Here is a 60948-nt window from a genome sequence, read left to right as displayed (position 1 = left end):
CATGCTGGAGGCAGAGCCTTCATGCCATTTCTTCTAGAGACAGCAGTGCTGATGGTCATAGTGTGAGAGCAGTGTGTGTGAGAGTGGTGTCTGAGAGCGGGGTGTGTGAGAGTGGTGTGTGAGAGCGGTGTGTGAGAGCGGTGTGTGTGAGAGTGGTGTGTGAGAGTGGTGTCTGAGAGTGGTGAGTGTGAGAGCAGTGGTTGTAGTGTGAATAGCGGTGGCCGTAGTGTGAGATCGGTGGTGATAGCTCCGGTGCTGAGCTATCTAACCGTGAAACAGCAGTTGCCCCCGAGTGGGGGACTGCCCCCATACGCGAGGATGGGTCGCAGAAGGGCCCGCCTATGGGCACTTTTCCAGCGCTGCAACCCCAAGGCAAAAGCCAAGACAAGGAAGACCTCGGCCTCGGCCCAAGTTCTGGAAGCGGAGCGGACTGACGTGAGAACAGCTGGGGGCTGGGCCCGTGGGATTGTCCCTTACCCAGTGAAGCATTGGGGCTGTGTTTCATTTTGTTAGCATGGTTGTGGGCCCTGCCGGGGGTCCCTGCCAGCCAGGGCGTTTTGGTCTTCTGGGCAAGATCGACCCCAGCAGGTTGACCTTGTAAGTGGTTGTGCAGGTGCTGCATGGAGGATGGCCGGGGGCCCCACCTTCTGAAGGGAAACGCTGGCTGGAGGAGTCACTGGGGCACGTGGATTGAGCTATAGAGTCAGTCCTTGAAGCAGAAAGGCTAAGCCCCTTATCGTCTCCCATCTTACAAAGCACAGAACAGTGTGTCCAGTATTTTAATGATGGCTACCTACTGCTTACATGTATAACATACACCCTCATAGTTCACATGTCTACTACATGCCTCTTACAAGTGTTGGGCAGTGTTCTAGGTGCTGAATGCTCAGTGTGTAGTAGAGGATATGCAGCCCAGGATTTTTTTATGTGTGTGAAGAAAAATAGAAGAATGAAAGATGCCGTGTGGTTCAGTTTGAGCAAGTTCACCACATAGATGGCACCGTGTGCACGAAAATTGTGATAAAATACATAAAACATGAATTTAACCCTTTAACCAGTTTATTGAATGACTGTGTGACTTCAGTGGGGTCAGGCTAACAGATGGCTGTGGGGTGCCATCAGCCTTTTTCCCAGAGGAACACTCCAAAGCCTGGTGGCCTTGTAGATCTTCCCTTTCTTCTGCCCTGTCCCCAGTGGTTCTAGGTCACTGGTCTGTGTGTCGTTTAAGAACCTCTTTGTCCAGTTTGTTGTTAGGTTTATGTTTAGGAAAGTTTCTCAGACTTCCCTGGGTCTTGAGAAGGCAGGCTTGGATTCCAGGTTCTCCCCTGCCGCGTGCCTGCCAGATCGAGGTGGAGGCTAAAGGCTGGTCTGAGTTGTGGTGGTCTGTGTGGTCTTGGGGTCAGCGGACCCCTCTTCTCTGGAGGGGCAGGGAGACCCTCTGTGTGGAGGCTGGAGAGACTTGACAGGGTCAGTCTTCAGTCTCGCTCTCTTTTTAATTTGTGTTTGCATTTAGTTACTTACTCATTTAACTGTTTTCTAGGAGTTGGCATCACCTACGGAAGAAGTCAGTGCATGCCAAGAGCAGCTTCTAGCAAGAGGAAAAGAGATTGCCGAGATGAGAGCTGAAAGGAACAACACCAGGGTCAGTAGGGGGATTCTCACGTGTGGACTGTTGCCCCACGGGGGTCACCACTGGGTTCCGTGTTGCTGTCTTTAAACTCTGTCTGGTTTTCAAGTCATTTTTCACATCTTCCCACTGAGCAGACCGGGGTGGATCAGATCGGGGTTCTCATACTTTGCTTCAAATTGATGATGAGAGCTAATATAATTTTAGTACATTTGAGGGGGGAGTTCTCTTAACTTACATTTTTGTCCATGCTACAGTGTGTGTGAGGTCTTAGTTCCCCGACCAGGGATTAAAACTCAGGACCCCTGCAGAAGTGAGGAGTCTTAACTACTAGGCCACTGGGGAAGTCCACTCTAACTTTCGACTGAACTGGCGGGATTGCGACTTGCCTTAGCATGGTTTCGGTGTTAGCATGAGGCTGAGAGGAGTTATCGGCCCTGAATTCAAGTATGAGGTTGAAGGTGTTCCTTTGGCCCCGCCCTGCAGCTGCTGCTGGAGCACCTGGAATGCCTGGTTTCACGCTATGTGCCGTCCCTCCGGATGAAGATGGGCAAGCAGAAGGCGCAGTCCCCGGCCGGCATGAGAAGCAAGGTGGAGGTGCTCACGGCCCTGAAATCACTGTTTGAGTACCACAAGGCCCTGGACGAGAAGGTACCCGCCACCCGGCCGTCCTGGATTTGGACACTTGCTGCCTTGTTAGGTGGATGATGCATGTATTTATGTAACTGGTTGACTTTTGAGCTTCTTGAATTCTTGTAAATACATTTTTTCTGTAAGAAGTCAGAATGTTATATGGTTAAAAAGTGTTGCCTGTGTACATGCTCAGTCATGTCCAAGTCTTTGCGACCCTGTGGACTGTAGCCCACCAGGCTCCTCTCTCCCTGGGACTTCCCAGGCAAGAATACTGGAGTGGGTGGCCATCTTCTACTCCAGGGGATCTTCCCGACCCAAGGATAGAACCTGCCCTCTTGCATTGGCAGGCGGATTCTTTACCACTGATCCACCTGGGAAGCCCCAGGTAAAAAGTATTAGTTGGCATAAATGTCTCAAGATTTATTGTATTCTGTATATCAATTTGCAATTAAAAACTAGGTAATAGGATTATTTTAGGAACTTTTTTTTCCCTCTCTAACTTAGAATTTAAAGCTGTTAATAAGCAGATTTTCTTGACGTTAAGATCAATGAGATGTATTAAATGTCTTCTGTTACAGTAGCCGTGTTAAATTAGGGTGAGTGTACACTAAGACATGCACTAACATATATACACACTTCAACACACAGTGACTCGGCCCCTTTTATTTCAGTTGAGAGCGATTACGAGGAGCACTTGAAAGGTGTAGTTTGTTAGAAGAAGAATTAGGTGCCACACATAAAGAGATAAGTTTGATCAGTCATCGTGTAATTTCCGTGAAGGGTTTGTCATTTGTATCCTTTCATTTAAAAGAAGTATGAAGGCTGTAGTGGACATCAGATGTTATTTATCTTTCTGATTGAGGACCCTCCCACTTGGGTTATTTTAATGACTAGTAACCTAGACTTGTGGCTCAGAGCTGCAGGATCTCTTAAGTACCCCTTTGTCCAGTAGAAGACAAAATTCTGACTCTAATCACCTGGTTCTCTTTGGGATGGATAGCATCACCATGTATTTTCTTTTTATGCTGTATTTCAGTTTTGAGTTGAGTTTTTCCAAATGGAGTTTTGCTGTCTTGACTTATTTCTTTATTCTGATTCAAACTTTTGGTTTTAGCTGATGATTCTTAAAGAGAAGAAAAACCCGGAAAAGATACTGATGGACGGGGTGCTTGATGTAAATCCCAAGCAAGAAAACATGCCAAGCGCCGATGGAAAGGCAAGTCCCCGGTCCCACTCGATCTGGTTCTCGTCTTACCATCCAGTCTGTGCAGGGCTGTTGGGACCTCTCACCAAAGCACCATGTAGTTCTGTGAGACTGTGGCAGTCGTGTGAGCTCCAGAGCACAGAAGGCAGTTTTGACCTCACCGGTTGCCCGGAAGTGCTGTGTTCCCTGCCTCCCAAAACAAGGCTGTCTAAGGCTTCCTTTCCCCCTTAGAGAACCCGCGACGGCTCTCTGGCTCGGGTGATCCAGCTCCAGGAAATCATAAACAACCAATTGCGGGAGAGCCAGATGAAGGAGCTCCTGAGCCAGATGAAGGAGCTTCTGGCAGCCCTCTCTGCCCAGGTGACAGAGATGGAGGAGGACCTGGACACGGCCAGGAAGGACCTCCTCAAGTCCGAGGAAGTAAACGTGAAACTAGAGCGGGACCTGCGCGAAGTGAGTGACGGTGGACGTGTCTGTTGTCCTGAGGTGGAATGTGGGTCCCTTGTTCTCCCGGTGGTCTCAGCCTGGGGATGGCTGCGTGAGCAAGAGCAGAGCTCTGGCGAGACCGCAACTGGCTGCCTCCCCACCTCTGCGTCGAGGTCTCGGGGTAGAAGAGGCCTGGTCCAGGCGGTCCGTTGGCAGTGGACCAACATAAGGGTAGCCCTAGCGCTGTGCTGCACCCTGGGTGTGGGCTGCTCATTTCTACAAGTTCTAGGGGGCCTAGTGTGTTCCTTTTTAAAAAGTTCATTCATCCATTCATTCATTGATTTGAGTATAGTTGCTTTACACTGCTGTGTCAATTTCTGCTGTACAGCAAAGTGAATCAATCATAAATATACACATATATATACACACACACACACATCTCCTTTTTTAGATTTCCTACCCATTAACTTCACCACAGAGCACTGAGTAGAGTTCCCTGTGCTGTACAGTAGGTCCTTACTCATTGTTGACTTTATGCATAGTATCAGTAGTGTATATGTGTCAACCCCAGTCTCCCAGTTCATCCCCCTACCTGCCTGTTGAATGTATTCCCGATGATGCTGAAATTTCCTTCTGATTCACTCAGGCGAGCCTGGTGACGTCTGTGGAGCCCGTTCTCTCGGAGAGATGGGAGCATGCTGTGTGGGCTCTGCTGAGGCAGCTTGCCTGGCCATCTTCTCTAGTTTCTGAGGTTCCGCTCCTTGAAGGGATGTGTGACAGTGATACGGCGGTCAGACAAGACGAGTGGCATTTGCTCACCCTCAGATCCTCAGGCCTGTGCTGTGTAACCATGTAGAATCATGATGCTTCTGGTGGTCATGTCTGCGGGTATCATGATTTATGAGAAACTACCTAACAGTCATTGTGAAAACAGAAGAGTGCTGGGGGCTCAGGCCTCCTCCTCAGCTTTCCTTTGTACACAGGCAGACAGCCCACCCTGCCCCACCCCTCCACCGTGAGACCGTCTCAGAGAGAACCCCTCCAACATGTTTTCCAGCAGGTGGACTTGTTTAGTAGCTTGGTGTGAGTAATTCTGTGTGAGAACTCAAAACAGAAATATTTGCACATCTTTGTATAACCTGTTCACATTACTCTTTGGCAATAGGAGGAGATTAGGTGGCAGAGTTGAATATGTAGAGAATTCTGGAAAAAGCGTTTGTAGAACCTTTCACTTTTAATGTCAGGACTACATTGGTTACTTAGTGACTACGGAGGGACCTGAAATGGAGTTTGAGCTGGCGGACAGGAGCTGCACCGGCAGCAAGTTCTGGTCCTGGTGTGAGCGTTTCACACATGTGGTGTAACTCTGCTTTAGAAGAACTAGGCTTGAGAAGGCTGCTTCCAGTTGTGTTACACTTTGACTTGTGTTTCCACTCATTGATATTCTTACTTTAATTTTGAGGAAATTGCATGAGATTTTTCCAACTTTACCTGAGGAAATGAACCTCAGAGCTCCCTGTTGGATCTGTTGAAGGTCCCTCCCTGTTCTGGGTCAAGCACGCCTGTATGGTGTAGGAGACAGAGGTCCTCGTTTCATGCCAGATCCCTTCCCTCCTGGAATTCTTGCAATGACAGGGTAGTTTAGTGTACTTTTTGTTTGCTGTTTGGGTTTATTATGTAGAAAAGAAGCTTGGTAAATCGAGTGGCCAGACAGACATTAAGACAGATGGGTGCCATTGTGGCAAATGTGACATTTGAGGTACGCGCGATTTTGCTCACGTCTAAGAAAACTGCCATGTCTAGGAGTTTACTTTTGAGGATGCTAATTTTGTGTTTGATTTGAAACTTAGGATTTAGTCCAGCTTTTTTACTCTTAAGTGTGCTGGAGTATTCCATGATAATGACTTACTTTTCTCCTCTGTAATGCCCGGTGTAGGCCATGGCCCAGAAGGAGGACATGGAGAAGAGAATCACTACACTTGAGAAACGCTACCTTGCCGCACAGCGCAAAGCCTCCTCTGTGCATGACCTTGATGATAAACCTGAAAATGAAATCACAAATAAGGATTCTCTGCATCGACAGGTAATGGCCTTTACTGACCTGTGTCTGACTTTTATAGTAGTGAATACTGAGGAAGGAAGGTAAAGACCTTTTCATGTGACTCCCATGTTGGAAATCAAGTCCCAGTGTAAAGTTCTTATGACCTGAAAATACTGTGCTCGAAAGTGTGGATGTACATCATGATAAATCAACTGTACTGAAAAGAAATACAATGTTTAAAAACTGAGGGTGACTGCAACTTACAGGTTTGAATGGTTTGGGATTTGGTTTAACCATTTTGTGGAATTCCACTCCTGACTCTTTTGTTTTACTTGACTTGAATCTGTTGGCTTGTTAGCATTTTTCCTGAAAGAGCAGAGAGCAGCAGGGAACTTCAGGGCAGCTGGCTGCCTGTTGGGAACTGGGGTCTCTGTGACAAAAGGCAGGGTTAGAGCTCCAGTCTGATTAGGGTGTGTACTTCCTATGGTTTGGTGAGCTTTACTCGCTCCTGTTCCCGTGTGGTCTCAGATAATCAGGACTTACCCAGGAAAACCAAATCTGGCTTCTCCAAAACAAAGTGAGTCAGTCTGGTGTGTGTGACAAAGTGTATCATTGGTCCCACCACAAAAATAAAATCCTAGAAAGCCATTGAAATTTATGATGCGAAATGCTAATTAAGAGCATTACGATATACAAAATAATGGCTGTAAAAGGCAGATAAGAAAATACTATGTACCATATGCTGTTGTTTTCTGAGGGTTTTAAAGCATATCATATTGTTTATGTGTGTACATAGAGTAATACCCACACAGAAAGCATAAGAAAACTGCTTAGAAGCAAATGCTAACCTCTCAGGAACCCGAGCGTATAGATAACTTAATTTTTTTTCTTTTTCAAACAAGAATCTAAATGTTCTACATTGAAAGTTTTTCAGAGTAAGAAGATCTGTTAAAAGAATAATCGTGCATTTACAAATATTAGTTGACTGGCATTTCACCAGGCACACTCTGATCAGGTCTGTATTTCAGAGAAGATGAAAGCCGTGTTGTGGCTTACAAGCCCGTGGCCATCTGCGGTCGGTAGGGTTCCCTTCAAATGATGATTCTGGTGATGTTTTAAGAAGGGTCAGTACTGAACCCTTATTCCCTTAACTTGTCAATAAGAATGAATATGCTTGTACAGAAAACTGATCTTCTTTAATATATAAGAACTTTTTTTTTTTAAAGACTTCTTTGTGGACGTTTCAGATCAGATCAGATCAGATCAGTGCTCAGTCGTGTCCAACTCTTTGCGACCCCATGAATCGCAGCATGCCAGGCCTCCCTGTCCATCACCAACTCCCAGAGTTCACTCAGACTCATGTCCATCGAGTCAGTGATGCCATCCAGCCATCTCATCCTCTGTCGTCCCCTTCTCCTCTTGCCCCCAGTCCCTCCCAGCATCAGAGTCTTTTCCAATGAGTCAGCTCTCCGCGTGAGGTGGCCAAAGTACTGGAATTTCAGCTTTAGCATCATTCCTTCCAAAGAAGTCCCAGGGCTAATCTCCTTTAGAATGGACTGGTTGGATCTCCTTGCAGTCCAAGGGACTCTCAAGAGTCTTCTCCAACACCACAGTTCAAAAGCATCAATTCTTTGGCGCTCAGCTTTCTTCACAGTCCAAGTCACATCCATACATGACCACAGGAAAAACCATAGCCTTGACTAGACGGACCTTTGTTGGCAAAGTAATGTCTCTGCTTTTGAATATGCTATCTAGGTTGGTCATAACTTTCCTTCCAAGGAGTAAGCGTCTTTTAATTTCATGGCTGCAGTCACCATCTGCAGTGATTTTGGAGCCCAGAAAAATAAAGTCTGACACTGTTTCCACTGTTTCCCCATCTATCTGCCATGAAGTGATGGGACCAGATGCCATGATCTTCATTTTCTGAATGTTGAGCTTTAAGCCAACTTTTTCACTCTCCACTTTCACCTTCATCAAGAGGCTTTTGAGTTCCTCTTCACTTTCTGCCATAAGGGTGGTGTCATCTGCATATCTGAGGTTATTGATATTTCTCCCGGCAATCTTGATTCCAGCTTGTGTTTCTTCCAGTCCAGCGTTTCTCATGATGTACTCTGCATATAAGTTAAATAAACAGGGTGACAGTATACAGCCTTGATGTACTCCTTTTCCTATTTGGAACCAGTCTGTTGTTCCATGTCCAGTTCTAACTGTTGCTTCCTGACCTGCATACAAATTTCTGAAGAGGCAGATCAGGTGGTCTGGTATTCCCATCTCTTTCAGAATTTTCCACAGTTTATTGTGATCCACACAGTCAAAGCCTTTGGCATAGTTAAAAGAGCAGAAATAGATGTTTTTCTGGAACTCTCTTGCTTTTCCCATGATCCATCGGATGTTGACAATTTGATCTCTGGTTCCTCTGCCTTTTCTAAAACCAGCTTGAACATCAGGAAGTTCACGGTTCACATATTGCTGAAGCCTGGCTTAGGGAATTTTAAGCATTACTTTACTAGCATGTGAGATGAGTGCAATTGTGCGGTAGTTTGAGCTTTCTTTGGCATTGCCTTTCTTTGGGATTGGAATGAAAACTGACCTTTTCCAGTTCTGTGGCCACTGCTGAGTTTTCCAAATTTGCTGGCATATTGAGTGCAGCACTTTCACAGCATCATCTTTCAGGATTTGGAATAGCTCAACTGGAATTCCAGCACCTCCACTAGCTTTGTTCGTAGTGATGCTTTCTCAGGCCCACTTGACTTCACATTCCAGGATGTCTAGCTCTAGGTCAGTGATCACACCATCGTGATTATCTGGGTCATGAAGATCGTTTTTGTACAGTTCTGTGTATTCTTGTCATCTCTTCTTAATATCTTCTGCTTCTGTTAGGTCCATACCATTTCTGTCCTTTATCGAGCCCATCTTTGTATGCAATGTTCCTTTGGTATCTCTGATTTTCTTGAAGAGATCTCTAGTCTTTCCCATTCTGTTGTTTTCCTCTATTTCTTTGCATTGATCGCTGAAGAAGGCTTTCTTATCTCTTCTTGCTATTCTTTGGAACTCTGCATTCAGATGTTTATATCTTTCCTTTTCTCCTTTGCTTTTCGCTTCTCTCCTTTTCACAGCTATTTGTAAGGCCTCCCCAGACAGCCATTTTGCTTTTTTGCATTTCTTTTCCATGGAGATGGTCTTGATCCCTGTCTCCTGTACAATGTCACGAACCTCATTCCATAGCTCATCAGGCACTCTGTCTATCAGATCTAGGCCCTTAAATCTATTTCTCACTTCCACTGTATAATCATAAGGGATTTGATTTAGGTCATACCTGAATGGTCTAGTGGTTTTCCCTACTTTCTTCAATTTAAGTCTGAATTTGGCAATAAGGAGTTCATGGTCTGAGCCACAGTCAGCTCCTGGTCTTGTTTTTGCTGACTGGATAGAGCTTCTTCATCTTTGGCTGCAAAGAATATAATCAGTCTGATTTTGGTGTTGACCATCTGGTGATGTCCATGTGTAGAGTCTTCTCCTGTGTTGTTGGAAGAGGGTGTTTGTTATGACCAGTGCATTTTCTTGGCAAAACTCTATTAGTCTTTGCCCTGCTTCATTCCGTATTCCAAGGCCAAATTTGCCTGTTACTCCAGGTGTTTCTTGACTTCCTACTTTTGCATTCCAGTCCCCTGTAATGAAAAGGACATCTTTTTTGGGTGTTAGTTCTAAAAGGTCTTGTAGGTTTTCATAGAACCGTTCAACTTCATCTTCTTCAGCGTTACTGGTTGGGGCATAGACTTGGATTACTGTGATACTGAATGGTTTGCCTTGGAAATGAACAGAAATCATTCTGTCGTTTTTGAGATTGCATCCAAGTACTGCATTTCGGACTCTTTTGTTGACCATGATGGCCACTCCATTTCTTCTGAGGGATTCTTGCCCGCAGTAGTAGATATAATGGTCATCTGAGTTAAATTCACCCATTCCAGTCCTTTTCAGTTCGCTGATTCCTAGAATGTCGACATTCACTCTTGCCATCTCTTGTTTGACCACTTCCAATTTGCCTTGATTCATGGACCTGACATTCCAGGTTCCTATGCAATATTGCTCTTTACAGCATCGGAACTTGCTTCTATCACCAGTCACATCCACAGCTGGATATTCTTGTGGCTTTGGCTCCACCCCTTCATTCTTTCTGGAGTTATTTCTCCACTGATCTCTAGTAGCATATTGGGCACCTTCTGACCTGGGGAGTTTCTCTTTCAGTATCCTATCATTTTGCCTTTTCATACTATTCATGGGGACGTTTAGGAAAAGCAAATACTCTGGCAGGAGGTGTTCTGCCCACTGAGACCAAGCCCAGGAACAGAGAGAAAAATTCCCGTGACGCAGCTTCCGAAACAGAACTAATCCAGTAGACACGTGCATTTAGGTTTTGTCTCAGCTTAGTAAAAACGGCAGCGGCTACACCACTTGGCCTGTTTGGATGCTCTGCTCTCCCTTTGTAGGAGGAGGATAAAAACCGACCTTTGCAGGAGCACCTGGAGCTGGAGGAGCAGAAGCTGCAGCAGACGCTGCCCAGGGCGGAGACGCTGCCAGAAGGGGAGGCTGAGCTGGCTCAGCGGGTGGCCGCGCTCTCCAAGGTGCTGCTCTGGGTCCTTGCGGGGCTGGCGCGGGGAGGGCCTGTTCCATGCTGTCCCACCGTGCCCCTCCCCGTGCTGCTCAGTCCACAAAGGAGCGCAGCCGCGGGGAGCGTGCTGCCCGGCTGAGATGGGAGCACGCCCTGAGTGTCAGACAGTCCCGGCTCCCGTGTCATCCCTCCGTTAATTTCCCTCCAGTTTTGTCCTGTGTTCTGAGTGTCCCCAGGACGCTTCAGCTCCAAGTCACTGCTGCTCAGAGTTCAGTCAGCACCTCAAAGCCTAGCAGGATAGAGAGCTAGAAAAATCCCATTCTCGTTTAAGAGATGGCCAAAATAGCTCTGTAATGAACACAGTTTTAAGTCTTGATTCATACATTGTTGAGTAAGTCACAGCGGGGCACGGTGCAGACCCGGGGCCCCACTCCCAGCTTGCAGTCCCCGGGAGCCCACGGGTGAGAGGCCGCGTCCCGGACCCGTGGCGCTGCTGGGGGCATGTTCCCCACAGCCCGCCAGCCACCCCGTCCTTCTGGTGGGAAAGGTGTTGCCCCACACTGCTGGTGGGTACTGGCTGGGCATGGAGAGGTGGGCCTGTGCTGGTGCGGCTGTCCGGAGCGTTGCCCAGAGCTCAGTGAGCGGCTGAGGGGCCTGCCATTCGCGGGAGGCCGGTGGTGCCGGGTGCTCCCAAACCCTCCCAGAGCAGGATCACTAACAGCCGCCTAGGGGGCACCCTTCTGCCTGTGATCTTCCTCTCAAGGGTTGGTTTCTTCTCTCCCCTGACATCTCTGCTGTCTGTCCCCGGTCGGCCTTGTAGTCTGAACTTTGGTCTTCCGGAAGCTCTGTCACTAAGGAGGCTAAACTGTTGGAACTGACCTCCCAGCTTAGGAAGGTAGAATGTGTGCTCTTGTGCGTCCCGTGCTTGCCACTGCCCTGCCCGCGCTGGCTCGCCACAGGCAGTCTGAGGAGGCTGTGCAGCGGCCGCGGGTGCGGGGCCCGGGGCGGGGGCGAGCACGTCTCCTCTCACGAGCCGGTCACCATCACCCTCCGTCAGCCACGTGTCACACGCGAAGCTGCGCTGGCTGCGTGAGCAGGCGAGCGGGCGTGCCCCCCGCGAACCCGGAGCCAGTGGTCTGCACAGAGCATAGCCCGCTTGCCACCCCTGCGGTCACAGCCCGCGTGTCATCAGGACAGGGTCGTTGCGAGCGGAGCTGACGCTGTTCTTGGCCGACAGGTGGAAGAGAGACACCGTAACATCAAGGAGAGGCTGCGCCAGATGGAGGCCCAACTGGAGGAGAACAAGAAGGAGCTGCTGTGGGTGCGTGTGCTGATGGGGAGGCCGCGTCCGGGCCAGAGACGTGGCTTGGGCGGGGGCCAGTTCTGCTGTCTCTGCCGCTCAGGTCTCTGCCGTCGAGTGTGTGTGTATAGCCCTGTCTGCTGGTCCAGGCACCCAACCTTGGGAGCAGGGCCAGATGTGGTCACCCGTAGGTGGTGGGCAGGGGCCAGGGGGTCCCCACGTTCAAAGAGGCTGCTTGTTGCTCTGACCAGCCAGGCCGGGGAGCTGCTCGGGATACAGTTGGACCTTACTAGTGCCCCTCAGACAAACCTAAGGGTGACAGCCTGAGGCCTATGGTGCCCAGCTGTGGAGGTGCTTGCCTCGGACATGGCGCTGGAGTCCCACATGCCCAACTGCTGGTCCAGACATGGTGTGTGTGTGTAGGATGGCTGCTCCTAGGCAGGAGGAGAACCATAGTTCTGCTGTGACAGAAGGCCTGTCAGGAAAGGGCGATGGTGGGGGCTCGCATCAGAGAGTCCTGAGAGAGGTTTCCCAGAAGGGTTGGCCACACAGTGATGCAGACCATTCAGGAAATGGAGTGGGGATCCCAGGTCCAGCCTCAAGTGTCAGTACTGTCCCCACCATACCTGTGTTCTTGGGCCTGACTGCAGAGCCTCACACGCGGGCTCCCGGGGGGCTGTGGTTCTGACTCCCATCCTGAGACCTGCAGTGAGGCTCCCTCCCTGCTTAGGCAGAGAGGACAAGGTCTCCTGATCGGGGGTGCACTTCCTTACTTTCAGAACTGCTATTCAGAGGCTGTTGCGATTGGGATGCTGTTTATGACTAAGCCAATTCAAAGTCAATTTTTGTTTTGCTTTAAAAATATTTGAATGCCGATGCCTTATTGGGGAAGCCGTGACAGGTTTTATTTCCATGGGCTCAAAAAGGGGTGGCCCAGCCCTGGGGAGGGGTCGTGACAAAGACAGCGGGTGCGGGTACTGGCCACGGGGGACAGGGAGCCGGCAAGCCAGCACCTCGAGGCTGCCCCTTGGTTGCTTTGAGGTCATATCTGGGAAATCAAGGCAGGACGTGGGTGAGAGTGGGGCAGTGGGGGGAGACTTGTGGAGAGAAGGGTGTGAGGTTTGAGAGCGAGAGGGCGGCACGGGGCCCAGCAGGCACTCTCCCGTGCATCTCAGATGACAGAGCCACCCTCGCGGTGTGAGGGGCCATCCCCAGAACAGCCCAAGGGCCTGTGCCCCGAGAAGAGAGCCGCGGGGGGCTGGCCCTCCCATCCCCTGGCTGCCCCTGCTCGCTCCTGTCTGTGCGTGTTCAGACCAGCCTGGGAAATGGAGGGCTGGGAACCCGCGAGGACGGCACTCCCCGGTGAACTAGGACCAGTGATGACCGCTGAGGGGGACCCAGCGGCTGCAGAGCTGAAGGATTTTTTTCTAATTTTCCTTCAGCCTGGCTGACGGAAGCATGAATGTATTTTTTTAATTTTCGGTTTTTGTCTCTGACTCCATCAGCCCACCCTTGTGAATAACCTCATAGGATTGCCTTCTGTCCACACTAAGACCTGAGTGTCACCAGGCCATCTAGGAACTGGATTCTCCTCCTGCCCGTTTCTTCAGTACTGCTCGCTTAAGAGATGGCAGTGTCTCATAAGCATGGCCCATTTGCCCAAAGTCAGGGCTTCCATGTAAAATTGTGTTCAGTTCCTGATAGACTTGAGCTGCCCAGAATGTCGCTGACGAGACGTGGTCCTGTCGTGCCCAGGTGCAGCCCCTGAAGGATCAGGACCGGGAGCACGGGCAGCAAGCCAGCGTGCTAGCCAACGTGGCCCAGGCATTCGAGAGTGACGAGGGAGTGTATGACGGCGAGGGTGACGGGGTCACCCTCTTCAGCTCGGCCTCTCTGCTGTCGCCCAGCGGGCAGGCCGATGCCGAGACTCTGGCCGTGTTGATTCAGGAGCAGCTGGACAAGATCAACGAAGAGATCCGGTGGGTGTGCCTGAGCCCAACTCCCCAGAAACTCGGTTCCTCTGAGGAGCTGTCTTCTGCTTAGAGAAGTCTGAGTGTTCCTTAGTAAGAAAACGGACTTCAGGTCTGCTTCCAGAAGTTTCAGTTCTGAGCTTGCCCTTGATTATAGAGCTCAGTCAGCCAGGGCATTCTGTCCACAGTGTGGTGTCGGCACTCTGCGGGGGCGGGTGTTGTGGGGTGTCCCCCTCTCGGCTCTGGGCCCCAAGGTGGGTGAGGTGCCGAGGCGGTGTCTCCTGCGGCCCGTGCATCCTCCGGCACTGAGGGTTCGCCCTCGTGTGTCCCTCGGAGCCTCCCACGTTCTGGTGAAAAGCAACCTGGAACAGAAAAGCTGGGGTTCTGGGGTTGGCAAATTCCCACTCAGATCTGCATTTCCTTTTTAACTTAATACAGTGTGAAGATTGGCTTGTTGTAAGATAGTGATATGTTACTGTATGTTACTCTCAGGACATGTGTTTGAGTTTTTCTCATCTCATCAATATATTTAAAATGTTTTCTTTAGACACAGTCTTGGCAGTTCTAACAGTTTACAAAACAGGATAGAACCCAAAGGCCTGCCTTGTGGTGAGCAGGGGGCCTTGGGTCTGGGTGCAGCGGGGTGGCTGGGGGCCCTGAGGCCTGCCTGGTGCCACACCCGCGCACCTGTGCCTCCCGTCCCGAGTCCACGTTCAGAGTGGCCGCAGGCCGGTGACCCTGCACAGGACCTGGCAGAGCTGCTGCTCAGATTGTTCTCGTCCCGTCAGCCCTGGCCGAGGTGCCTGTTTCTGCCGGTCGAGTGCGGGGGGCTCGGGCAAAAGGCAGGGGTGAACGGCACAGCCAGCAAACGCAGATGGTGCCGCCTGCACTTTTGATGCCGAGACAGACTGCCTTATGGGCCGTGTTTGAGCCACAGACAAGCTCAGAAAGACTGTCTTTCCCCATCCCCATAGGAAATTTGGAACGGTTATATATTAATATTTTTGTTTTTACAGCAAGTGGTCAGGTAAAAGTGATTTTTTCTTATGCAACAAGTTGACTTGATGTAAAAGGTAAATTCTGTCTATCAGCTTGTCAACAGTGAAAAACTTTCAAGATGTATAAGTAGAAGTGAAACTGAAGAGTTTACTACCTGTAAGGATCTTGTATTTTAATTTGAAAACCATTTTATTTGCATAATCATGTATTTAACCTGTATATAAAATCATCCACGACACATTAGGGGAGAAGAGCAGTAACTGTGAATTCTAGGTTAATGCAGCACATTGACATGAATCCAGAAACTCACACAAAGCTGGTGGAGAACTTCATCAAGTGATGCGTTTGTACATATACAACCTTAAAAAAAAATTAAAAGATCAACTCAACCCTTCATCTGGTCTGGAGACTCGTGATTAGAAACTCCAGCTTACTCGTGAATCGCTGTTTTGGTTATACAGAGTTCCCGATTCCCAATGGAAAAGACCTGAAGCACTGACGTGCATCTCTGCCCTGAGAGCAGGGAAGGTAAAGGTTGTCAATTCAGGTGTCTTCTGACACAGAGAGAGTCACCACCCAGACCCCATCAGAATGTTAGATAGAGTAAATAAGTCAAATCAAACGTGAATGATCGGGGGCCACTTTGTAAGACTCAATGATAAGTTATTCTAAGTTTGAGAATATTCCAAAGAGGGAGAGTTGAACCTTTTTGCTGAGATGTTAATTGAGCAACTGTTCCTGGAATTTGCTAATCGTGACACAGAATGCAAGCCCAAATTTGTTGTCCAGACACATTCCTCTGCTGACAAAGGCAGGTGATGATTTTATTCTATTTTAGGTTGATCCAAGAAAAGAAGGAGAACACAGAGCAGCGGGCCAAGGGGATTGAGAGCAGGGTGGGCAAGGGGAGCTCAAGCAACCTTCGTCGTTTGAAATCCTTGAATTCCCTCAACCTGAATCCCGCCTCCTCGCATGCCGGCTCCTGCACGCGCATCAGAGGGCGCTCCAAGCCCCGAAGGAGGCGGCACAGCCCTGCACGGAAGGTAGACAAGCAGGGCATCATGACTCTGGTATGTGTCGGCCTCCTCCATGCCGCGTCCCTCCCCGAGCACACTATTTTTCTTTTCTTTGTTTGTTTTTTCTCTTTTTACCCAGAAGAAAATCAGGTACATTTGCTACGCTCAGAGGTCTAAGATTTTTAAAACTGCCTAGTCTTTCATCGGGCTTCCCTAGTGGCTCAGACGGTAAAGCATCTGTCTGCAATGCAGGAGACCCGGGTATGATCCCTGGGTTGGGAAGATCCCCTGGAGAAGGAAATGGCAGCCCACTCCAGTATCCTTGCCTGGAAAATCCCATGGACCACGGAGCCTGGTAGGCCACTGTCCATGGGGTCGCCAAGAGTTGGACACAACTGAGCAAGATCATTCCATAATCGCACAGCGACAAATTAGTCTTGATATTTGGACCACCGGCTTAGCACGTCATCATGAACTCAGCCAGAGCCTGCCTCTGTAACGCTGGGCCTGGCCTGTGCTGGGCACAGCAGCTGCAGGAAGTTGCTGTTCTCAGGGAGCAGACCGCTTCGTGAGAGTAACCGTAGGCAGCTCTCACGGCGTGTGGAAACCGGGCAGCACATTTCCCACTGGGGATGCCTGGCTGCAGGGTGCAGGGCGTGCGGCGGGAACCAAACCAGGAATCTAAACTGGTCTGCTTGCTGATGGGCCTGGCCGTGCGCTCAGGCCAGCTCTGCGTGTGAAACCAGGTTAAAAGCCCGTGCCCCAGGGCCCCAGGGAAGAGGTCGGGCTTCTTCACTCTTCCGAGTCTGAAAACGGGATGACGACCTAGGGCTTTTGGTGACAGAGTGTGCAGCTCTGAAGCACGTGTCCCAGCTTTCTTCCCTGCTTGCTTAGGTTTTGTGAGTGCATCGCTGTTTACCCATGAAATCAGGTTCACAACACTCTGCTTTGTCATTGCACTTGTATTGTCCCTTTTTTGGTGTTCCACCCACTTCATGTTAGCTGCATTGTTAGTCAGCATATCATTAAATTAAGTGTGAATCATTGTAGCGGCATGTGAAGTGGTAACTAGTCCATTGTGTGGTCTTTGGAGACACTGTTTTTCTAATTTGCATCATTGGCTAATTCGTTGATATTTAAAATTCTTTGACGATTTCTCTGTGGTTTCATGCTTGATTTCCTTCCGAGTATTTGTAAAAGAACAGTTGTGTATATTTTGTCCTGTTGTTGGAGTTCTCTGACGGTGCGTCTGCTTTCATCATTGGTTTTGATTTCCTGGCTCATCCTGTTGTCTGCTTAGTGGTTGTCAATTCAGAGCGCAGCTTCCCACCACTGCCCCCCCTCGCCCCCGAGGCTGTAGTTTACCCATCCATCTCCCCTTCCCCGTCCTCCCACCTGCTCTGGTCATAGCAATGCTGTGGGTGTGCTTAGTCGGGTTTGTGCTTTGTCTTCATGTCTCATTAAATGGTGTTTTTCCCCCAGAGCAGTAAGTTTGAATTAGCCTATCACTATGTACTTAGAAGCGTAATGTAGATGGATCCTCAACTACATATCGTGTAATTCATAAATGAGATTATCCTTACCTATAGAAATGATCTTCTTAAGTGTAGAATTAATGGACTTTTGACACAATATCCTTTCTATGTTGGTGCTTGTATTTAAGACTATAAATCTCATCAGCTTTTGCACAGTTAATGTCTCTACTAGACTCTTTAAAAAACTATCTTCTCTGGTGAATAAAATGTAAAGACTGCACCTGCTATTATGCTAGCTTCCATTCTTACATATTTTCACAGGGCACCTGCTTTAATCAATTTATTTTGAGAAATTTTAAATCAAATTCTAGGTAAGCATTTTACATTAATATCCAATAGGTGGTTAGATTTGTTCAGTGTTAAAATAGGTATTATGGTAACTTCCTCATCAGTTAAATCACTATTTTAAAGTATAACATCTTTTTTATTAAGAGAAACTAACGTATAGAGAAGTTTGGCTGAGAAGAGACAACTGTTAAGGCCCTTTATTGTAGAGAATGCTGTGCTTTAATAAATCATGATGTTGTAATAGAATTGTATCTTCCTGAGTAATAATTTATAGTGTTTAGTAAATCTTGAATAGCTTATTTAATTTCTGTGGTCAAAAAAAATGTTCTGTTTCCAGTTACACGTTCTCTAAATCGTCATCTCACTTCTATGTTTGCCATCATTTTTGCTATACTGTGTTTGTCTATGCTGATTCTTGAAGTTTTAGTTTCAAAGTCACAATAAATCTGGTTTCTCTTCCTTTCTTTGCATGCATCTATCAGCCTAGTGATTTAAGGAAGCATTGTTGAAAGGTAAACTATTTAGTAATTTAGCATGCCTTTGTTTCTCTGTGAAGTATTAGAGAGTCCTTATCATTTTACGTGAATGAACACTGTGTGGTTATGTACTGGTGAAGAATTGACATTTTAATGGAAGTAATGAAACCCACCCACCACTTAAAATATGTTGATGGTTCTGTTGGAAATAGGTCATTCGTTGGGACCATTGTAACAGTTTGCCTATATCCCACTTGTTTGCCTTCTAATCATCTCATGCTTATTTATAGTAGATATAGTATTATTTATTATTTTTAAAATTTTCTTTACTTATTTTTTTGGCCATGCTGCACAGCTTATGGGATCTTAATTCCCCAACCAGGGATCAGACTGGTGTCCCGACAGTGAAAATGCCAAGTCCTAATGTCTGGACTACCATGGAATCTCCGCTTAGAGTTTTTTAAAAACAAATGACTGACTCAGAGCCATAGATGTTAGATTTGGAGGAAGCCAATTTAATGATGGTGGGTAGCAGTGTGCAGGTGACTCTGTGCGCCAGGCACCGTGTCAAATGCTTTCCGAGTCTGTCATGTAATCCCGCAGACACCCAGGTGAGGTCCAGGCTGCTGTTATCCCCATTCAGCAGACATGGACACTGAGGCTTCGAGAGGCCGGGCACCGTGCCCAGGCTCGCACACCCAGTAGCAACTGTATAAGTGAGACCTGTCTGGACCCCGAAGGGGTTAATCTGTTCCCCACACTGTTGCCACCACTGTCTTTCCTGTCTTCAGACCCAGGACCAGCGGAAAAGCTGGGAGTCCAGGCGAGATCATTTTTTTTAATTAGTTTATTTTTTAATTGAAGGGTAATTGCTTTACAGAACTTTGTTCTTTTCTGTCAAACCTCAACATGAACCATCCATAGGTACAGATACATCCCTTCCCTTTTGAACCTCCCTCCCATCTCCCTCCCCATCCCACCCCTCTAGGTTGAAACCAATCAGTTCTTAGTGAAGACCTAGGACGGAGGAGCCTGGTAGGCTGCAGTCCATGGGGTCGCTACGAGCCGGACACGACTGAGCGATTTCACTTTCACTTTTCACTTTCATGCATTGCAGAAGGAAATGGCAACCCACTCCAGTGTTCTTGCCTGGAGAATCCCAGGGACGGGGGAGCCTGGTGGGCTGCCGTCTATGGGGTCACACAGAGTCGGACACGACTGAAGTGACTTAGCAGCAGCAGTTTACTTTATGTAAACCACAGTGAGCGAACTACACTCAAACTGCAAGTACTTCAGTGTGTAGCCCCCAGTCTGTATGTTACTGAGAAATACAAGCCAGACACATGGTGTTCGCATGGAGGGGTTAGGTACCTTTTCTGTACTTCACTTGCTGTCATGGGTTCAGTAACCTGCATCATCACTAAACATGATTTTGGGTGGTGGTACAAGCTGTTTCCTTTTCTCCTTCAAACAGAAAGGTCTGGACGGCTTTGCTGAGAGGTTTCTTACTCTTGCTAGTAGTGCTCCTGAGCAGCATCTGGCGATGAACACAGTCCTTTCATCAGGGCAGTTCATGCCATGCAGGGTTCACAGTGCTGGCGTGGCTCCGCTGTCCTGCCTGTCGGGGCCATCTGGTCTCTGGATGCAAAGGAGGGCGGAGCCTGGCTGCAGGGAGGCTCCTGGCCAGGATCTCTGCACTCAGTAGGGTGCTCTCGCTGCCCCATGGCCCTGCTTCTCTTGAACAAGACAGTCCTTTAAGATGGCATTAAGCTAGAACAACACATTTTTTTGTACTTGGCGGATAGCATCGCTAATATGTTTTCCAATAAGTTTCTGGTTATAATGTAAAGCCTGTGTGATTGCCTTTTTTGACACAGTCTATCGTTAGCCAGTTTTACACTTACCTCACTCCCTCAGCTGCCACCTATACCAGAAGAGGTACAAGATGACAAGACCGCCATCAAATGTGAAGCCTCGACCCCCGCCTTGCTGCGGTTCCTTCGGCTAGACCGGCTGGACAGGGGGTCACAGCACAGAGCCAGCTACGAGGACATCAGGGACGCCCGCAAGTAAGGGGCCTGTGCGCCTCGTCGTTAGTCTCAGGAGCCCTGCGCCTCTTGTCTTCAAAGAGTTGCAAGGATGATTGTAAAGGAATCCCACTGGATTCGGTGCCTGTGTTTAGTGGTGAACTTCAGGTGCCGGGGTAGAAGAGTTCAGTGACCTCAGTGATTTTAAAAAACATCCGTCTCTATGTGTTGACTCCTGTGGGAGATTTCTTCCTGCTCTTGCTAGAGGTCTGCCCAGTCTGGGACGCGTTCCTGATGGTTATGGCTCCGTGCCTCTCGGATTTGTTCTTGAGGGTCCCTCCCTTTTTCTCAGGGGTCTCCTCTCAGGAGACTGTCTGTCACCTCCTGTGACTGACCCTGTCCTCATTCAGACCCCCACCTGCTGAGCTCCCGTCGTGAGCCAGGCAGCACTCGATGGAGGGCACATGTGGTCACCTGACCTGCAGCCCTGCGCACGGTGACCGTCACTCTCCTGCCACGGCCGGGGATGGTCACCCTGTGAGAGGCGGGGGGAACTGCCCAGAGCAGGGGAGCTCGCCTTCTCTGGGAGGGTCGTCACCTGCAAGCAGCGACCCTGAGGGAGGGTTGGAGGGCCCTCTGCACCAGCTCGTCTGGAGTGAAGCCCTCCTCAGGGGAGAGCTCCAGGCAGAGAATCTCAGCTTCCCAGGGCCGTTGTTTGTGGCCGGAAGCCTGCATTGCTCGTGTGGAGTGTGGCTGGTGAAGCAGACTCCACTGTCTGCTGTGAGGTTGAGGCACGGGTGTTGCTGGGTGGCCAGTTCTATCAGTAGGTCTTGTGGAGGGGTGTGTGTTTGCACAAGGGCACCGGTTAAAGGTTGTTTTCTCTCCCCAAAGCTCGACAGGCTCTCAAGACAGCCCCGGGGGCAACCCCAGCAGCAGCCAGGACTCACTGCAGAAAGCCCCAAAGAAGAAGGGCATCAAGTCCTCCATCGGTCGTTTGTTTGGCAAGAAGGAGAAGGGCCGGCCTGGACACCCCGGCAAGGAGGCGCTAGGACCAGGTGGGTGCCTCACCGTTCAGAGGGAGGAGGGTCTGCATGCGTGTCTCTTCTGTGTCTCCCCCACTGTCCCCACGAGGCTCCTGTCACTCACGCTGGGTGTCCTCCTGGGAGGAGCAGAGGAGGCGTCTGTCTTCTTTAGGGTCCGAGATGATTGGATCAGTTGATGAATGGATGTGTGGATGGATGGAAGAATTAAGAGTTAAAGGATGGATGGATTAGTGAGTGGACGGATGGATGAACAGATGGCTAGCCAGATGGGTGGATGAACAGAGCACGGAATGAATATTGCAGATGTTTATACTGCAGTGCTAGAAACATACTCTACGAAATGGATTGAGTAGGAGCTGGGCAATGAGTGTTTCCTGCAGAACAGTGACAAGTGTTTGGAAACGGCCTAAGGGCTCATCAGTGAGGGGTGAGGTAAAATCTGTGGACACCCCACAAGGAACAGCACCCTCTTCTTCCTGCCACTTTCCCCATCCCCAGGAGCTCATCATGGGTTCTGCCCATGCCCCCTACTCCATCCCACAGCCACACAGGTCCTCCTGGCGTCTCCTCATCACACAGTGTTATCAGGCCCCCATCTCACTCGGCTTCATCTCCTGAAGGACAGGGTATGTTCCTGCCTCTTCAGCCAGAGATTTGTTGAGTGTCTTGTTTGTGCTGGGTGTGGGATGTATAGGGGTAAGTAAAACAGATATGGTCTGGAGCACAGTTAAGTGAGAAGAGAGAAAAAGCAGATTATTAAATGCTATCCTTATTATTAATAAATATAACGCTGAGATGGATGGTGCATTGATTATATACCAGATGCTGTGTGTGCCCCTTACCAAACAGGTGCTGCCACCTCCCTATTTACAGAGGAGGAGACAGTGATGGTCATGCGGTTAGGGAGTGGTGAGGGTAGGTTCACACCCATGCAGTGTGACCATGCACTTTGCCGAGCCCCAGCCACCTCTCTGGTGGATGCAACAGGAATGAGATGGTTCTATGGCATCACTGATTCGATGGACATGAGTTTGAGCAAACTCCAGGAGATAGTAAATTACAGGAAAGCCTGGAGTGTTGCAGTCCACGGAGTGGCAAAGAGTCGGACACAACTGAGCGACTGAACTAAAACCTGAGTGTGTGCTGAACTGCTTCAGTCGTGTCTGACTCTCTGTGACCCCAGGGACTGTAGCCCACTAGCTCCTCTGTCTATGGGATTCTCCAGGCAAGAAGACGAGTGGGTTGCCATGCCCTCCTCCAGGGGAATCAAACCCCATCTCTTGTTATCTCTTGCAGTGGCAGGCAGGATCTTTACCACTAGAACCACCTGGAAAGCCCCAGTGAACGCTGACAACTAGGAAATGCAGAAAATAAGGGCTGCTCCTAAGTTAGAAGAGCAGCAAGCACAGATTGTAAAGAGGAAAACACACGATGACCGACAACAGTGCTGACAGAAACAAGCAGGGATGCGTTCACCCACATCAAGAAAATGCGCCCTTCGGAAGAGGAGCCCTTGGAGGGACAGTTGGAACCGGAATGGAACCGGAATGAAAACCCAGGCCATGGTCAGCAGAGCCCACTCACACGGCCCGAGTGAGCTTTCTGAGTCCCCAGAGCTGCTGGTGGTAACATCTGGGCGCTGAGGCCGGGCAACGTCCCCGAGTGAGCTAAGGCATCCCTGCTCTCCTTCCAGTGCTGCTGCGGGGCCCTCTGTGGGCGGCCACCCTCATCCCCTGCTCTGCCACCCGCTGGGGCCCGACTGTTCCCCTGGGATCCTTTCAGCCCTTGAGCTTCTGTGTTCCCAGCCCTCTGCCACACCAGACCGGGACTCAACTCAGGACTTGGGCTTGAGATATCGAGGAGACCGTGAATCTGGAAGGACACAGCCCTGGGGCCCTCGAGTGACCACGTGAGAGAGCTGGAGAGCAAAGCCCCCTCGGGGAGGAAGCAGAGCTTTGAAACGTGCCCACACCCACCGCTGCTTCCGGCACAAGTGCCTCTTCTTTGCCTCTCCTTGGCCTGAAACAGGCCCCAGCTGCTACTGTTGTTCCGCAGGTGATTCCTAAAGATGCACCTCCTGCAAGAGCTATCGTCCTGCTGCTCTGGGGCTGCCTAAGTGTGCTCAGGAGTGTCAGACAAGTGGGGCTGCCACGCCTGATGCTGGGGAAGGGCCTGATGCTGGGGGAGTGCCTGATGCTGGACTAGGGCCTGATATTGGGGGAGGGCCTGATGCGGGACTAGGGTCTGATGCTGGGGGAAGGTCTGATGCTGGACTAGGGCCTGATGCTGGAGGAGGGCCTGATGCTGGACTAAGGCCTGATGCTGGGGGAGGTCCTGATCCTGGACTAGGGCCTGATGCTGGGGGCAAACGTCTGATGCTGGCGGGAGGTGTGATGATGGTGGGCAGCCTGCTCCCAGATGTACACAGAGTTGTGATTATAAATATGAGAAATGTTTTTTCATACTTTCCTGACCACCTTGCTATGTTCTTTTTTTCTGAAGCATAATTGCTGTGCAATATCGATTTGATTTCTGCCATACATCAACATGAATTAGCCATAGGTGTACATATATCCCCTCCCTCTTGAATCTCCCTCCCACCTCCCTTTGCTACATTCTTGTTTCTATGGATATATGAATAATAAAGACTGTTGACTAAAATAACATAAAAAGCTCCCCCACACAAGCATGCACACGCACACTCCCTAGTGCATCATTCGGGTCCGCGTCAGGGTTGCCCTCGGCCACCCCGCCCTGGGATCCACGGTGAGCCTTGACACCTGCACTTTGTTCCCACCCTCGGCCCGCTGCCCACGCCTCAGCAGCAGAGGGGCCCTGTCCCCACAGATGCTGAAGTGATGAAGCCTCTTGTCTCCGGAGCCAAGGGTACGAACACCTAGTCGGTCGTCCTTTGGGGACACCTATACTTCCGCCTTCTAGCCTTTCCATTGTATCCATCCGTTTCTCTTAACAGAATGTACGTGTGATGACACGGGCTCCCATTACCAGCTCTGGTCTGTTCTCATTGAGAGTGCAGCTTACCCTCGGCACTCTCTATTGGCAGCGGGAAATTTTGCTCCAGTACTTTATTGAAGCAGTGAGTGCAGTGAAGTCGCTCAGTCGTGTCCGACTCTTTGCCACCCCGTGGACTGTAGCCCGCCAGGCTCCTCTGTCCATCGGATTCTCCAGACAAGAATGCTGGAGTGGGTTGCCATTTCCTTCTTTAGGGGATCTTCCCAACCCAGGGATCGAACACGGGTCTCCGGCATTGCAGGCAGACGCTTCATCCTCTGAGCCACCAGGGAAGCTCTGACTTTATTGAAAGAAAGCAATAAATAATACTGTGATAAAAATAGTTCAAAAGTAGACTGGACATACTTTGTCACATATTCAGGAAGATCACAAAAGATTAATAGAAAAACAGAATGGTAACAATGAATTGTACAAGGAAATTAAAGGCAGAACCCACATGTAGAGAGACATGCTGTCTCTGTCTACCGAGATATCAGCTGCATAAGGCAGCATCATCTGAACGCATCTCTTACTAGCTTCTTTAATGTGCTGCCGAAAAAGTAAAAGTTACCTTTGCTACTTAAACTATCCAAAATGGCTATGTCATCAAAATCTAAAAATGTACCCCTAGGTCCATTCTTTAAACATGTTTACAAACAGATGTAAAAAGATGATTTACGTAAGAAAAATAAGGCCTTTGTCAGAGCTGCACTCTGCTGTCTGTCTGTCTGGGATGTGGCGCCCTCAGTGTTCAGCTCGATGGCTCCGCAGCGGGTGCAGGGCACCGCGGTTGGTCCTCGAAGAGTCTCACTGGAGGCGAGGGATCCAGGTCCACAGAGACTAGGTTACAGGAGAGATTTTCATAGTCTTCTTCTAGTCATCCTTTCAGCCCAAATTTCATTAGAAGCTCACATTTAACACCCAGTACTTTTAAATCGCTTCACACTGCAGACAAAAAGCATGTCTTCCTAGAAAAAAAAGTACAGTTTAAGTCAGTCGTTAAAATACAACAATTGGTTGAAATTAAGTTCGCTCATTTCAGAGTGATTGTTGGACAGCTTGGTTACATTCTGGAAGGATAATGCACACCGCGTCATGATGATTTTACAATCGCAGTAAAACCCCTTCTCTCATGGTTTAACATTTAAAAATTAAACAAGAATAATTACAATAAATGCATCATTTACAAAAGCCCTATATTTGTTCATAGGATTTATACAGACAAGCATTACAGTACATTCATTTGAAAGACTAAAATCAGGTATCAGAACATGAACTGATCTGAAAGGAGATTCATAGCCCGGATATACAAGAAAAAGTAAGTATATAAATGAAGTCATAAGTTTACATAAATATAAGAAACATTAAATTTTAAAATATTTTCTCTGTGGTATTCATGAATTTTTCACTAATTAAAAACTCTGTAATAAAATATCTTAGGGTCCATATAACAAGTATTCACAGATTAAAGATTGCATGGAGTTCAAAATGTAGTCTTTGTCGTATTCTGGACGCTGTATAATCGCCTGCAGAATTAGTGCAGGTAAACTGGAAACAAACAGACGAGTCAGTCCAGGGACGGCGGCTGGTGCCGGAGCCCCTGCCCCTTCAGACACCCCACCCCCACCCCATTCTGGGCTTCAGCTGCTTTGAGAATCCAGAGAAACACGAAGGACCAAGCAGATCAAGGAGAGAACTCTGTGGCTGACTTTATTCTGACATATAGCTAAAAGCTGCTGGTAAAAAAACTTAAAACTCAATCCAGCTTTCCAGCTGAGCCGTGAACAGGACAGAGCAGACAGCCTCGTGCTCTCAGAGCGGCTGGAGCAGGGCTGGGCTCCCGGGCTGGACCCACCAGAGGACCACCCAGAGCAGAACCTGCAAGGGACGGTGGCCCCTCAGCGGCAGCCGACCCCCAAATGCTGGTGCACTTCAGTGTTAAACACTGGCCTCCGGACGGAGAGGCCCAGGGCAGGGCAGCCTCGTGAACCCTGATGCTCTGGGCCCTGTTCCCTCTGAGAACGTGCACGCAGGGCGTGGCCAGCAGCACTGCTGCTGTGGGAGGGACACCCGTGTGCATGGACGCGAGGGAGACTCGGGCCGTGCTCTGACTACTCCGGCGGCAGCCAGGTGCCAAGGTCATGTTCTCTGCTGCTGAGGGCTCTCCCGGGCTGACCTCCGGAGACCCGCTGACCCTCCAGTCCTAGGGTGTCGCCTCCATGCCCTTGCGGGACCAGGCCAGCCTGTGCTCACCCCGAAACTCAGCAGGAGTAAGTCCTGACTGTAGCAGAATCTAGCCTCTGCGTTCCCGCCACGCTTCCTGGTCCCAAGAGTGCGGGAGGAAGCGTGCAAACACAGACTGCGGGTAGTCGTGGAACGTCACATGGGGCACAAGGACACTCACACTCACACCCGCAGCAGCGCCCACTCCTACTGAGGGTCTGGGGAAACTTTTAGAGGGTGGATGAGGCGGAGAGAGCGAGCCTGGGGGCTGTCACGTGGGGGTCCCTGCCACCTGGGGGGGCGGGGTGGTCACACTAGAGCAGCACCGGCACATTCGATGACAGAAACGCCATCATGGGGACAGCTACTCCACGTGACCAGCTAGCTGCCAGTCTCTCCTGAGACCTCCAGATTCACAGAGCTCCAGATTCACATATTCGACACAGTCTATTGTTACCCAGTTTTACACTTACCTCATTCCCTCAGCTGCCAGCTTTACGGGAAGAGGTACGAGATGACAAGACCACCATCAAATGTGAAACCTCGACCCCCACCTCTCTGCGGTCCCTTCGGCTGGACCGGCTGCAGACGGGGTGCTGTGCACGGCCAGCCACGGGGACCTGAGGGACGCCCGCAAGTAAGGAGCCTGTGCGCCTCGTCGTCAGTTTCAGGAGCCCTGTGCCTCTTGAAAGTGATGGTAGGATAATTTTAAAGGAATCCCAGTGGATTTGGTGCCTGTGTCTAGGGGTGTGTGTGTGCGTGTGTGTGTTTTCTGGTAGGCAGGTTTCTCTGGATCTGGTGTTAAGGTGGATGTCTAACTCTGTGTGTGTGTGCGCACATGCACAAGTGGGTTGTTCTTTGCTCTGTTGCTACACGTGGCAAACTCTAGGAGGTTCTGGTGGCTTCATAGGGAACAATTCAAAGTACGAAGATTTTCTGACCACAGAGGATAATCTTAGTTCTGTCAGTCAACCAGAGACAACATTGACTCAGGGAAAATGCCTTATCTATAAAACGTGAAAAAATGTTTTAGTATTCCAGAAAAAAAATCACTTGAATATAGTTTAACATTTTTGGCATTATAGATGTGAGAATCAGTTTGTTTCTCAAAACTATTTTCTTTCTATTAAGCCCAATTTGTCTCAAAGTTATTCTTTTAATTGCTAAATGTACACAGCCAATGTATCCACTTTCAGAGCATTTTTGAGGGTTGGTGAATCTCAGATTTTCACGTTGTGTGGAAACTCGCAGGGAGAGCACTGCGGGCTCACCAGGTGCTGGACACGCTCCGTGAGGAAGGGAGGCCGAGGCCGCGGGACCGTCCGCATCCCTGTTGGTCATCGCAGTGTCCCGGGCGTGCGGGGACTCCCCTCAGGCATCACGTACCTCCTGCTCTAAATGCTGTCTTTCCTCTTCCCCTTGGTGGACACTGTCACGCGCCAGCTCCAGGGGAAGCCGAGTCAGCAGGTGTGCTGAGCTGTGTGTGTCCTGAAGCCTCCCCGTGGGGCTCGTCCCCAGCTCCAGGCTCTGAGCTGAGCAGCGCTGCAGGAGTGGGGCATGGTGTTGGTGAAGGGGAGCCCAGCGAACCCTCGTAGGAGGTGCTGGGCTGTGTGGACCGTCAGTCTCTGAAAACAAGGCCACACCTGTTGTCTGGGTGGTGCCACGTGTGTAGCATTTGATAGGAAGAAGCTCACACAGCCATCTTGTTAGGAAAGACAGCTTGACCGTGGTGCTCATGTCCTGCTTTAAAGTGCCCGTTGTCATCCACAGATGGTGTGGCTTTCTCTCGGGCGTGTCTGTTCCCCATAGAATTCACGGTATTTCCGAATGTCTTTCTCCTGTGACTCTAACTTTAAGGCAAGGAAGCATGCCACGTCAGTTGACTGCTAAGCAAGTGTTTTAACGAATTGTACTCGGGGTCTCAAATTTGACCCTCGAGGGGGCAGAGGAGGTCTGAGCTAAGTAGCCCCGCAGGGTGGCCCGAGCAGGGTCACCACAGCGTTCCACAGAGCAGGTAGCCCCCCAGGCTCGTCTCTGAAGCTGTCTCTGTAAAGCTAGGTTTCAGCTGAGAGTGAGCCGGTGACAGCAGAGTGATGCAATATCCTATAGCCGAGGAAGGAAATAAACCCCAGCAGAAGCCAAGCGAGTCTTCCATTTGCTTCTGGATGGTGGTTGTGGTTGGGACGCAAACTCCAGGCACGTGATACATGCCTTGTTCCCCTGGGATATGGGAATTTAAAAAGTTTGCCTTTTTTAAAAACTCTCCCTGAGCTATTAAGGGGCTTCCCTGGTAGCTCAGACGGTAAAGCATCTGCCTTCACCGATGTGGCAAACCTGGGTTTGATCCCTGGGAGATCCAAGATCCCCTGGAGAAGGAAATGGTAACTAACCCACTCTAGTACTCTTGCCTGGAAAATTCCATGGGTGGAGGAGCCTGCTAGGCTACAGTCCATGGGGTTGCAAAAAGTTGGGCAGGACTGAGTGAATTCACTTTCACTTTCACTTCTTGAGCTATTAAGATACCTGCTGTGTTTTCTGGTATAATTATTCCTAGAAAACAGAATATTTACTATTCTAGGAAACTTAAGGTTGACTTAAAGGAACAGTTACTTGAAATTTGATGTGAACCATTTCGAGCTTTAACCATACATAGACTTCACAATCTTAAGTAAAGTCTAATGCCATTTGAGTGTATTGAAAAGCCACTGTGTATCTTTAGGGAATTCCCTAGCAGTCCAATAGCTAGGACTCTGCACTTCCACTGCATGGGGCCTGGGGTTTGATCCCTGGTTGGAGAACTAGGGTCCCACAAGCCACACAGGGGCCTAGTCAAAAAAGAATGACCAGTATCTTAATTTAGCACATAGCTAATTAGCTGAACAGCAGTGTAGGATAGAAACAGCCCCCATCCACCCCTCTCCTTGCTTGCTGTGTTAGAGTGTTCTGTGTTGAAAGTCTGCGCTGCTCTTTGTGTGTCTGTTGTGAAATGCTGTGCATCCCTGAAGCTCTCTCAGGGACAGGTTCCTCTGCTCAGACCCCGGTGTGGTTTCTTCTTCTATGCATCTGTCCTCACTGTTTAGAAAGGGAAGAGTGGATGTTTTTCCTTGACTACCCTCCTCCCTTGGATGTGCAGACTTCTGAATCCTTTAAGGTTGGCAATAACTCTTTCATCGGGAAGGATGTGATTCTATAAGGAATTGCGGGGACTCATTCAGCATTTCATGACTCAGGGTTCTTTGTAATATGTCTGAACTCTCATTAAGTAGATGGCTTAGAAGATTAAAGGAAAATGATGAGATGCATACTATTTCACTTTTGCAAATTTATAAAGAGAATAAATACTTAGGTTAACTTGTTTTATACCCGTGTGTAGTAGTGATTCTTGAATTTTGAATGTTTCGTTACTTGTAGGCATGAGTTGCTGGAGGAAGCCTGGAGACAAGGCGTGCCTTCCCACAGTGGGAGGGGCCAACTGTTGTGGTCTGGCTGGAGGTATGTATGCGCCCCCCTACCCCCACCCGCACCCGCACCCCCGTCCTGGGCCCCGTGTGTCAATCCCTCCACGGCCATGCATAACCTCTTGCCTCCTGTCTCCAGTCCCAGTTCTGAGTCGGGATGCCAGCCTGGTACGTGGCTGCTTGCGAGCCAACGTGAAGAGCGGCGTCATCGTGCCTGCCCTGTTGGACACGGAGATCCAGCGTGAGATCGGCATCAGCAACCCGCTGCACCTGCTGAAGCTGCGCTGGCGATCCAGGAGATCATGTCCCTGACCGGCCCCTCCGCCCCTCCCACGTCCAGAACGGTGCACCTCCCTCCTTCCGTAGGGAGAGTTCGCGCCCCGTTTGTGTCGCTTCCGGGGTTCTCTATACAGATGTCCACTGTTCCAGCTTAAATAAGGTTCTAGCATTCAAAACCATGACAGCTTTTCATTTGCGGCAGTTGTGTTGTTAAAAGATAGATGATTGAATACTTCAGACAGATCATCTTTGTAACAGATGGGCTGCAGCGGCAGTGTAATAGAGAAACGGGAGCTTTTGAAAACATGAAAAAGGGACTTCTGCAAGTGTGAAAATTGTAAAAAAAAAAAAAAAAAAAAGGAAGTTTTTGAAAATGTATTAAAAGAAATGTAAATATAAATGTCAAGAAAGTGAAAGAGAAAAGGCTTAGCCCCCAGGCTGCATTGTTTTTCCCTCATTTGACTTGTCAGGCCTGTCCTCTTCAGCAGATTCCTTTTCAGGAGCTGTAGACCCTGGGCTCTCAGGGTTTAAGAGTCCGTACATCCGCCAGGTCGCACCAAGTCGTGTCATGCTCATCCAAGTTTCCTCCACGTGGGAAGACCTTGAAAGTCCTGTAAGAGGGTCCTCCTAGTTGGAAAAATTAAAACGAATCTGGTGGAAACATGGATTGTTGCCAGGAGATCAGGGCCAGCCAGCTCCTCATTTCTCGAGTGCAGACTCAGGACACAGCTCAGTCCCCACGCTTGGTGTGTCCACTCTGGAGAGGAACCCTGGTGAGGAGACGTGACCTCCCAGAGGTACCTGCCCTGAGGAGCAGGTGGAGCCTGACTCAGGCTCATGGTTATTTTACACAAAAAGCGTGAAGGCTTTCTCGTCCGTTTGTCTTCCTTGTTTCTAAGTGTGAGCGTGAGGGTGGTCAATCACCCCGCGCTGATGCGCTTGTTCCTAGTGTGTCTGCTCTGCTTTCTGTGCCCGAGGGTTCACCAGAGCCACCTTTTTAGAAATGAAGGTGCTAAGGGTTCCCCGAAGGTTTTATTAAAGTATCTCAGTAAAGGGAGCTTCTTATGAGTTGAGTTTAACAGGTGGTGAACTCAAGCAGCACCCCCGTGAGGATGGGGTTGGGGGTGAGGCATGCGAAGAATCCTGATGAGCTCCTGGGGATGGGGAAGGTGGCAGGAAGGAGGGGGAGGGCTGTTCCTTGTGGGGTATCCACAGATTGTACCTCCCCACTCACTGATGAGCACTTAGGCCGTTTCCAAACACTTGTCACTGTTCTGGGGAAAACAATTATTGCCCAGCTCCTACTCAATTTTGTAGAGTATGTTTCTAGAATTGGAGTGTAAACATCTGCTTTATTCATTCCATCCTCCGTTCATCCACCCTTCCAGCCAGCCAGCCATCTGTTCATCTATCCATCCACTCACTAATCCATCCATCCATCCACTCAGTAATTCATCCATCCATCCATCCACCCATCCATGCATCCACCTGTCCATCCAGTCAGCCAGTCATCTGTCCAGCCATCTATCTACTCACTAATCCATTCATCCACTCATCCATCCATCTTCCATCTGTCTATCAATCCATCCATCTATCCAACCACCCATCCATCCATCCACCCATCAACTCATTAATCCATCCAATCATCTGTTCATTTATCCATTTATCTGTTCATTTATCCATCCATCCATCTATACAAACTTCCTCCCTCCCTCCCCCAATCCTTTCCTTCCATCCTTCGTTCCTCAGTAGAACTTTACGTTTTTGTACATATTGGTATTTTATTCCTCTTAAGTTTAATCATAGGGTATTTCTATTTCTCCCAGCACCTTGCTTTTTTGGATTGCATCCTTTCTCCGCTGCAGTTTCCAGCAGGTACACTGATTCTTTTGCCAACAATAACTCTGGAGAGTTGTTAGCATCTGACTCCCTGACAGAGCTGTTCTATTATCACCATGTTTCAGCTGATACTTTCGGGTTTTTCAGGTAGGCCATCATATCATCTTCAATCAGTGGCTATTTTATTTCCCTCTTTCAGCAACTACAATTATTATTGACTTTTCTTGTCTGATAGCACATTCTAGAACTTTCAGAGCATTGATAATTTGCAGAGGTGATCACAACATCCTTGACTTGTCCCTGACTTTAATGAGACCACTAGTAACACATCACTATTCAGTGCAATTTTGGCCCTTGGCTTGAAATAGATGTTTCTATGTCTGTTTCAAAGCTGTCTTTTTTGCTTTTAAAGAGTTTTTAGCAGGAAGATGTTCAGTTCTATCCAGTGAAGTGGGAGACAGAGGATGAGATGGTCAGGTTGCATCACAGACTCAATGGACATGAGTTTGAGCAAACTCCAGGAGATAGTGAAGGACAGGGAAGCCTGGGGTGCTGCAGTTCATGGGGTTGCAAAGGGTAAGACACGGCTTAGCAACAGAACAACAATAACAACAGCAGGAAGATGTTGCGTTCTATCCAATCTCTTCTTCAGCTTCAAGTCAAGAAGACCACACATGGAGTGGATTGTAGGAGGCCATGATTCTCCTGCCCTGGCCTGTAACTGCCCCCTTTGCCACATTACTTTGCAACATTTCCTGTAAAGAGGCATGGCATATTTCTACAGCTTCTGGGCTGGCCTTGTGACTTGGCTTGGCCAACAGAAAGAGGCAAAGTGACAAGCTTCCAGGGCCTTGAGAGCATTGCTCTCTGGCCACTTCCCTGTGAACTAGCCCAGGCCAGCCTGCTGGAGGACAAGACTCCCATCATTATCCCTGCCAACAGCCAGCTTGTCCATCATGAACCATGGCTACCCTGGAGCAGCCAACCTCAGCTAACCCACCAGCCGACTGTGGACGCAGGAGTGTCCCCACTGGAGATCGACCACACATCAGGCCCCCATCAGCCCCCCGACCCACAGCCTGATGAGAGAGAATGTGTGGCTGTTTGCAGCCACTAAGTTCTGGGTGGTTCACTGTGCAACAGTAGATAACCCACAATGGCTGTTCTCTTTGGGCCTGTTGAACATGAACTGTTATTTACTGTTGTGTCCTGGAAATCATAGAATGAGCCTGTACGTGTGATTGGGCCCAATTTTTTGACGTCCTGCCGAGTTGCCCAAAACTCAGAAATGTGACCAGGCACTCTTTATCAGAATTGGCTGAGACTTTATCAAATCGAAGGCTCCATTTGTCTTATTGCTTCAAAAAATGATGCTACTGGGATTTCCCTGATGCTCCAGTGGCTAAGACCCCATGCTCCCAATGCAAAGGGCCTGGGATTGATCCCTGCTCAGGGAATTAGATCCCACGTGCCACGACTAAAGATCCCACGTGCTGCAACTAAAAGATCCAGCGCGATGCAGCTAAGACCCAGCGTGGCCAAATAAGTAACTATTTAAAAACTGGTGCTAAGACCCAGCATGGCCAAATTAGTAAATATTTAAAAACTGGTGCTGGAGCCAACTTGTGGGAGAGGATGTGGTATGCTCCCTGGGTTGCCCAGGATGCTGGGTTCCAGGTGTGCGATGCTTAGAGGAGAATGAGTGTGATCTCCAGAGTGAGGACACGGTGGCTGACACCCAGAGGTCTTAGGCCCTGTAGACACAGCCAGCTGAGGCCACTTTCTGACTGGGCAGGAGGGAGGGGGGCCAGCGACAGTTGGTACCGTCCCGTAGTCCGTCACAAAGTCTAAGCCAAAAGAAGTTCCCAGAATACTGCTGTCCCTGGGGTTTTGCTGAGGTGGTTTTAAATTATGTCCTCAAGTTTTGGGGTGTTCCTCTGCTCAGAAGGGAACCCAATCTCCCTCCCCTTAAGTATGGACTGAGCTTAGTGACTCGCTTCTAATGAATAGAATAAGGTAGAAATGACAGCATGTAACTACTGAAAAGAGGGCCATCAGAGGCATTTCAGACTCTTCCTCACTCTCTCTCGGACTTCCTGCCTTGGGCGAAGCCAGCCGCCATGTTGTGGGGACGCTCAAGCAGCCTGAGGAGAGGTCCGTGTGGGGAGGAGCTGAGGCTCGGCCAACAGCCCTGTGAGTGTGCCATCTTGCAGGCTGATCTTCCAGCCCCAGAACGACCTTCAGAAACCTGCAGCCCTCCATGACATCTTGACAATAACCTCATGAGGGACTCCCAAGCCAGAATCGCACAGCTAAGCCATTTCTGAATTTCTGACCCCACCGAAAGAACCTGAGATAATCAATACACGTTATTTTAAGCCACTAGGATCTGAGGTTGTTTGTTACGCAGTGCAAGCTAACTAATATATTTCTTATGGTGGCTCTGGGTGGTCAGTTCATCCATGTCAACTTGTTCTCTTTCATGGACTCAAGGTTCTGGCACAGTTTTCTCTGCTCTAAGATCCCACTAGCATAGACCTCTTAGTTTACTGGATACCCTACTTAAAACATATGCCAACTCTTTGCTTGATAAAGAGTGAGTTTTGGTGTCTGAGACTGGTGTTGTACCTGAGAAGCAGGTCTCTGACCAAGGCTCTTTTACGACCTTTGCAAGAGAAGACCCCGGAAGCTGCCTGACATCTGTCCTAACCACCCTGCCGTTGGTCTCTCACCCTTGTGTAGGGTTTGGCAGCAAGCTCAACACAGGATACCCCGTGTAGACAGAAGTCATGTTATGGATAATTCCATGGTGGGATTACATGGTTGGTGAGAATGCGGAGGTAGATTGAAGCAGGGGTGGGTTCCAGCACTGCCCTCTCCTGATGTCTTCAAACCATCTTGTGGGAGCTTCACACATGTGCCAGAGACAGGCACACACGATACCTTTTTGGTAATGAAGCCCTTGCACACAGCCAGCACCCAGGAGCCCCCTTCCTGATCCCCAAGGGTAAGCCACTACCCCGATTCTTGTCTGCTCAAAACGCTTCACTCACCTATTTCACTCACCTGTCCATCTGGACACCAAAGTTGCCTCCAAACCCCCAGACGGAGTCAACCTGAAAGCAGTGCTTGGAGAGCTTTGACTGGTATTCATGGCCGACAGCTGACTGGAACAGGGGCAAAAGTGAAGCATCAGACGCCACCAGCATTGCCAAACTGGACCCGCCCCCCAACCCTGAGGCCGCCTGCACTTCTGCTCAGTGTGGGTGGTGCAAACAAAATCACTCAACGTGGAAGCCGGCCCAGAGGGAGGTAACTCCAGGAGGCATCGCAACACCAGGGCCCCCTAGTCAGGTGTTCCTGAACCCTCTCCACACCAGGCTCCCCAGAAGTCTCCCAAGAACCCCAGCCATAGAGAGCCTTCTGAGGTGCCTGAGCATGAAGAAACAGGAGGCCAGCCCCCAACCAGAACCACAGAGCCAGCAGCCTGCCAACGACTCCTAAGCCCACTTCCAGGAAGACCTCTGGCAGTGATCGCCCTCTTCAGGTGGGACACCGTCAAAGCACGTGACCCAGGAATCAGGGCACAAACTGGAACATGGATGACATGCTTCAGGCACACCCCACGTTCAGGGTCAACACCTGCCACACATCCAGCCCGCCCAGGTGTGCAGTGGGGCCTGCCACCGCCTCATCAGACCCCAGTCAGGGAAGTGGGTCTGGTGACTTCCGAAGCCCACATGCTGACTGAGCAGTCCACCCCGAGCTTTGCGCTGTGTGGTCAGCAAGCCATGGCCCATGCCCACCTCCAGCACCGAGATTCTTTGTAAATAAAGCTTTCTGGAACATACATATGTTTCTGAACAGCTGTTCGTTTACAGAAAATCGATGCCTAACTTTGTGTCAAGACACTACAGCTAGTTCAGGAGCCACCCGAGACCCTGTGGTGGCCAGGAAGCTAAAAATATTTACACCCCGAGCCCTGAGTGGCCCCGTGCTGCTCTAGTTGCCCAGGCCCGACCCTTAGAGGAAGGCACCAGGCTCCCTCGGCAGAATGGAGAGTGGTCACGGACCTCTCTGTGCACACTGAGGACATAGGACAGATGACTGACGCATGACCAATGCCAGGCGAGGAGGCGGCTCGTCCAAAGCCTAGTTCCTACTTAGGGGGTCACCCTCACCTTGGCTCCCTCCTACAATAAAGCAAGGGGCCTGCCGGCCCACTACCAACTCCTCTCCCACTTGTTTATCTGGAACTTCAGCGGCAGCTTAGGGTCCAACCCCCACAGGGTCATCACCACTTCTGACAACTCTGCAGGCAGCTCAGGGAGCGCGTTCTTCCACAGCCGGGGAGCAAAACAGGTTTCACTTTCCAGTCTGGAGCTGTTACTTTCTCTCCCTCCCAGGCTGGATCCAATGCCCACAGTTAACAGCCAATCCAGAGCACCGCGACCTCCAAAAACCTGTGGCAGAGACCACCCATCTGCAGCTTCAGGGGTCTCACCCGGAAAACATCAACAAGGGAACATGGAGGCAGCAGCACCCAAAGGATCCCCCAGCATGACTCTTCATCACTAAGAAGTCAGAGCAAACTCTTCCAAAAATGTGGCCAGAGTGAAAGCTTAGCGATTCTCCCAACTTTCTGATCAAAACAGCTTTCTCCCCCAGATTGGCCTTGGTCTTACACTGACGAGACTCTATTTCTTATTAGACAGTCAGCACCAGGCAGAGCACTACAGGAAGCAGGAATGACACTCTGGTCGTGGGGGGCGCCCCTCTCTCAAGCAGGTGCTGGGCTACGAGTGAAAAGCCCTGTCATTCTGGGCTGAGTCTGATCTGGGCACAAGGGGGACGGAGTGGAATTACAGAGGAACCCGACCCCAGCTGATACCTCAGCACAGAGTAAAGGCAGACATCTCAAGTTACCCAGCCTGGGAAACTCGCACCCACTTCACTGCAGACGCAGCACACCTGCTCCAGTCTACTGTCCTCTCTGCACGGCAGACACAGCCCCCAGCTGACTCAGCCTGGGAGGCCTAATAATAGCCATATGGGAAGCTTAAATAGACCCAGGAAATGAAAAATGTCTCCATAAAATCAAGATCGATGACCACTGAACAAACTCTGTGTTAGACAACATATGTAAGACACAGTATGGAAAAGAAAAAGACTTTGGAAGTAAAAAATGGGAAGGAAGAATGAGAAAGCTATTATATTGACAGAATTGTCTGGTCAGAATACAAGCAGTCTACAAAACGAAAATAAAATAGAAGGTAATGCACAGTTGGATGACATCATCGACTCAATGAGCATGAGTCTGAGGAAACTCCAGGAGATACTGAAGGACAGAGAAGCCTGGTGTGCTGCAGTACACAGGGTCACAAAGAGTTGCCCACGGCTGAGCGACTGAACAACAGCAACAATACCTGCTTGTGTCAAGTGAGTAGGAGAGATAATAGCTGTTGTCTGTGTGTGTGTGTGTGTGTGTGTGTGTGTGTGTTAGTCGCTCAGTCGTGTCCAACTCTTTGTGACCCCATGGACTGTAGCCCACCAGGCTCCTCTGTCCATGAGATTTCCTAGGCAAGAGTACTGGAGTGGGTAGCATATACTTGTATGAGTCATACATGTATGTGTATTGTCTACTGGGTAAATGCTTCGAAGTGAAATTGTTGTGTCAGTGGGTTAGAGAATTTTATACTTTTTCTCAGATAATGATAAAGCCCTCAAAAAAAAAAAGGCTGGACCATTTTAACTCATGCTAAGAGTAAACATTCAGAAAACTAAGATCATGGCATCTGGTCCCATCACTTCATGGCAAATAGATGGGGAAACAGTGGAAACAGTGAAAGACTTTATTTTTTTTTACTCCAAAATCACTGCAGATGGTGACTGCAGCCATGAAAATTAAAAGATGCTTACTTCTTGGAAGGAAAGTTATGACCAAACTAGACAGCATATTAAAAAGCAGAGACGTTACTTTGTCAACAAAGGTCCATCTAGTTAAGGCTATTGTATTTCCAGTAGTCATGTTACGGATGTGAGAGTTGGACTATAAAGAAAGCTGAGCACTGAAGAATTGATGCTTTTAAACTGTGGAGTTGGAGAAGACTCTTGAGAGTCCCTTGGACTGCAAGGAGATCCAACCACTCCATCCTAAAGGAGATCAGTCCTGAGTGTTCATTGGAAGGACTGATGCTGAAGCTGAAACTCCAATACTTCGGCCACCTGATGTGAAGAGCTGACTCATTTGCAAAGACCCTGATGCTGGGAAAGATTGAGGGCAGGAGGAGAAGGGGATGACAGAGAATGAGATGGTTGGATGGCATCACTGACTCAGTGGACATGAGTTTAAGTAAACTCTGGGAGTTGGTGATGGACAGAGAAGCCTGGCATGCTGTGGTTTATGGGGTCTCAAAGAGTTGGACACGAGTGAGCAAGTGAACTGAACTGAAGAGTAAACAAGTTTCCCTGTCTCCCTACACCCTCGCCACATTGAACTTAAATCCTTTGCTAGTCTAAGAAGTAAAAATGGGGCACCACAGTATTGTGGTTTAATTTCCATTCACATCACAGGAAAGGTTCTTGTGCCTTTCCTTTTCATGTACAATGTGGGCTCGTCAAGGTGTCAGGATAGGAAAAGGGAAGAGCTTGTTGTTTTAGTCGCTAATTCATGTCCAACTCTTTGTGACCCCATGGACTGTAGCCCACCAGGCTCCTCTGTCCATGGGATTTCCCAGTCATGAATACTGGAATGGGTTGCCATTTCCTCCTCCAGGGGATCTTCCCAACCCAGGAATCAAACCCGGGTCCCCTGCCCTGCAGGCAGATTCTTTACCGTCTGAGCCACCAGGGAAGCTCAATTCCATCCAGAACTCCCCCTTAGTTTGCCTTCAGTGGTGTTGTCCAAACCAAGGAAGACATTTGATAGCTTCCACATCTCTCATTCCTTCCTTTTTCACCACAGTCCGTATGGGACTCATAGCATGCTTAAGAAGAAATATAAATATTGCACATACAAGGGCAAAAAGTCAGAGGCTGTATCTATAAATCTGTCAAATTAAAGGATAGATCTTGGGTCTAAAAAAAATTAAGTGCTATTGTGTCCACATAACTGGAGGGAGAAGATTAGACTTTCACATGACCTGTCAGAAGCCTGTGGGTCTCCAGTGGAAAACCCCAGGTATTATAAAAAGATTATTTTTTCTATGCTTCTACCACTTCTAAGTTGATCCAAAAAAGCAGGTATGATGGGTATTGTAATTTTTTTTCACTGATCTATATCCTTGCACAAACAATTATTTTCAATTCGTCCCTTGAACCAAAGCAAAAGTTCTTGGGCTTTTCCCTCCTTTTGTGCATCTCCACTCTGCCACAAGGAATTCATATCAGCTGTCTTTTTAAATGGCACCCCACTCCAGTACTCTTGCCTGGAAAATCCCATGGACGGAGGAGCCTGGTAGGCTGCAGTCCATGAGGTCACTAAGAGTCAGACACGACTGAGCAACTTCACTTTGACTTTTCACTTTCATGCATTGGAGAAGGAAATGGCAACCCACTCCAGTATTCTTGCCTAGAGAATCCCATGGACGGAGGAGCCTGGTGGGCTGCCATCTATGGGGTTGCACAGAGTCAGACACTACTGAAGCGACTTAGCAGCAGCAGTCTTTTTAAAACGTTGATCGATTTTTCCTTTGTGAACAAGTCTGTTCATATTATTACCTTTCCCAAGAAAGAAATAGACAATTGCTTGCTTTGTACGATACATATGCTTATATTGTCCCTGAAAGAATTTTCCAGTGACTAAACATACTTTTCCATTACTTTAGAATCTTGACCTGGCTATTGGTTTTCAAACCAGAATAAAAGGGAAGCTAGGAAATAAGTTTTGTAGTATTGACAAGTCATTCCTACTTATTGTAAGACTTCTCGAAGCTGATCTCGAAGTTTTGGTAAGAGATTCCAAGAGTCCAGAAAACTTATCTGCTTTTAAAACTTCTGGGATTCTCCAATACAGCTCTGCTTGAAGTGGCAAACTAAGCTGTGGTCAAACTCCTTTGTTCTGTAAGTCCTCTGAGGGACCAACCATATATTCATACTTCTTAAAATACCGAGCCACGTTTCTCTGAGGCTTGGCCTCTTCGTTTTGCTTAATATTGTTCCTGGGTTTTAGAAGGAAAAAGTAATCATCAAAAAAAAAAAAAAAAAAAAATCAAAGGGCTTTTTCAAAGAGTTTATCCAGTAGTGAGACAAAAAGCTTTTCCTGTAAGATCGAGAATAAGACCAGGATGCGCTGTTTTACTACTTCTCTTCAATATCTTATTGGCAATTCTATGCACTTTATTTTGGCTATTATGACATCAGCTCCACCTCAGATCATCAGGCATTCGATCCTGGAGGTTGGGGACCCCTGCTCTAGGGGTGTTCCCTCTGTTGGTGGGGGTGGGCTCTGTAGGCGGTGTCACAGGCCTGGTTGCTGGGGCCTACCCTGTGTGGAGGCTGCCAGCGGTTCATTAGTGGTGCCTGGTCCCAGGGAAGCTGGCTGCAGAGCCCCATGGGACCTGGAGCTAGTGCTGGCTCACTGGTGGGCATGGCCAGGGTCCAGAGAACGCCAGGGCTGTTGCCCACCCACTGGTGGGTGAAGCCAGGTTCTGGGGTTAGTGCCAGATGACTGGCAGGCAGAGCCATGCCCTGGAGTCTGGCTACAGGGCCCAGGTATCCCGAGTTGGGGTCAGATCACTGGGGCAGGGTGGGGGTAGGGGGTAGTTCCTGACACAGTTGGGGATCGAATCTGGCATGTCCTGAAGCTTGTATTGGCCTGCTAACAGGCAGGGTTGGGGCCCAGTTGGTCCTAGGACAGGGTGTCACCTGCTGTGTACAGGTTGCATCCACAGTCGGCAGGACTGTGGTTTTCTTGCATTCTGCCCCTTGGTGGCTGAGGCTGTCCGGAGGCTAGTGAAGGTTTCCTGGAGGGCAGGGCCCTTACCTGCCCACTGGCGGGGGAAGCTGGGTCTTGGCCCACTGGTGGGCAGTGCCATGTCTAGAGGCATGCCTAGAGGTGGCGGTGGGCTCAGGACTGTCTTTACTCAGCTGTCTGATGATGGGTGGGACTGTTAGTTGTTTGGCCTGAAGCATCCCAGCACTGTGGACAGTGACTGCAATCATGAAATTAAAAGACACTTGCAGTTTGGAAGAAAAGCTGTGACAAACCTAGACAGTGTGTTAAAAAGCAGAGTCATTACTTTCCGACAAAGGTCTGTATCGTCAAAGCTATAATTTTTCCAGTAGTCATGAATAGATGTGAGTTCAACCAAAAAGAAGGCTGAGAATTGAGGCTTTTGAACTGTGGTGCTGGAGAAGACTCTTGAGAGTCCCTTGGGCAGCAAGGAGATCAAACCAGTCAATCCTAAAGTAAATCAACCCTGAATATTCATTGGAAGGACTGATGCTGAAGCTGAAGCTCCAATACTTTGGCCACCCGATGCAAGAGCTGACTTATTGGAAAAGACCGTAATGCTAGGCAAGATTGAGTGCAGGAGGAGAAGGGGGCAACAGAGAGTGAAATGGTTGGATGGCGTCATTGACTCAGTGGACATGAATTTGAACATATTCTGGGAGATAGTGAAGGACACAGAAGCCTGGCATGCTACAGTCCATTCGCATGCTGCAAAGTGTTAGACATGGCACCCCACTCCAGTACTCTTGCCTGGAAAATCCCATGGATGGAGGAGTCTTGTGCGCTGAAGTCCATGGGGTCGCGAAAAGTCAGACACGACTGAGCGACTTCACTTTCACTTTTCACTTTCATGCATTGGAGAAAGAAATGGCAACCCACTCCAGTGTTCTTGCCTGGAGAATCCCAAGGACGGGGGAGCCTGGTGGGCTGCAGTCTATGAGGTCGCACATAGTCGGACACTACTGAAGCGACTTAGCAGTAGCAGCAAGCGTTAAACATGACTTAGCAACTAAACAACAATAACCACATCCCAGCAGTGGTGCCTACAGGCTGTTGGGTGGGGCTGATCAACCCCACCCAACTCATTAGCTACTGGGGCTAATGAGCTAGGGGGAAGATCCCACAATAGTGCCTATAAGCACCCGTGTCCACCAACAGAAGAAGTTTCCAAGTATGGCTGTTACTGTTCAGTCGCTAAGTTGTGTCCAACTCTTTGTGACCCCATAGACTAGCCTGCCAGGCTCCTCTGTCAATCCCCTTTATGGATCACAGTCTTGTCATGGCAAAGGGGCTTGCGTAATTCAATGAAGCTATGAGCTATGCTATGCAGTGCCACCCAAGATGGGTGGGTCACGGTGAAGAGTTCTGATAAAACATGGGTCACTGGAAAAGGAAATGGCAACCCACTCCAGTATTCTTGCCACGAGAATCCCATGGACAGTGTGAAAAGTACAGCTGTTACCAGTGTCTATACCCACAGCCTGAGCCACACCCACCCACTGCCCCTCTGGGACACTCTTTAAGACCAGCAGGCAGCTCTAACCCAGCTTTCCATCAAGTGACCACTTTTGCCCTAGGTCCCAGTGCATGTGTGTGCTCTTGAAGACTGAAGTGTCTGTTTCCTCCAGTCCTGTGGGACATGCAAAATTAGGACCCTGCTTGCCTTCAAAGCCAAAGGCTCTGGGGGTTCATCTTGCTGATGCAGGATCCCTGGGCTGGAGAGCCCACCTGGGGCTCAGAACTCTCCGGTGGAAAAACCCTGCAATATAATTCCCTACTTTGTGGGTTGTCCACCCAGGAGTATGGTACTTGATGATAGTGTGAGTCTGCCCACTCCAACCATCTCAGTGTGGTTCCTGCTTTATGTCTTTAGTTGTAGAAGATCTATGCTGGTGGGTTCCTGTCTTTTTTATCAGTGCTTGCTCTGCAAATAGTTGTAATTTGGGCTGCCCGTGAGAGGACCCAAGCTCAGGGTCTTTCTGCTCTGCCATCTTGCCCTGTCTGTATTGTGATCTGGTTTTCAGAATAAACACATGCAAGCGGGCCTCTCCTGGTGTCTCCTCCCCTTCTCTGGCTCCTCCTCCATTTGCCCTCCCAGTTCTTGGTGGGAGGTCTCCTTGCTTGAGTACTCTTAGTGTGGAAGATGCACTGCAGCACCCTCAGCTCAGGGAGGGCAGATCACTTCCTCTTACTGTAAAAAATACTTTGTAAGCACTTCAGCCCTCCTTCCAGCACACCTATCTCTATAGTATTCCAGTCATGGCAGGATGATGTTATGAAAGTAGTACTCCTCAGTTTATCTTTTCCATCTCAAAACTTTGTGTGCCCAAGACTGGCATGGCTGGACCCAAACTAGAATTGGCTGAGTATTTAGGGACATTCAGGGTATGGTGCTCCAGTGGAGTTTGGTAGGGGTCCTACCTCAGTGGCCTTGGTGCAATAGCCCTTTCCTCTTCCCTTTCAGAGGTCCTGCCCTACTGCCCCTCTGTTCCCCGGAAGTCACGTGTTTCTTGCTTTTGTTGTTCCTTTTGTGGAGGACACTCTGCCTTCATCTTCAGAGGGAGATAGAAATGAATTCTTCTCAATCAAGTGTCAGGTCACTTATCCCTTTCTCAGAGGACTTCCTTAGTGCCCACCTAAAGTATTAGCCTTGTCAGTGTTCATCATGTTTATTTAAGGTAAGCTTGGTGAGAGCATGAAGTTGCCTTGTTTTATATCCAATCCAAAGAGCACCTGACCCAAGATAGGCACTTAATTTTTTCACTAGTGGTGGTTTATCTTTTTACTCTTCTCTCCGTTGGAAGTTCTTATTTTAGAAGAGTCTGTTGGAAATATCAAACAGTACAAGAAAGGCCATTAGGTACAAAATCCTCATGTGTTTATGAATTCATGACCAAATTAAATATGCAATTTTATATAAAAAGAGGCATGTGTGTGTTTTTCTCCCCCATCCTCCCATTCTCCTCTAGAGTTCTGAGTGATACGGGTGCAGGTGTGTGTGTTCTTCCTCCTTCCTTCTTGCTTTTATGCCTCAGGCTCAAGCTTGCCCTGTATGAATGTGTCTCCCGCTCTGACTCAAGATTTCTGGGCACCAGGTTCCTGGGGGACTGGAATTCAGCCCCTCCTCCATCCCTCTCCTCCCTGCCCTTCCCCTGACTGGGCTGGCCCAGGTCCCTCACAGCCTCCCCAGGTGGTATCTCTGAGTCCCACCTGGGCTTGCTGGGCTCCTGGAGGTATGGACTGGCTCTGACGGAGCTATTGGGAAGGGGTGCCGAGACCCTGCCTGCTGGGATCCTGCTGTGGCCTCTCACTTGTGAGCCTCCTGCCACTCCTGAGCCGCCTTTCCTTTCTGTCCCTGCTGGCCTTTCTGCATCCTCATCTTTGGGCCAGACGACTCAGGCCTGCAAGCTCATGGAGACCTAATTCCCCTGCCATTGGATTTCAGGTCCTGGCTCTCCCATCCCCCTAGAGTTCTTGAGAGGCCCCCAAGGCCCCTCCTACACCCTTTCCAGAGTGAAGGGGCTGGTGCAGAGCAGCACACCCCACCTCGGAGGCTCCCCTTCTGTCCCTTTCACCTCAGCTTCAGCCTGAGCTCAGCAGAAGTGAGCTGACCAGCCAGTAGAGGGCAGCACATGTCTGGTTTCCAAGCCTGCCACCTGGAGAACTTGGAGGGGAGGCAGCCATGGCCTTGAGGTCTAGGGCTCAGACACCAAGGGTCACAGTCATTCAAGACCCACTTGACCGGCCACCTCCTGCTCCTTCTCATGACAAGGCCTTGACCTCAAATCTCTAGGTCTTGGCACCACAAAATTCATGCAGAGGTTCCATTTTGGGGGGGTTTGCTCTATGCCAGATTATTGGAGGTGGAGCCCCCCACACCGGGCCCTGGGACCAAAACCCAGTTCCTCTCCCTAAAGCATCTTTCTTAGATGAGATGACTCCTGAGTGCTGAGGACAGGAGCTCAGTCTCTCTGGCTCCACCTTCATCAGAGGGACCCTGTGTTCTGAATCTAACAAGGGTGTGTGGAGTGAGATACAAATCAGAATCAGAAAAGGGGGACAGGGTCAGTTGTGGCCCAGCTTTCCCCCATGGGGCTGCAAGATACTGTCTTAATCCTCCACCATCCTCCAGTCTCCTCCCTCCTCTTCTCTGGACTGACCTTGGTTTTGCTCCTGTTCAATTCCCCCATTCTTCCCTGTTATCACCAACCAGCACTGGGTAAGGTCACGTACTTCATTATGATCCTTCTTTACAAAGACTCCTATTCTCCATGTCAGTGCCCTTTGCCCTGACCTTTGACCCCTACCGCATCCCACCCCTTCAACACGGTCATATCCTATGGAGTTACCTGCTGAAGTTGACAACAGACTGATTCTCACGATGGGTCCAACACCATGGTGATTCCCGAGCCCACCCTCCCTGCCCCTGCAACCTCATCCCCAGCATGCTGAAGGCCTGCACCGTGCCCTCCAGAGTCAGTCAGTGGGGCCAGGACGTCCTCGGTCACAGCCGGTGACACTGCTTTCCTGAAAAGCATCGGAGTCAATTCTCCCACCTCGACCATTGCCTCATCCACATGGGGTCCCCTGCTTGGCTTTATAAGAATGAGAGCCATCCAGGGTCTTTTTCTGCTTTTCTTCTTTTGAGGGGACAGAGGCCACAATGTTTTTGTCGGTAGTGATTTTGCTCATTGTCTGCGTATTTTTGCAAAATTTACCCTCTCCCCATTAGAAGCTGTGCTGGCCAGCAGCGGGGGGGGAGGAGCCCAAAGGAGCATGGGATTGCTGTACTCAGGTCCCATCACCCTCTACTTTCTCTCCCCCTGTTCCAGTGTTTCCTTTTGTTTCCATCTCCAAACCTGAGTGGAAAAGGATGGGGGAAAGAGAAGTTTCTCATTGCACCAAGAAGCACTGCTTCCAGGGCTGAAGCTCTGAAAAACCTCTGCCACCTTCTCAGGCCTGGTTGCCCACAGCCCCGGAAGCAATGCTGGCAGAGGGCAAGCCTTCTGCTTGCGGCTTCTGGCAGCTGCACCACAGAGGTGGAAGCCTGGAGTTGGGCTCTGAAGGCTTAATTTCTACCCTGACTTTTCCAGTGAGGGTTTGAGTAGGCTCCACGTGGAAAGGCCCACAAGTCCATAAATGGAGACGTGGGGCCAACAGAGGTAGGACCCTGCCTGCCCACTGCTGCTCCCTGGGAGGGGGCCGCCTGCGCAGACCAGGACACACAGCTTCCCAGCAGGAGAGTTTCCCCTTTGATGCTAGGGTTCTGCGACCCACAGACAAGATGCCACAGTCCTCAGCTCTCTCCCCGATGCCCGCCTCCAAGAGTTGTCTCCCGGCCAGCCATGGAATCAGGACCTCTGCACAGGGCCACTGCTCTGGTCCACGAGGCCAGGCTCCCTCCTCTCTGTGCTGAGCTATGTTGGCTGGTGAGGGCAGCTCCACGCAAAGGGTCCTGGTTATGCGAGTCCTCTGTCCCTGGGAGGTGGAAGGGGCGATGCGGAGGAGCAGAGGGGCAAAGACAAGTGGGGACAACAGCAGCAGGGTCAGAAGAGGGTGGCAGCATCTCAGACCACAGCCGAGGAGGAGGATGGGGACACCGAGGAGGCGGCCGAAGAGGACGCAGAGGACGGACTATTCCAGAACAGCCAGCGCCGCTTGGGCTGCCGCTTCAGGTGCAGATAGTCCTCCTTCTCACGCTCCTTCCAGGCCCGCTGGTAGTGGTCTTCCTCCTTCAGGTACCAGACGGGTGGCCACCGGTGTTTCTCGAAATACTGCTGGTTTTCTGGGGCAGAACGGCAGTAGAGCTGGGTGAGGAAGACGCAGGAGGAGGGGCAGAGGGACTCCCAACCCTGCCCCGCTGCCATGGAACATGCCTCTGGTCCTCCTAGGCCCACATGCCAACCCCTGGGGACCAGAAGTGGAAGCCCTGCCTTCACTGAGCCCCCAAAGAGAGTCAGTTGCCCAGGGAGTGGAGCCGACAGTCCACACTGGGGAAAGGCATTTCCACTTGCATTTTTCTTCAAAGGCAGAGGGAAGATCCTATCAAGGCTTGGAGAATAAAGCAGGCTGCAACAACGGATGAGGGAGAAACGGTGAGAAGAGCTGTGGGCAAGAAGATGCTCAGCCTGGCTGGGCCGACAGCAGGTGCAGCTGGCAGAGATGAGGTTCTGAGAGGGGAGGTGTGGGGGGTGGGGGTATGCAGGAGGTCAGATGGGAGGGAAGGCTAGGCTGAGGGGTTTGGACTTCTTCTAGAAGGTGTGGGGGCTCTACGAAAGTTTGGGGCCAGGGAAGTGAGGCAGTTGGAGCTGTGCTTTAGAAAGAAAATGCTAGAAGGGTGACGAGGAGAGAGCAGGAGTGGGAGACCTGGTAGAGCACTAGTGGGGAGGAGGGTCACAGCAGAGCAGACAGTGCCCAGTGAAGAAATTGGGGGAGGCCAGCCACACCTCTCCCTGGATCCCATGAATCCTGGACCCCTGGATTCCTGTCAGGCCCCAGGACCTGAGACATCAATTAAGCAGAGACCAAGCTGCAGGGACCCCAGAGGATGCCCAGATCTGTGTTGTCCATGCTGTGACTTGTGCCCATTCCTAGGTTATGAAATTAATGTCATGAGTCGTGAACAGTATTAAAAACAACTGATGAATTTTTCAATATGTGTACTAGGTCACAAGATACAATGTAATTCTTGATAACCTAGAGGGGTGGGATGTGGGGATGGGAGGGAGGCTCAAGAGGCAGGGGATATATGTATAATTATGGCTGATTTGCATTGTTGTTTGGCAGAAACCAACCAACATTGTAAAAATTAACAAACAAACAAAAATGTTTTTCTTAATGTGGAGTTTGGTCCACAAACATCTAAAAAATACCACCTCTAGTCTGACTGTACCTGTGAAAAGCAGGAGCTCAGAGGGGCAGAGTGAATTGCCCAAGGTCTCTGGTGGGCCGGGGCGGGGGGGCCGCCCTCCCCACCAGTGCTTTTTCCAGGACCCCCTCCGCTGGGCTGGGTGCATGTTTGCAGGCTACTCCCCACCCACAGGGGTCTTTGGCAGCCTCTGGGCACCCTGGGTCAGAGGCTTGGACCCAAGGAGAGGGAGGCGACAAATGCCGCTGGGGATGCTCACCTGGGGACATGGCCTTCATGTCTCGGGGGAACTTGCGACACACATTGTTGTAGTTGGTGCAGATGTGGTGAAGACACCAGTCAGCCAACTGGTACGCACAGTGGAACTGGGAACAGACAGCAGCATGTCTGTGCTGGGACCCCTGGGCCAAGGTCTGCACACAGATGTCTACTTTTGCCTTCAGAGCCAGAGCTTTGGCGCAGGTGGGCAAAGGCCCTGAGTCACAAAGAACCCACCTCGAGAGGCAAGGCCACACAAAACCATGACGGAATGACATGGATTTGCTCCTTGGCCCCACCACCACCACCACCTCACCCGTGACCTGCCCCCAGCAGCCCCAGAAACCCACAGTCCTATGAGGTAGCCTCTTACTGGGTCTGCCCTCCTCAGATCTGACCCCTCATCCTCCATGCTGGACCAGAGCAGCCTGCATTAAGGTGCTGACAACCGGGCTTAGAGAGCTGGCCTCCCAGGCATATCTGCCATATTTTAACTTCATAAACTAATCTTTAGAATGTTTGGCACCCTGAGGATTCGTAGGGGAGATTTTGCTTGCCTGTTTTGGGTGGCTCAGACAGTAAAGAATCTGCCCACAATGCAGGACACCTGGGTTCAATCCCTGGGTCAGCAGGATCCCCTTGAGGAGGAAATGGCAACCCACTTCAGTATTCTTGCCTGGAGAATCCCATAGACAGAGGAGCCTGGCAGGCTAAAGTGCACGGGGTCGCAGAGAGCCAGACATGACTGAGCAACTGACACTATCACTTGGGAAATTGGAGGAAGGAAGTCCATCTTAGATGGAGAGTCCCCAGTGTGCCTTAAATGACCCCAGCAGGCAGCAACCACGTCTATACAGGGCTCTGGTTTCCCTCCCCGGCCCAATGGTTGCCTGAAGTCTCCGTCCCTTCCTGCCACAGCCAGCCTCTTCTCTTGGCATGTTGGGGTGAATCCTCTGGCCTGCAGGATAAGATGGGTCTGCCCCCTGGGGGAACCAAGTCTGTCAATGGGTTCCCTTCCTACCCACCACCTCCCAAACCCTCCCTGTTTGCTGCCAACAGGCAGAGCCCAGAGCTGAGAATGTTGGAGAGATTCCTTCCCTGCCATCCTACCTGAGCCAGTTCCAGGAACACAAGGACGTCCCCGTCGATGTCCACCATCATCTGAGTTGCTTCCATCAGCCCAGTCACTGTGTACTGCTCTGTGACACACACACAGCCAGGAATGGGCTGAAGAACCACAGGAGTGGACAGGCACTTGTTTATCCCCGCCCCGACCCCAGCAGGGGCCCACAGCAGGGCAAAGAGAGGTCCAGGGCAAGTCTCAACAGGCCAGGAAAGGCCACAGGAGATTTAAGTCCGCTCTTACCAGTGAGAAAACCAGGATTGGAGCAAGACTTTCCCACTGGAGAGGAGGTGGGAAGTGAAGGCAGAGACTAGAATAACCTATGAAGTTTTTTAAGCTACATATGTTGCAGCAAGGAGTTATACAGGTGGGGTGAAAGCCCCCACCCCTGAGAATCAGCCACTGATACTGATGGGAGAGGGTATTAAATCTCAAATTTGCTGAGAACTATCGATTAGAACTAAGGATTAAATCAAGTTGTTCATTTTAATTTAAATTTTGTAACAAATTGTGTACTAACCTTGCATTTCATGTTAAGACCTTTCTAGGGAAGAAGTAAACACTTTGAGTTCTGAATTTTAACTGTATCAGTATAAACTGATAAAGTATTTTATCTTTAAAAGTAATATGTCTCAGCTGAGTCCATGGAAAAAGACCTAGAAAGAACAGCCATCCCAATAGCAAAAGCATTGCTAATGCAAATACTGTAGCCTTGAAATCCCATTTCCAACTACAGGAAGCCAAGACTTCCTAGAGAAATGGCTGATACCGGGTATGGGGCAGGAAATGTACACAATGAACCTGGCACATCTTGTCATTCCAGAGCATCGAAAGCTCCTCTAGAGACTCTGCAGCCAACTCGAGAAGACTTCTACAGGTTAAAGGAACAGCAGAGTATCTGAGTTTCCATAAAGCTAATTGCAATGATTTAAAACCGATAGCTGGAATCAAGATTGCCGGGAGAAACATCAGTAACCTCAGATATGCAGAGGACACCATCTTTATGGCAGAAAGCAAAGAACTAAAGAACCTCTTGATGAAAGTGAAAGAGGAGAGTGAAAAAGTTGGCTTAAAACTCAACATTCAGAAAACTAAGATCATGGCATCCGGTCCCATGACTTCATGGCAAATAGATGGGGAAACAATGGAAATACTGAGAGACTTTATTTTGGGGGGCTCCAAAATCACTGCAGATGGTGACTGATGCCGTGAAATTAAAAGATGCTTGCTCCTTGAAAGAAAAGCTATGACCAACCTAGACAGCATATTAAAAAGCAGAGACATTACTCTACCAACAAAAGTCCATCTAGTCAAAGCTATGGTTTTTCCAGTAGTCATGTATGGATGTGAGAGTTGGACTATAAAGAAGGCTGAGTGCTAAAGAATTGATGCTTTTGAATTGTGGTGTTAGAGAAGACTCTTGAGAGTCCCCTGGACTGCAAGGAGATCCAACCAGTCAATCTTAAAGGAAATCAGTCCTGAATATTCATTGGAAGGACGGATGCTGAACCTGAGACTCCAATACTTTGGCCACTTGATGTGAAGAACCCACTCATTTGAAAAGATCCTGATGCTGGGAAAGATTGAAGGCAGGAGAAGGCGACGACAGAGGATGAGATGGGTGGATGGCATCACTGACTCAGTGAACATGAGTTTGAGTAGGCTTCAGGAGTTGGTGATGGACAGGGATGCCTGGCATTGTGCAGTCCATGGGGTCACAAAGAGTCGAACACGACTGAGCAAGTGACCTGAACTAAAAGCCAATAGAGTATGTTCAAGTCCAAAAATTCATAATCACATGTAATATGAATAACAAATAATGGTCACTCTCAAAGGATGATAGGAAACAAATGTGTGTCTTGAAAACTGGTAAACAGGGACTTCCCTGATGGTCCAGTGGCTAAAACTCTACACTTCCAATGCAGGGGACCCAGGTTCAACCCCTGGTAAGGGAGCTAGATCCCACATGCCGCAACTGAAGATCCTTCATGCCACCACTAAGACTCCACTGCAGCCAAATAAGTACATGAATATGAGAGAAAAGAAAAACAACTGGTAAATTAAAATACCACATATTCACCTGCCTTTCCTACATGAACTATTCTACTGGGAAATCAAACCATAGGTGAGGGAAAGTTTCCCTCCTTTTGAAAGTATTCTAACAGATTAAAAAAGAAAAAAAAAAAGACCTGGAATATTACCATTTCACAACAGTTAATAAATAAATGGATCCAGGCAATAAAACTCAAAGGCTGCTAACACCACAAAAAGAGAGAAAAGCAGATGATCTATGTTTCTTGATGAAAAGCAGAAACAGCCTACAAAATGTAGTCTCACCAAAAGAAGACTGGATCTAATCTAGCCTCTAGACCTGAAGGCCAGTTGATAGGAAGGAAACATGGTGGATACAGAAAGGCGATCAGTAAAAAACTCCAGGTTCCCTGGATCAGAGGGTTTTTCCAACATATCGCAAGGGCAAGTTCTGTTTTTGTTTTTAACAGACAAGGTACTTACAGATTAAAAAAACCTTAAAAGATATATAAAAAATAAAATCATGCTACAGTGTTTCAGGATGTACACTTGGATGATATAACTATGAAGAAGAGTAAGGAAGAGCAGTTATAAAATCTTAGCGCAATAGGCAGAACGGTTACTTTGGGGTGGGGAGGGCCTATGGTTCAGAGGGACAGACTGGGGGCTCTGGTGTGGCGAGCAAGGGCCACTTCGGTTTGTAATAGTTTATTAAGATGAACACATATTACATGTTTTCGTGCAATATTTAACATTTTAAAAATTAAGCTTAAATTAATAACTTCATAGTAAGCTTATATCACAAAACATGTCACTTATTATACAACATTTGGCATTTTCCACTGTTCCTTTACAAGGTACATAGAAACATATTTTTTAAATATGTTTTTTAGCAATTATGAAGCATTTCCCAGGAAAGGTCATTCAATGTTATTTTTATAAGCCTTTCCATGCAGCAGTGAGAGGTAACATTTTTAATGGCTACCTTGCAAAATCCATCCACATGTGCTTAACCAGTGTGCCTGTTTGACTTGTTTCTGATTGCTTGCTATGATGAAACAAACTTAAAGAAACACCTGAATACATTTTTTTTTCATTTGGGCCATTTCTTTGTAGCAAGTCTTTCAAAATTATTTAGTCTAAGAGTTTGGACTGTTTTCTATGTTCTGGGAATGTTGCACCACCTTTTCAAATTGTTGCAGCTGTGATCTTATTTATTTTTTATTTATTTATTGGTCGCACCACTCAGCATGCAGGATCTTAGTTCCCTAACCAGGGATTGAACCCATGCCCCCTGCAGTGGAAGTGCAGCCTTAACCACCAGACCACCAGGGAATTCTGCAGTTGAAATCTCTAGAAGCCTCTTACTCCCTGCCCTAAAGCCCTCAGTGTCCCCTGGCCTGCCTCTGCAGGCTCAGCTCTTAACATTTGATTCTGGTCAATCATTTCCACCTCTTCCAGGGACCAAGCGCCACCTTTCAATTCATTTATCATCATAGGATCGCTGCTTCCCTCATAGCCAAGTCCCAGTCTTGATCATCTGCCGAGGGCCACAGCAGCTCTGACACCAGGTCCTTCCCTGAACCTCAACTCAGTGTCTGAGGCCTTGTTATCTGCCGCCGACCCACCCAAGGACATTAACCTGGACATCAATGCCAGTACAGGTACCAACACCAACATCAAAGGAACGCACATGCTGACTCCAGCTCAGGAGCACCACCTGTCGGCGGGCACCACAGGCTCCAGACGGCTTCTCATCTGCACTGCACCATCTCTCCTCCTGCCCTGGCACCCCAAGCGCTGCTCCTTGTCTCCCTCCTGCCCCAGTCCCTGCTCCACCCAAGCCTCTGGGGTTGGTCCATCCTGAAACCTGAGCTCTAGCTCACAGGATCTTCCAGGAATCAAAGAATTAGGAGTGACCAACAATTAGGTCAATGTTTACTGTGTTTCTAGAAGAAGAAAGAGAAAGGGAAGGTAGAAGAGAAGAAGCAAATGAGAAAGGGGAAGAAAAACGAAAGGCAGAAGGAGGAGATGCAAGGGTAGGAATGAGGAATGGTGTTCTGTTCTTTTTGGCTTCTTAAGCTTGCCTGAGTGTGGCCAAGCTGAGAACCTCGAGCCCTGGCATCTACTGGTGCCCACGTGCTGCACCGCAATAACCTCTAGAGAGACCTATAAGGTGACCCCGCCAAGCATCCATCTCACACATCTCTTTACATCCACGTCCTCACCGCAACCCCAATACGCACCGATGTATCTCACGCTATGTTAACATATCCCCTTGGTGCTGGTGGCCTGTCCCCTAGGAGGAGACAGGTGAGAGAAGAAATCATGACTCCCAGGGGATCCCCTGACTCCTCCTCCTCCTCCCTGGAGGCTCCTCCCCTGGGCTTAGCTACCTGTGAGGGTGACCAAGTGCGGCAGGCAGAGGCGGTTGGCCAGGATGATGAGTTTCATGTCGTCCAGGTCGGGGCTGGAGGTGAACATGCCAGTGTACAGGTACTCCAGCATGGCCCACATGCAGCTTTTGCTTGTTTAAGGAAATACCACCTGTGAATGGGAAGGAATGGAGCAGGCTGGAGCAAGGTCCAGCTTTAGGGAAAGAGCAGCAGTTCCGAAGAACTCAGAAGGCTCTGGCCTGGACAGTTGGTCTCCCATAGACAGGCTGCCACCCCTCTGTGGTCCCTTGACCTGCTCAGAACCCCTCCTTCCCCAAAGGCTAATCTCCCATACCAACAGCCTTCAATGAACCCATCTGCTGAGCACCTGTGAGCAGGGCTCCAACAGCTTTTAAAAGGACCTGGACTCGCGTTAGCATCTTTCTGGTGTGGAGGAAGCATAAAGGAGTCCTGCCGGTCACCTGCACCTGGCCCCACTCTATCCTTCGGGGAGCAGTGCAAGTGGGATGTGGATGAACAAAGCCAACACCAGCTGATCTCTCTGGGCTGCTCAAAGCTACAGCTCTGGGCCTCTGGGATCTCTCCAGAGCAGGACCAACACAAAAACTGCTTTCTCATCAGCCGCCAGCCTCTCCAGGCTGCACTGGGAATTGGCTGGAACTTTACAGCTGCTTCTGTGACTCTGGAGAGTTCCCATCTCACACTTTGCACATCTCAACCCACTCATGCTTCAGGGAGCAGAGACAACTCAAATCTCGAACTCTCCTCTTCACCTCCCAGAAGAACTCCCTTTCCAGTGTGTGCTAAGTCGCTTAAGTCATGTCCGACTCTGTGCGACCCTATGGACTGTAGCCCGCCAGGCTCCTCGGTCCATGGGATTCTCCAGGTAAGAATACTGAAAAGGGGTGCCCTTCCCTCCTCCAAAGGATCTTCCTGACCCAGAAATCTTAGGAAATCCCTTCTCTGGGTTATAGGATGCTATGCTCTAACATTCTTTGTTCAGCTTTTCATTCAAGTGCTTGCTGAGCACTGGCTAAGGGACCAGAGCTGAGAAGGGTACTCAGCAGAAATAAAAGACCTCATCCGCATACTCAAGGGAAACCTCAGATCAGCTGGAGAAACTTGCTGTGGACCCTTGGAACTTTAAGTAGATTCACAAAGGAGGACACTGTTAACTACAAGGCTGAGGGATGGACAGTCAGTGTCAGAGTTCAGAGAAGGGTAGAAAGGAGGTCAGACTTGAACCCCAGTCTTGATTTGGCTAGAACTCCCACTGACTCCTGATGTTTCCTCTTAGTAATTTTCTACCCTCTGACTCCCACCCTACACCTTGACTATAAACCCCACTTGATCATGCTCAATTAAGAATTAAAACCAGTTCTATACTGAGGTCTCTTTTCCCCTATTGCAATAGTTTCTGAATAAAAATCTGTTCTTACTGCTTGAAGAAAAAAGTTTTTTCTCAACTATAGAGCTAGGATGTGACCATAATTGCCCATCTTGGTATACTGCAAAGTCCTTGGCTATAGGAGCCATCTCATAAACTTCTCTTGGGCCCATCACTTGGTGGTTTGTACAGAGTCAGGGCTGAAGGAAGTACCATGAAGTGACTGATGCCTCAGATGGAAAGGGAGTAAGCCTCTCTCCCTCCCAGCCATTTCCATCCTAGCCTTACCTCCCTGGTGGAACTCTCCACAAATGGCCCCCCAAACATGGCAGCCATCCAGTCACAGCTAGAAATCAACAGGGGCTTGTGGGCGCTGATGGTGCCATCATCCAGGATGAAGGTCACATCTGTTGGGTGAGAGAAGATGCATCACGTGAGGATGGGGTGAAAGAATAGGGGACAACCAACCCCATGGGTAGACACTGCTCCCAGATGACTGCTTTCTCCTGAAGCCACACTCTGTGAGCACCACATGACCACAATCTCAAGCTGGGGGCTCTAGGTTTCAGGAGCAGAGCCGCAGTATCTCCAGGACATCAGTGGCTGAGATGACTCAGAATGCTACTCGGACCAACCCAGATTCTGCAGAAGGCTCCTGGAGGGAAGTCCCCTGCCTTTGGGACAGCAGCTCCTAAGTCTGTTTCATACCTGAGAAGGTGCCTTTGGCCAAGCACTCCTTAACCCGGTTGGTCCGGCGGACATGGAAGGCCTTGGTGATCTCCTGGTTCATGAAGGCCTCGTTGTTGAGGATGTTGGCCACCATCATGCGCAGATCAAAGACCTCAAGCAGCTCAGCGATGTGGGCGATGTGCATGAGGTCTCGCTCATTCTCGTCCAGCTCCCCTGTGTACAGGTACTTGAGAACAGTCCGGAACGGCCCTGGCTGGATGGAGTTGTCCATTTTCACCACCACCATCAGCCGGGATTTATAAGTCAGTGGCTCTTCTGTCATCTCTCCCTGGATGCTCACAAAAGCTCGGCTCCAGGAAGACAGCACTCGACCCCGCCCAGGCAGGTACCCTGTCCCATTGCCCCGTAAGATCCTGTCGCTGGCGGATGCCCGGAGCCCAATAGGCCCAGAGCCCCCGCCCTCCTCCACGCTCTCACACACGTCAAAGCTCGCTGCCCGGAGCAGGAAGTCCCGGCCATGGTGGTGGTGGAGGTGGTGGTGATGGTGGTGGTGTTGATCAGGGTGACCCCGGTGGTCCTCTGAGCGGGGACCCCCTGACTCCGAGGGTCCCCCCAGCTCCCCCTCACTCAGGTCCATGAGGAACAGGTCGTAGAACTTGGAGGAGGATGTGGAGAGGTAGATCTTGTGGGCGAAGATGCGCACCCGCTCCTGAAGCACAAGGATGACGTCTGCACACAGCGGGTCCTCCAGAAGGTGGGCAGCGCACTCCTCGCTGCTGGAAGGGGGGGGTTGGGCACCACAATGAGCGGGGGCGGCGGCTTGGGGGGGGGGCGGTCAGGAAAGGCGCCTGCAGCAGGGGCCGCTGCACATGGCGGAGATAGGACTTCCAGAACTGCTGGTGCCGGCGGGAGATAAGCGCTGCCCGGATGGCGTTGTCGAAGACATCCTTGATACCGAACTGCGCCATCACTCTCGTCTCGTAGCAGGGGAGACCCAGCTCCTTGGCCACCTCTCGGCCCTTCTCCGGGGGAAGGATCTCATTGGGCTTGATGGGCTTGGCACGGTCAAGAAGGGAAGCCAAGTTCATGTCGGTGGTGGAGGGCTGGGGGGCAGGGAGATGCATTCCCCCGATCCTGTGTGTTTTTCACCTGACTCGGGGAGTCCCTGCTGAGGATATGAGTCTAAGCCCCGGTCCTGCCCTGCTCATTTCCACTCCCTTTCTCCTCTATTTGGCCAGATCCTACCATTCTTTCAAGGCTCACTTCTAAGCCCTTCTTCTTCCAGGAAGCCCTCCATTATCTATGGTAGGCCTGGGTGATCTCCCCGGCTCAAAGTAGTGGGAGGGCTGACTGCCTCTCTGGCAATTAGCATGCTGGTTTTTAATATATTCACCTATCCAGTTCGTCTCCCAGCAAGATTATAAGCTCCTTTCATACAAAGATTGCCTCTCCTTCGCCTTCTCTCCTCATGATGCTTAGCCCAGTATTGCCCACTCAGTGTGTAATGGATGGATGGGTGGATGGATGAAAGAATGACCATTCTTACTGGCCCCCTATGTGAGTCTGCTTCAAATGGAGGGAGAGAAGTGAGGCTCTGTGCATTCTCTCAGGGCTGAGCAGGGAGTTGAGAGACACACAACTTCCCCCCACCCCCTCTTCCCCTTCCCCATCTGCCAGCTTTCCCTCCCTAGGCACCAGGACTCCCTCCCTACCTAGCCAGGGTCTCCTGGCCCTATTGACAGCGTCCAGGTCAGCGTAACGCTGGTCCACCTGGCAGCCCACCAAGATGACAGGTGCTCGGGGGCAGAAGTGCTTGATTTCTGGGTACCACGTGGTCTTGGCATGGTGGAGGGAGTTGGGGTTGGCAATGGAGAAGCACAGAACCACCACATCAGATCTGGGGGTGGGAGAGAGTGAGGTTATAGGCAGAAAAAGCTAGTGATGGGTTCCCTGCTGCTGGAACAAGGGAGAGCACATACCCAACGGCATCCCTACACTGCAATCCCACAAATGTCATATGGATCGGCTCACGTGATCTTCCCCAAAACATGTAATCATAGCACCTCCTATTTCTGTACCCCCAAGTTAGCACTTGAGAGCTTTCAAAGACTCTTGGGCTGACCTTACAGCTCTCTTGAGATTTAGACATGACCGCTTTTACCATCTCATCTCAGAAAACTCATCTCAGAACAGCCTTCCTAACTGCTCAGAGTCCCAGCGTTACTGAACTGAAACCCGGCCTCCCGACTGCAAAGCCGGCTCCCTGCCCAGCCCGGGCTGCCTTCCCATCAAGGGTCTCCCAGGGCTGTTTTCTCCACTCCTTCCTCCCAGTTTCAGAGTGAAACTCCTTTAACTCAGTTTCACAGAGTGTCCTCATACCTCGGGGAAAAACCCCATCCACTTGGCTCCCTGCAGGCAGCGGGGGCCTTCCCTACCTCCCATAAGCAAAGCGCCGGTCTTTGTGGTGGTCTCCGAAGGTTTCCCAGAGGCGGAGAGACATGCTCACATCTTCTACCACGTCTTGGGGAATGTTCCAGCACCTGGCGGGGGGTGGAGAGGGGGTGGGGTGGGACAGGGAGAGGGGAGAGAAGCGAAGGCAATGGTTCCTGGGGGCCCTGCATGCCGACTCAGGGTGGGGTCAGCTCACTCCTGGGTCCCACAGCATGGGGGCTGGAGGGACAACTAGTGTCTCCCTCTGTGTGTCCTAGAACACCTGAGTCCCCTAACAAGAGCTGGCCAGGACAGAAGAGACTCCAGAGGGCAGACAGTCACGGGAGTTGATGTGATCTCCCAAGGAGCCCATCCTTGTTCCCAGCTGTACCTGCCATCAGATGTTTCCCAGCCTTGGGTCTTTGGGTATCATTAGCCAGCAGTTTCTTTTCTCCTGGCAGCTCTCATCTCTCCAAAGCACCACCCCTTTCCCAGCTCCAGGGCTTCCCATTACTGGGGGCTATGTTACACAAGATGCCCCAGGCTTCTGCTCAAACAAACACAAAGGGCTGGGGACCCCTCCCCTGGGGTGGGCTCCCCTCAGGCCTCTCCCAGGAATCTGTGCTCTTCAGCTGCCTCTACTCAACCTTTAAAGGGCTTCCGTGAGCTCAGCACAGGGCCCTTCTGGAGAGATCCCTGGGGAAGAAGCCCAGATGAATGAGGCCATAGACTTGCAAACTTACCTCTTGCCATACCCAATACTGGTCAATGGCCCAAACCGTGGGCATGTGGGTGGCAAGTAACTGGTAGTGGGTGAGGGTGGCATTGCAGGCCCGGGCACAGATAAGCCTGGTCTTGCCCACAGCGTTGTCCCCCACCACCACGCACTTGATGGTCTCTACGTTTGGCCTTTCATAATCCATGTCAGAATCCATTAATTGGGACCTGAGGGAGAGAAGAGAAGCAGTCAAGACAACTTTGCACACCAGCCCCTGAGGGCCAGGGCCAGCAGCTCTTCTCTGCTGGGGCTGCCCCCTCTCTGAGCATTTGAGCAGAGAGGAGGACAAAGGAGTGGGTAGCTTTCCAGGCCCAGGCTCCACAGGGGCCCGAGGAGACAGGAGTCCCTTCAGGCTGAGAGGCACAGCTCCACTGGGTGAATCTCTGGTCTTCCTCCTGGTGTCTCCATCCTCCAGCAGCAGGGCTTCTGGTTGGGGAATGCCAGAGAGAGATCCCAAGGCGGAGTCTGCTTGGGGGTGGTCCCCACTCTCTTGGGAAGAGAGGTGTCTGCCTAGGAAGCTCATTTATCATCTGCTCTCCTCCTCCAGCTTTGTCTTAATTTTATTTCCTCTTCAGGTCCCATTCCAGCTCATATCTACACCCCTTCTCCACAGTATATGGTGATGTATTTTACAACTTAGAAAAATTCTGTATCCCTAAAACACGTAGTGTTTCTTTTGTGGAAAAAATATTTATGAGTGAGATTGTATGCTATTGTGGCAGGAGGTTGGGTGGAGGACAGTAGAGAAGTATCAGTGAGTATAAATTTTATATTTTGTACCCAGCACATAGCTCAACACTTAGATATCATTCCATTAAAAAAGAAAGAAAGAAATCACCTAGACCTGCATTCTGGTTTCATCTCTATTAGTAAAGAGCTGCATGCACTCAGAGCGGCAGGTTTCCTCTCAGATTCCTCCTCTGTGAAGTAAAGGTTTCTACATTATGATCTTGAGTTTTTTTTCCTAGCTCCTGCTTTCTGATTTTAAATGTAGTATCTCCTGTAAATGTGTGATTGCAGAGATCCTTTGGTTCTGGGGAGTCTGAAGAACAGAGTATCACCTAAACATCAGTGTGTCATGGCTGTGCTATTTCTATACTGATGCCCCAATATGTTTTTGGCCAGATACTGAAGCAGCCTAACTTCAGCCATAAAGTACAAACATTGCAGATATTTCAAACACTGCAATGCCTCTATGATGCACAATGCCCCATGTCATTTCTCCTGCTTATTGGCAATGCCTCATCATTGTTGTATAAATATGCATACCCTGTTGCATTCCCCATTTATTTCTAGTTCTCATCCCTATGATTTATAGCCATTAGGACTTGGCAAAAGAGGAATGAGAAGGAAAATACAGTATTCTTAGCTTGTGAGGTTTACTAAAAGATGCTTACTCCTTGGAAGGAAAGTTATGACCAACCTAGACAGCGTATTAAAAAGCAGAGACATTACTTTGCCAACAAAGGTCCGTCTAGTCAAGGCTATGGTTATACCAGTGGTCATGTATGGATGTGAGAGTTGGACTGTGAAGAAGGCTGAGCGCCAAAGAATTGATGCTTTTGAACTGTGGTGTTGGAGAAGACTCTTGAGAGTCCCATGGACTGCAAGGGGATCCAACCAGTCCACCCTAAAGGAGATCAATCCTGGGTGTTCATTGGAAGGACTGATGTTGAAGCTGACACTCCAATACTTTGGCCACCTGATGCGAAGAACTGACTCATTTGAAAAGACCCCGATGCTTAGAAAGATTGAGGGCAGGGGGAGAAGGGGACAACAGAGGATGAGATGGTTGGATGGCATCACCGACTCAACGGACATGGGTTTGGGTGGACTCCGGCAGTTGGTAATGGACAGGGAGGCCTGGCATGCTGAAGTTCATGGGGTCACAAAGAGTCAGACTCAACCGAGCGACTAAACCGAACTGAACTGAACTGTTATGTTTACAGAGGGAGAAGGCAGGCTTGTTAATATTCTGTTCAGGCACTGCTGTGTTATGGGAGACTTTCCCAATCTCTTTCTTTCCTCT

The 60948-nt window shown here is 49.7% G+C and overlaps 2 pseudogenes; one reads left to right on the top strand and one right to left on the bottom strand.

Annotated features, from left to right (window-relative positions):
- Positions 1-318: 318 nt before the first annotated feature.
- Positions 319-30321, top strand: LOC129650982 (liprin-alpha-1-like; annotated as a pseudogene).
- Positions 30322-45835: 15514 nt separating this feature from the next.
- LOC129651645 (rho-related BTB domain-containing protein 2-like) lies at positions 45836-59091 on the bottom strand (annotated as a pseudogene).
- Positions 59092-60948: the final 1857 nt, after the last annotated feature.

The sequence above is a fragment of the Bubalus kerabau genome, chromosome 4 (assembly GCF_029407905.1).
Source record: "Bubalus kerabau isolate K-KA32 ecotype Philippines breed swamp buffalo chromosome 4, PCC_UOA_SB_1v2, whole genome shotgun sequence".
In the NCBI taxonomy this organism is placed as follows: Eukaryota; Metazoa; Chordata; class Mammalia; order Artiodactyla; family Bovidae; genus Bubalus; species Bubalus kerabau.
Note: the sequence above shows the minus strand (reverse complement) of the source record. Positions and strands in the feature narration are given on the sequence as shown.